The sequence below is a fragment of the Pinus tabuliformis genome, chromosome 6 (genome assembly GCF_031772625.1).
Source record: "Pinus tabuliformis cultivar Carrire ecotype Pingquan chromosome 6, CPIR1, whole genome shotgun sequence".
Taxonomy (NCBI): domain Eukaryota; kingdom Viridiplantae; phylum Streptophyta; class Pinopsida; order Pinales; family Pinaceae; genus Pinus; species Pinus tabuliformis.
In genome coordinates this window covers 1,868,295,835-1,868,367,923 of record NC_142292.1, presented here as the reverse complement: position 1 = coordinate 1,868,367,923, position 72,089 = coordinate 1,868,295,835, and the positions used below count along the sequence as shown (strand labels likewise).

At 38.7% G+C, this 72,089-nt stretch overlaps 1 protein-coding gene across 1 annotated transcript; it reads left to right on the top strand.

Annotated features, from left to right (window-relative positions):
- Positions 1 to 25,123: 25,123 nt before the first annotated feature.
- On the top strand, positions 25,124 to 64,567 carry LOC149266597 (uncharacterized). The gene is made up of 5 exons (XM_089397042.1): positions 25,124 to 25,519; positions 26,789 to 26,959; positions 43,747 to 43,836; positions 63,912 to 64,031; positions 64,259 to 64,567. Exons 1-5 carry the CDS (start codon positions 25,181 to 25,183, stop codon positions 64,301 to 64,303), a joined length of 765 nt encoding a protein of 254 aa, XP_089253168.1. The 5' UTR covers positions 25,124 to 25,180; the 3' UTR covers positions 64,304 to 64,567.
- The last annotated feature ends 7,522 nt before the right edge of the window (positions 64,568 to 72,089 follow it).

Genomic DNA, 72,089 nt, shown 5'->3' with positions numbered 1-72,089 from the left:
TTGTTGACCAACAAAACCAACAAACATACAAGATGGATTCAGATCAAGCCAGAAGACATGAAGTTAATCATCAGAGAACAAGTCAAGTTCTGCACCATGATAAGCCACATCCATTTCCTAAGAAGCATTTTATAAGCCATATTGTTCATGATGTTATTCATCTACCATATTGTATGCTAAGCTCCACAATCATTCATGTTGAAGTCCAGATCTAATATTTATCTATCCATCTACTCCTAGATCATGAATTCGACCTAACTTACTTTCATAAGCTTTCCATACTTCCCTAGTCCATTATACCCCACTTCCATAAAATAATAATAATAATAATAATAAATAAATAAATAAAAATAAAGGGATTTGGCTGTGAAAATCCAAGTTTCTGGCACAGTACAAACCTGATTTCATACTGGAAAACCAAGTTACTTGGCTAGTATGAATTCTGAAAAATAAAAGAGTTCTATTTCATTTTCATTTTATTCTTATTTTTAATACTGAATATTTTCTTCTTTGGAAAATAAATGTGAAGGCTTGAGGACAAGTCTCGAAATAAGCCAGGGGGAGAGGGAAACAAAAGCATTATTGCTTTTGTATGCTTATCAAGACTCAATTTCAATTACTTCAAGCTACTTCAATCTCAAGAAAGTTCAAATCAACAGAAGGTTCCTGAATACAAGAAAAATCAAATCCACAGAAGGGACCTAAAGTTCAATCCAAGCAAAAGGGACCTATAAAAAGAAAAAGAAGATTAGATTTCAAGTGACAACTAAAGGAGCTAATTCAAAAGACTACTTCATCTCAAGAGAAACAAAGAAGCCATTTACATGAAGGAGCTATTTTTGATCAAGTTCTGTAAGTTAAATTTTATTTTAATGCTTTTGATTTTGAAATAACACTTCTAAATACGAAGACTAGTTAACCTTGGTGTATGAAGAGTACAATTTTTCATTTCTCCATAAAATCCCCATCACTGTATAAAATCCTCCATAAATCATTCCATTCCTATATAAAACCTTTCATTTTTTTTTTTAAATCCCTTTCCATTTTTACCATTTTTCATTTATTTTTGCCCTTCGAAGTCAAAAGAGAGAGCATCACTTGTAGTATGACAGTTTGGGATTAGTAACTCTAGAAAGAAAATCTTTATGGAAAATACAAGTAAGGATAAAGATTCTTTTTCTCTGCAAAACAAATAAAAGGAAACTAGAGTTAGCATAAAAGATCAGAAACTATTTGAACTCTAGAATAAGGACTAGAATAAGGAAAGAAAAAATTCTCTAAAAAGCAGCTATTGCATTAAAGTAAAAGAAATATTTTGTTTAGCAAGGAGAGATGCTCTATTTTAAGGAAACTTTGAGTTTTGAAACGACTTTGAATTGGTGATTTCAAAACAATATTTTAGAAAAACATATGGAGAATGAGATCTAAAAAATTGTATATAAGAACCTTTAGAAGAGAGTCAAAAGCAAGTCATGAATGGATTTCATGATTGCATATTGATGAACATAGTCTTCATATAAAGCTTGCTGCATAAAAATGATCATGAGACAATCTTGAATTTCACTATGCAAAAGAGTCAAAATATCATCCTCTTCTTCATAAAGATAGCCTCATTTTTGTCATTAAAAAAAGAAGATCATCTTCGAATACAAGTTTTGTTTTCTCATGAAGAAGTCAAAAGAAAAGTCAAAGGATGAAGACAACCTCGTCTTCTCATAAAAGCATGTGTAAGGTATGATTAAAATACATTATAAAGATTTGATATGATTGGTTGTCAAAGGATTCAAGTCAAAAAAAAAAAAAAAACCTTTGAATCATTCCAGGCATTCGAATCATGTAGAGAAATTCGAATTGTGAGTTTGAATGAGTTTTAAATCATGCCTAAAATAGGTTATGAGTACAACATTTTAGAAAATGATCACATGAAGTCAGAAATGATACTATGAATCAGTAAAGTAGAGCAAACATGGTATAAGTATTCAAAAAGAGAAGTATGAAGTTGAAATGAGCATGATATCTCATGAAGTAAGACGCATGAAAGACTGAATTGGGTATGTGATGCAAGAAAATAAAAGTTTGGAATTAAAAAAAAATGAATGGAGGGAAGTTCTGTAATGGACTTCTAAAAAATCATGTACATATCTTCTAACCAGAATTGGGCACACAGGAAATTAGCAAATAGAGCAGCCTCAGGAAACAACGAAGCAATCATAGCAGAGGCTGGTTGTTAAAATTCTGAGAGAAAATTATGCTCAAAACAACATAATAACCGAAGTCACCTCCTTGTATTGTGGTAAGCATTCAAAAATATCTCTATGAATCCGGAAAACGAAGTCTAAGAATCCAAGGTTTGAATTTGGTGTTTGTTAATAGAACCCTGATTTGAACGTGTCAACGGTGTGAGTTATGTTCAACACTTGTGCAGTCAAGAATAGAGGAGATCAAGTTAACTCGCAGTGGAGTAAAAGGTAAGGATTTGAGCTCTATAGTTTCTAGAAAATCATTAAATTTGATATGCCAAGGATCAATTCATGGATATGAAACTAAACACCTGGCACCTAAATTTCGAATTGGTATGAGGGTAGGGTCCGAAATTTTTTAGTTGAAAATTGTTTTTTATAGCCCTATCAAAATCTTGATGTGAGAAGAAGGTTGTGAAGATTTTCCAATGCATGGATAAAATAGTGAAGAGTTTTTGTAATACCAGCGAAGAAAATACTCAAAAACAGTGAATATTGGGGACACTGGTTTTTTTTTTAATTCTTTCATACTCAGAAAAAATACAACAGGTATTTTTCAGTGAAGTATACAGTGAGTAAATTATCAAAGGTCAGTGAGCAAATTCATGGGAATTAGAAAATTTTGCAGAAAATTATGTTTTGGTACCACATCTGTGAATATGCAAGTACCATGTTTCAAGCCAAGTACATAGTTTTTTTTAGTCAGTCCAAAGAACCCTTATGATCAAAATGTCGGGTGCAAGTAAGCAAATAGTTGCATTTTCAAAAAAATTGCTCATTACTTTTAAACCGTATATCCATTTAATGAAAAATTTTGAGGGAAAAATGCATTGATATAAGATGAATAAACCTGGAAAATTTCAAGCCAAAACAACTTTGATTTTTCCAAAAATCAACCATCATCACCTACAACCATTTCCCATTTTTCTTGAATTTTGTGCATCGACTTATCATGATTGAGAGATTAATAGATACGATAAATTTCAAATTAAACCGATTTGTATTTTTGAAGAAATCAAGAAATGTCACCTACAACCAATTTATCTTTTTCTCAAAATCCGTGATGTGGATATTTCCAATTTTTGGTGAAGAGAAGCAATGGAGTGGTAGAAATATTTTTGCAAAATTTCAAAGAAACCCAGTTTGTAGTTTATGAGAAAATGGTTAATAAAGTTTGCTGCTACTTGTACAATGTTTGTTGCAACTTCGTGTGCAAATTGCTTCAACTTCACCAACATTGCTAGAATAGAATGACCATTGCTTTGGAAAGATTTTGGAAAAAAAGATTCATGTCCTCTCAATATCATGAATTGGACAAGAAGAATGGTTTTGGTTACTGGGCATTGAGAAAAGGAAATTATAACTTGGTTGATACAAAGGTATGGGTTGCATACATTAATAGGGTTCAAATAAAGAAAATTAATACTCTCTTTCAACATCGAAGAAGGCTTTGAGACACACCTTCAAAAGTATGGTAACGGACATGATTCACATGGCAAAGAGTTCAGTTAATCCTTGGATGTACTTAAATTCAAGATCCTTTGAGTAGGAAAATAAAGGGCAACTCCAATTGAATTGACAAAGGAGGAAATGGAGAGGGTTCTTATACTTCTTTGAGCATCATAAACAAATGCCACTACATCAGTTAGTAAGGGAAGAATGAGGTCCAGAAAGACTAGACAAGCATGAGGACAAGCTTCCAAATTAGCAAGGGGGAGTGTTAGCTCTCGATTTTGACTCTTTTTGCCACACCTATTACATCATTTTTTCCATCCTTATCATCCATTTTCTATCATTTTCATCATGTTTTATACCTTCTAATGCATACCAAGGTAACTAAACTATGTATTTTGATTTTTTAAGTGTTTTAGTAAAAATTGAGCATTTAATTAAAATTCGGACAGAACTAGAAAAGCATGTAATGGCTCCATTGAAGTCATGGTTGCAGGACACCTGGGCTCAAACCAAGCATATATCTAGAAACTACGGGAACCAAGGATGAATGAACATCTATTGGAGCACATTAAAACAAATGCGAAGTAGTCAGTCAACGCTAGTCAAACTTGACCGGTCATCCAGAAGATCCCCTGAAAAAGGGGCAGTTTTAGGATTTTTGGGGATTTATCCTGATTTTTTTGTAACAAATGGATAATTTCAACCTAGTGAAGTGGGATAACATTAATGATAGTTGTTTAAGACTTTTTAGCTTATATTGTTATCATTTTGCCTATTTAAAAAGAGGCATTCATAGTTAGAAACAATGGAGAAAAATTGAAGACCATTAATTTTTTGAGATAATTGAAGACAAAACTTTCTTTCGTGATTTCTTTATGCTTGCTGGAGTGAATGAGTTGATGTAACTGAGCATTTTAACAGTGTACCAACAAGGGTGGAGGGCCCCCATACCAAGCTAAGTACACTTTGTTGTAGAGTAATGTTCATAGTTGTGAATATACTAGTTTTAATTCTGGATGTTCATCTTATTTCTTTGTTGTAAATACTTGTAGATAATTTCAGTATGAATTCATGTTATGGCCATGTTTTGTTGCATGAAGATTGATCTCCTTTCAGTAATTAGTTTGGATGTGGAAGGACAACCAAGACCCTTATATAAGGGCCTCTTCTTCGTGATTTAGGACTGGATGGAATCAAGATTCACTTTATTATATGCTTTCCTAGACTAAATTTATATGCTTTCATAGTTACATTTCATCATGCTTTCTTAGATGTTTGGCAATGTTATTATAGAAGGAATGTGGAAGGACAATCAAGACTCTTAGAGAAGAGCCTCTTCTCCGTCTTCTAAAATAGACTAATCTCATTGACCAATCATTTATATGCTTTCATAGAGTAGATCTGAATGTTTTCTTTACTTTCTTTTTAGAATAGTTGCTTTGTTATCTTTAAGATAGCAACATGCATTCAACTTTTAAAATTCTAAACAATGGCTTCCTAAGTTAATTAGATCTAAGATCCATATATTTTGGCATGTTTCTAAGTTTAATGATTCGAGTTGATAATTAAATATATGTTCTAATTTAGTTTCATAAATTTGACCTATAGTGGTGACCTCTTTCTACTCATGGTGTTTTGGACACCTGGTTGGATTGGCAGTGACAAGGCAAGGACGCAAATGTAGATAAATTAGGGTATGCTTTGAGCACTTATATTCTGGCATGCTTCATATATCTTCAATTGAGAAGGGTTCTTGTATGATTTTTTCATTGGAGTGTTCAATCTTATGTCTGGTCTGTTGAATTGCACTGGGTATGATAAGGAGTAGAGAGTGATTCCAGTGTTTTTCTCTTTGGGCACATATTCTGTTATCGAAGGTGGCTTTTAGGGAGTGTTTTGGCTATGCTAGGGAGTGTTTTGGCTATGGAGGGTGGTTGCCTTTGCGATGCAGCCTATGCTCTAGGGATGTGTGGGATTATGTAGGAAAGGTAATTATCCTTTGGTCGTGGGTAGCAATTTACAAGGCAATGGGCCTTATTTATGTGTGCATGGTCCTGGGTGTGTTGGGGAAGGGGATGTTGTGGTAACTCAAGGGGTGCATTGGGGGGTGGTGTCTTTTGGACAGTTGATGCTATTTGAACTATTTTGGCTCCATGTTGTGGTAGCGTGGACGAGTTTGTCAGGGTGTAGGACCACGGGGCCGCAAGGCAACTCATCTTGGAGATAATTGTGACTTGGGGGAAGAGGTAGATCCATAACCTAGGCATTCTCCTGGCAAAATTGAGCTACCTCCCCCCTTTGATTCTTTAGACGAACGCCTTTAGCAGATTTCATTACTCTTGGAATAAGTTACTAGGGACATGCATGATGACAAGAATGAGGTCATCGAACTTGTGAATGACCTTCAATAAAATCAATGGTGTATGATGGATAGGCTGACTTCTCTTCATCGCGGACAAAAAATGATTCATGAAAGATTAGAGGGACTAGAAGGCAAATTAGAGCATATGGAAGGTCATGTCCATTATTCTTTTTGCCCTCCTTCGTCAATAGGCAATGGATAGGGCAACCCAGCTCTGGCGCTCCTTCAAGATTGGGGATGAATATTGGTTGCTTCGAGTTTCTTGGATTTTTTTGGTCTTTTTAGGCTATGCCTATGTGGTTCTCTAGTTCGTTATGTTTGTTTGTCAAGTGGTTTTGCTTTTACCTTCTAACCAACAAATCTAGTAGGAATGAGGCTAGTAGTTTTTTGACATGTAGCCCTTCACGATGCATCATTGATCTAAATTAATAGAAAATGTTGATTAAAAAAAAACATTAATGCATATTTATATCGATGCGTGATTATAGTTATAAAGTTCATCAATGGATCCCTTTTTTTTTTAATAATGAGTTTTAGTAAGGGGCCACTTTCTCAATTGTGATTAGCAATGTGTTTATATAACACCAATGCCTGTATTATCAATATGTGCTTATGCAACTAACTACTTTATATGTATTACAAACCAACATAGATTCATCTTAAACTTACATTTATCAAACCCAAAGAAGGATCAAATTTCTTATGATGTAATTTTTTCAACATTTAATTACATGTCATGTATTATTTCTTCATATTAAATGATAAAAAAATTACTCCTTAAGAAATTTGATCTATCTTGGTACTTGATAAATTTTGGTTTAAGATGGATCTATCTTGGTTTGTTTTCTAAATTTTGTAATATACATATGTATATGCATACTTGTTTTTTTGGTCATGTAGATACATACATAAATAGTTTATTTTTATTTTTATGTTGTCACGTAATGTTACATGACAACATCTCCTCCATGCTAAGTTGTATAACACCTTGCAGTGCAATCAATCATGAATAGAGTCTAATCTCATAATCAAACGTAAATTTATGTTATTATTATTAACACAGAAAATACCTTTATATTCCATATGAGGAATATACATGTTCCAGTCCTCGAGGGACTATTCATTCTAAAAACCAAGGCTAGAAGCCATTACATCAAAACCTCATCATGTCACTTGCTGGAATGGAACATGGGCAGGGAAGATCTTGATCATTCCTCCCAACCACCCATGATAAACTTGATTGACTACTTTAAAGTCTACTTGTATTTTTTTAATTATTTTAAATCTAAGCATTTTATTATTATTATTATTATTGAATTTAATGTTATCTAATGCCACGTGACAACATCTTCCCCGTATTGGCTTGTAAACCACCTTTCAACGCAATAAAATCTTTGATTAAAACCTCCTCTCGCTTGTCTTAGTTAGAAATCATCGTTGAAACCTTTATGCACTTTCCTCCTCTATAAACCTTTGCTAAAAGTAGAACATGGAGAAGTGCATATGCAAAGCCTATTTTCCTTGCAACACTTCATCTTGACTATTGTATACTTCTTTCAATAGGGTTATTGTGTCATTCTTTATGTATTTAGAAGCCATATTGGCACTGCCACAATTGCACATAATGCAGAGCAAAAGGGTTGTCAAAATTCTTATGACTTATGACTTTTTACGTGTTTGCAATTAGTGCAAAGATGTTATTCAAATTCACATTATGGGTAAATCCTTATTATCAACAATGTATATTCCATAAAATACAATAAGTAGCACTTAACTTAAAAAGGGAATAGTGAGATTGTGAGTTGAATCCAAGAGTGTTTATTGTCCTAAACACACTTAAACAATGTGGATATTATCCACCATGTAAAATTGTATATCAACTACAATGCATATGGGCTAATACATATCAAGTAGGTGAGAACAAAAGTGCCCACAATCTTAGTCACCATGCCACCTCCCTTGGTGCAACCATGTGCCACATACTCAAGGTAACTGCCATCAACATATTGCTCACTCTCCATGAAGCTATTTAGAACTCCATAACTCTAGAAGCACTTATGGATCCCAAACACATGCATATAATGTAAAACAATAATCAAGATAAAAACAAATTCTTTGCCAACAACAAAGCCAAATTCACCCCTAGGTTGATGTGCCCACCCACACCAAAAACACCATTTTAAACCCTCAACTAAGCACAACAACCATAAATTTTATGTTCTTTCCATGCGACCTTATAGGCAAGGAAGCAATGTGGATTATCTAAAATCCATATGGTTCCTTGTTGATCCAATATATGAGAGTGAAGATCATTTCACTAGTTGCCTAAGAAGTCCCTCTACTCCCATTGAATTTATGCATAAATTCCTTGGCCTCTCGACAATCATGACTTAGAAAATTGTTGTGTGTAAAAACTATATCCATTTAGTCCACAAAGTTGATTAAAAAATTCAACAAACTTCCCTCCATGCATTGAGATAGTTTGTAACCATCATCCATCCCGCATAGCATGATACATTTTTATTAGTGATATGCGATCTCACTTTCTTTTACATGCTTAAATTACTCAACAACTTAGATCCATCTTAACTCTAGATCTACCAAGCACCAAGAGGGATCAAATCCCTTTTCACTCTAAAAGAGGTTTGCATATCAAGAGCTTTGATCCCTCTCGCTTGGTAGATCCAGAGTTAGGATGGATATAGGATGGTTTAATTTCCCCTTTAAATAGGCTATATTCCACATGAATAACATGGGTTCTCAATACCATGGGTCATTTTATTTGCATTATTATTTTATTTTTATGGGGTTATTTTATTTTATTTTGTCTAATTTAAAATGTTTACATTACATTAAATTTTTTATTTAATTTTATTTAATTTTTATTTTGATCCAATTTGACTTAGTCAAAATGTTAAACATTACATTACAACATCTCTACCATACTTGACTAGAGAGCACCTCACGGCCCAATAAATAGTCTTTTTACATTATCATTTATTTAAAGTATTGATTTGATACTCCATTAGTCTCACTCCCATTATAAGCGATCAATAACTACCTGATAACAAAAACATTAACTACTACATAAAGTGAAACATTCAAATCCAACAACTTATATACGACCCACACAATAATGAAACATTCAAATTCAATAACTTATGCACCACCCCCACAATAATTAATGCTCATTTGTAAGGTGATTATTAATTGCATACATTTTCAAACCCAATAATTTACACACCACACTATACAAATATTATTACTTTGCTATTAGATAATTATTACCTATATCACTCGTAAAAAAAAATCTCTTTACACTAATATCTTTTCACCATGTAATTGCACTTATAAAAATATACAATTAAATAAAAAGATTAATGTAATGTAAATCTTTTAACTCATTCAAAATAAAAAATAAATAAAAATAATAATAATTACAAAATAAAAATAACTCTATAAACATCAAATAAAAATAGCATATGGTATTCATGTGAAATATAGCCTATTTAAAGGGGGAATTAAACGAGCATAGACCCATCTTAGCTCCAGATTCAAGTGCCGAGAGGGATCAGATCTCTTGATTGTTGAAGGTTTCTTATTTCAACTTAAGGTGGATGAAGCTTTGTTGATTTTATATATATATATATATTTTAATTGACGACCTAGATTGATTCTCAAGGGAATATGTTTTGCAATCTCTTGATTGTTGAAGGCTTCTTATTTCAAGTTAAGGTGGATGAAGATTTGTTGATTTTATTTATATATTTTTTTAATTGACGACCTAGATTGATTCTCCAAGGAATATGCTCATCATATGCTTAGTCTGGATGCTTATCAACAATTGTAGTGTGTTAGAGTTTGTTACATTGCATTGGCTTTTAATAAATTAAAAAATATATATATTCGTGCCACGTGGCTCCTCGCCCACCAATTTCCTAGGGATTTGAGATTATTCCGATTTTAATATGTTCCTCCATGACAAGTTCCTCATTATTATTTATAACATTCATTTATATATAAGCAAATTCTATTTAACAAATGGTCCATTACTTTAAATAAATTTTAAAAAATAGATTCTGGTCCCCGCCCACCAATTTCCTAGGGATTTGAGATTATTTGAGTTCTAATATGTTCCTCCATGATGAGTTCCTCATTATTATTTATAACATTCATTTATGAAGGAAAAACCCTAGTTCGTTATCTACGCTTGTGCCTGCGCCCTAGGCCCCCCTGCCCTGTGGCCCCGAGGCCCTGGGCTTGCTTTCCTGTGCTCTTTAGTTGAGAGCCTGTTGTGTGGCTCGTTTGCCGCTGGGAGGAGTTCGTGTTCATGGAGGTCCCGGGCTTGCCCCAGGCAGCCCCCCTCCTCCACCTTCTTCTTCTGCCGAAGCTTTCTCTCGGATCTTGGCCGGTTTGCCCCAAAAGAAAAATAATGAAGCTGCCAAATTCGTCAAGAGGCTCGAAGATATTCCTGAAATCTCCCTGCCGCCAGAGACTCCGATCCAAGTCACCCTGTTCTTGGCTAAGCGGGCACTTGTCGGTCAGTTCACTGAATTATGGCCTTCTCCTAAGTCCACTGAGAACTGGGTCAACAAGAACTGGGCTCCTTTGATCAAGAATAGTGTCACATCTTATTTCTTAGGACGAGGGTTTTTTCTCTTCGAATTCACCTCTAAGGAAGACAAGGATCTGATCTTCCAGAATGGCCCCTATTTCATGGGCCCCCAGGGCCTCTATCTCAACAAATGGACGCCGAATTTTGACCCTGCAGTTGACGTTCCTACGGCTGTTCCGGTGTGGGTCAGGCTTCCAAATCTCCCAGTGCATTGCTGGAACTGGGACTCGTTGAAGCACATCGGCAACGCCCTTGGGAAATTCATAGACCGGGCAAACAACAAAGATCAATATGACTGTGCCCGAATCTGCATAGAAGTAGATCTAGAGGTGGGACTTCCGGAAGCCATCAAAATCAAAGTAGGAAGCTGGACTCATTTACAGAAGCTTGACTATGAGCAGTTGCCCTTCAAGTGCCGAAAATGCCATGTCTACGGCCACTTCGCCAGAGGATGCCCAACCAATGCTGAACCAGATAAGGGTAAAGAAGAAGGTTGGAATCAGGTCAAACGTGCCAAGAAAACCCAAAATCATGTTGGTACAACCGAAAGAGGCCCTCAACAGACCCCTTCTCAGCAACCCCCTTCTAGAATGGAGCAAGAAAATAAATTCACCCCTCTAAGCTCACAAATAGAGGAAACACAGGAAGCAGATATTCAAAAATCAACCCCCCTCACAAAAGGTACCCCCTCTTCTCCCAAGGGGGCAAGCCTTGCTGAGAGTTCCAAAGGAAACACTGTAGAAGTCGAGGAAGTTAAGCAAGAATATGAAAGCTCGGAGGAAGAAGGTGAAATAGGAGAATCTCAAGCCTCGATAAGGAGATCCACAAGAGGCTGCAAAACAGATCGGGAAAAAAGAGAGCTGGAAACTTTCAAAGACAAGCTCCAAGGCAGCCAGCCAACTCTTGAGAAGCTATTAGCGACAAAACCTAAGATGGCGAGAAATCAGCCCCAAGGCTCCAAGGGAGCCAACCAGAAATACAAATGATGAAGATTGTCTCTTGGAACTGTAGAGGTATGGGAAGCAGAATCAAAGAAGAAGCCATCAAAAGTCTAATCAGGACAGAAGCTCCAGACATACTTCTCATCCAGGAGACCAAACTAGAGGACTCCACCTTCCTTCAAGTAAGTAAGAAACTTTGGAATAAATGTGAGGCGAAAGCAATCTCAACCCAAGGGGATTCCGGTGGGGTGGGCACCCTTTGGAATGCTAACAAATTCTCAGGCATTTCTGAGACCCTCAAATCTCATTGGTTGTTCTTAAAATTGCATCATGTAGATACAAATTAGATTGTTAGTCTCTTCAACGTGTACATTCCTGTGAACGCCAGGGAAAAAAGGCCTGCTGGGACTCCTTAAGAAACCAAGCAGATCTAATTAATCTCGAGAATATCATCATTGCCGGAGCCCTGAACCTCACTCTCCTGTCAGCAGACAAGAGAGGAGGCAGCATTGTTCGTGATCTGGCTAAGGAATGGGCAGAGGACCTTATGCAGGACCGGGACCTGCTGGACATCAAGCCAACCTCTGGCAAGTTCACTTGGACTAATAAAAGAATTGGTCCTGGACACATAGCTACCAGGTTGGACAGATTCTTTCTTCAAAGCTCTTTTCTTCTTCTTGGATTAGAGGCTAGAGTCCATATTCTCCCTTGCAGTACTTTCGATCATAAACCATCAATATGGAACTCGTGTTTTAGCGTGATCTTGGACCTATTCCCTTCAGATTTAGCCCGCTTTGGGCTAAGGAATTGGACTTCATGCAATTAGTTAAGGGAATTTGGTTGTAGCCTGTCAAAGGCTCCCCCTTTTTCATCTGGGAAGAGAAGCTCAGAAGAGTGAAAAGAGCTTTGAAAAGTTGGGCCAAATCTCTGCCCAATCCAGCCAATGAAAGAAAAAATATTCAACGCGCTCTGGAAATTCATCATCTTCAAGCTGAAACAGCTGACATAACAAAAGAGATTCTAGATAAAGAAGCCTTGTTTCAGCAAAACTATCACAAGGCTTGTCTAGCTGAGGAAGAATACTAGAGACTTAAGTCTCATAGTCTTTGGCTTAAAGCAGGGGACATGAACTCTTCTTTCTTTCACAAACAAGCTCAGGTCAGGAAATGTACCAATTCCATTTCCGAAATCAAAGATGGCTCTATCATTCACAAGGATAATGCAAACATAAAAAAAGCAGCCTCCCTTCATTTTAAAAGCCTGTATAGTGAAGATATAAATCTGGATCAAAATTCAGATATGATGGACGTGGTCCCCTCCTTGATTTCTGTTGAAATGAATCACCTCCTTAAAGCTAAAGTCACCAAGAATGAAGTCAAGGATGCCCTATTTTCCATGGACCCAGACAAAGCCCTTGGGCCGAATGGATTCTCAGCCAGATTCCTCCATATTTGCTGGCCTATTGTGGAAAAAGATCTCTACAAAATGGTTCTAAAATCCCAAGTTTGCCAGTTTATCGAAGGCAGCATGAACTCTACTTTTCTTGCTCTCATTCCCAAAGAGAAGGGGGCCAACTCCTTTAACAAGTTTCGCCCGATTTCGCTCTGCAATATTGGTTACAAATTGATCACCAAAGTCATTGCTAATAGACTGAAGCCCATCCTCCCCAAAATCATACCGGAAAGCCAAGGAGGCTTCATTCAAGGTAGATAGATTGTGGACAATTTCATTCTGGTCCAAGAGGCAATCCACTCAAGCCTGAGTCGCAATGAAAAAGGTATGGTTGTCAAACTTGATTTAGCAAATGCTTTCGATAGAGTTAGGCATAGCTTTCTGCTGAAAGTCTTACATAAGCTTGGATTTGGGGAGAGTTTTATAAATTGGATTCGGGCTTGCATCTTGGAGCCTTGGATTGCCCCTTTAGTAAATGGCAGAGCTGTTGATTTTTTCAAAGCCACGAGAGGGCTCAGACGGGGTGCCCTCTCACCTCTTCTATTTGTTCTTCAAGCCTCTGTCCTCATTTTCTACCTTGATAAAAAAAGGGTAGATTAGGATATCATTGGGCTCTGTATTGCAAGAGGTTTTAAAAACATAAATCATGCCCTCTTTGCAGATGACACCTTATTATTGGGAACAGCTTCTGTGCTTATGGCCTCCAGATTTAAAAGAGCTTTGGACGAGTTTTGCATGGTTTTGGGAAGTAGTCTAAACAATGGCAAATGCCATATCTATTGCTGGAACACCACTTCCAGCTTGCTTAACTCCATTTCCAGAACCTTTGGTTTCGCCGCATCCTCAAACTGGACTTCCTTCAAGTACTTGGGCCTCCCGGTTTTCCTCAAAAGAGCCTACAACAGAGATTGGCTCCCCTAATTGGAGAAATTTAAGAACAAGTTTCTTGCCTGGGGCTTTTCCTGGCTTAACATTGTTGGTAAGTCTATCCTCATTAAATTTGTTCTTACCAGTCTTCCCTTATTTCAGTTTTTTGTCCTTCTTTCTCCCTCTGGTATTCTCAGAAAAATGGAGGAGATCCTTCAGAAATTTCTTTGGAAGGGGGGCAAGCAGAATGAGAAAAAGATTCTACTAGTTAGTTAGGAATCCATCTCCAAACCGTTGTTGGAAGGAGGCTTGAATTTCAAAAATCTTGGCTACCATAATATTGCAATGGGAGCTAAATTAATTTGGAGAATTATAGCTTCTAACCCTGGCTAGGCACAATTAGCTCTTTGGAAAAAATATTTCAAAGGCCAGCATTCTCGCTGCCTAGATCACCCTAGGATGCATCCAAATACGCCCTTTCTGAAGCTTTGCAACAGAGCCTGCTCTCTCATCAACGCTCATGCCTTCTGGGTTCCCGGTAATGGAAAAAGGATCAATCTTTGGACAGACAAAATATTGAACAACGAGCCGCTGGGAGATTGTCGTTCGCTTCAAGCATTGCGCAGATGGATGAATGAGGCTGGAATGCGTACTCTGTGGGACATTTCAATTTGGCAGAATTCACGTTGGGCTAGTTGGAATCTTCAAACGCCCCCAGATTTATCTATGGAGCGTGAGATCCTACTTTCCAAGCTCAACGGATTAGCTCCATCGCTGGATCGAAATCGAGAATCAAGAGGATGGGGTACACTGGTTGGTGGATACACCGTTGCTCAAGGTTATGCCAAGTTGTGTGAGCGCCCTCACGTGGCCACGAACCCTGAGTCGTGGAAAGGGATATGGCATTATCCCTCCTTGCCTAAAATCGACTTCTTCAACTAGCTGCTATGTCACTCCAAAATCTTGACAGATGAAAATCTTCAGAAGCGTGGTTTCCACGGTCCTTCAAGGTGCAGCCTTTGTAAGGTAAACCAGGAAAGCGTAATTCATCTGATGCTTGAATGCACCTTCACTTTGCAGATTTGGACAGAATTGTTGGGAACTTTGAGTTCCAGCTTCGCGTTGCCTTCCTCCATTCCCGAACTTTTTGCTAAATGGCTGCAAAGGTATCCTGGACCTCCCCCAAAAAACAAAATTATCAGAGCTGCTTGGTCTGCTCTCCCTAAAATAATTTGTTGGCAGGTTTGGCTTGAGCGAAATAAAAGGATTTTTAGAAACTACGAACAAGATGCCAAGCTTGTGGTAGTTAAGATTAAATGCCAGCTAAAAGAGTGTCTGAGAGATCATAAAGACGATTTAAATCTCAGCCAACAAGATATAAATTGGGGCTCCTCTCTCAATCTTCAGTTCCAAAAAATTGCAAATAGTATCTCCCTCCCCAAAGATTGGCAAATAAGAGTTTCAGCAAAAGAATTCCATGATTGGAATACAAAGTAACAGAGATACTCTCTCTTTTTTGATGAGGCTGCAAAGGCCAATCCTGGAAGAGCTGGCGTTGGAGGCGTCATATTGAATCCAGATGGCATAAGGATACACAGTTTCGCCTGGGGTTTGGGCATTGCTTCTAGCATTCAAGTTGAGGCTTTTGCTCTTTTCCAAGGGCTCAAGTTTTTGAAAGTGCTGAACATCAGGGAGGCTAATGTATTTGGGGACTCTCAGGTCATCATCAACACTATGGTGACACATTCTAAGCCAACAGATCTAAGGTTTGCAAGGCCGATCTTTAGAATAACAGACCTTGGAGACTCTTTCCAGAATTTGAATTTCTACCATGTGTTGAGAGCTAATAATAAGGAGGCGGACATTGAAGCCAACAAAGCAGCCCTCCTTACGGCTGGAGCCTTACTCAGAGGCGGATAGGAAACATGGGAACCAATTCCTTAATTTAGATAGCTGTCATGTTTTACTACTTTTTGTTAAACCAGTTTGTATGTATTCATAAACTTGGGAAAATCTCTGAAATTGACCTCATAGTAGCAGCCAAAAAGAGATGTGAGCTAAGCATAAATGCCATGGCCTTGCATGGTTGTGCGGTACTTGTGGAATTAGACTCACCTTTTGTAATCCAATTTTTGGCATTAAGGCCAAGTATCTAATATATCCACTACCCGTTTTTGTAAAAAAAAACACATTCATTTATATATAAGCAAATTTTATTTAACAAAATGGTCCATTTTATAATAAGATGTGTAATTCCAATTTTTCTCAAGTTAAAGTTGACCCATAACTTTTTTATACATGGTTAATCACATAAATGTGTGCATTGGTAAGACATTCTTCTTGTTGCAATTTTTTTTTTGTTGCAATACTTTTTTTTGTTATATTTATGAAGCCTTCCACTATATTAACCACATTAATATTTTTAATGTGGTTGTACTAGTATGCAAACCTGTAAAAAGAGATTTGATCCCTCTCAGCGGTCAGTAGCTCCATAGCTCCAAAGCTAACATGGATCTATGATGGTATAAATAACTCCCCTTCTATCAATATCTCTCTTCAATTATGGCATTTATTCATTTTAATATTTTTTTTGTAATCTTGGCAGGATTACATCTTCATCATGTCCAATATATCACCCTTATCGGTCAGGGAATTGAACCGGTGACTTCACATCAAGGAGTGCCTTAACAAAGCACCCGATCATATCATCTATCCAAGACCTAGTGGACATTTATTTTAATAATTTTAATCTCTCTCTCTCTCTCTCTCTCTCTCTCTCTCTCTCTCTCTCTATCTATATATATATAGTACAAGATCGGTTATACTATATTCATTCCAAAAAAAGCGGGAGAGAAACTCCAGAGTACATAGGGATTGAACAGACTAGGGAGAAGAGAATAGCAAAAATCTCAGATCCATTATATCCTGCTTTTACATATAGTTCATAAATTCCTAATTTGCCTACTACATTTAGCTTAAAAGTTCTTACTAACTACTGGAGAAGTGAAATACATTTGCTAAGCGTATCTAATTTAGATATAGAATCAAGTGTCGGGACAAAGGTTGTTTTCTATTGATGTGTCAAGCAAATCCTAATGATTCTTGTAGTTGATTGTTACTTTCATTCTTTATTAATGGAATTCTCTTCATTTGACTGATACTTGCTTTCGCGATCCATCGAGTTTGAATTTTCACCTAGTTTCTTGGCCACCAAGTCTTGCAAGGTATGGAGGGCATTCTCAAGGTGTGCACAATGATTGTTGAGCTTCTCAATGGATTTCTGATGCTCATTACATTGGAAATTAAGATATCCCATCGTTGATCTGCATTTTTCTTTCCACTGGTTGTGGAGAGTTCGAATTTGTTCCAAAACCACTTTAAGGGACTTGCAATGCAGGCAGGACTGCATCAGATCCATGCTGGAGGGAGTGAGGAATCAGAAATAATAAGGGGCAAAGAGAGGATAGGAAAGAAATGGTGCAATTGAGGGGCAGGTGGGGATAGAAGGGAAGGACACTGAGAATCGAGGGAACTTCTCTGCAGGAAGAAAGGAAAAGCACGGGAGCATAGAAAATAGAAATAGAGAGATGCGAGAAAGGGGAAGGAGGCGGGAGGAATATAAAGATAGGAGGAGCCAGATGGGGAGCTCGAGATACCAGAGAGTCATCATACTAATGGATTTGATATGCGTAGCAGTCAGAGGAGTGAAATCGAGGAGGGTCGAATATCTGCATTGAGGATAGAACTTTGACTGAAGGGGGATACGATGAGATAATGACATTAACAAGTATTTGAAAGGAGGATAACAAGATGCGATGCTTTCTGAGAATGGAATGAACAAATGAAAGGGAATAATTATGTGATGGATTTGGTAAATATATCTTGGTTTATTCTTGCATTTATTCATTTTAATATTTTTTGTTTTGTAAGCTTGGCAGAACTATATCTTCATCGTGTCTAATATATCACCCCAATTGGGCAGGGAATTGAACCGGTGACTTCACATCAAGGGGAAAGAAACTCAGTTATAGTATATTCATTCCAAAAAAATGGGGAGAGAAACTCCCAAGTACATAGGGATTGAACAGACCAGGGAGAATAGAATAGCAAAAATCCCATATCCATTATATCTTGCTTTTACATATAGTTCATAAATTCCTAGTTTGCCAACTACATTTAGCTTAAAAGTTCTTACAAACTACTAGAAAGTGAAATACATTTGCTAAGCATATCTAATTTAAAGAGAGAATCAAGTGTCGGGACAGAGGTTGTTTTTTGTTGATGTGTGAAGCAAATCCTGATGATTCCTGAAGCTGATTGTTCATTTCATTCTTTATTAATTGAATTCTCTTCATTCAGCTGATACTTGTTGCCGTGATCCATCGAGTTTGAATTTTCACCTGGTTTCTTGGCCACCAAGTCTTGCAAGGTATGGAGGGTGTTCGCAACGTGTGCACAACGATTGTTGAGCTTCTCAATGGATTTCTGATGCTCATTACATTGGAAATTAAGATATCCCATCTTTGTTTTGCATTTTTCTTTATGCTGGTTGTGGAGAGCTTGAATTTGTTCCAAAACCACTTTAAAGGACTTGCAATCGGGCAAGATTACATCAAATCCATGCTGGAGGGAGTGAGGAATCAGAAAGAAAAGGGGGGCAAAGAGAGGATAGGAAAGAAATGGTGCAGCTGAGGGGCAGGAGGGGATAGAAGGGAAGGACGTTGAGAATCGAGGGAACTTCTCTGCAGGAAGGAAGGAAAATCACGGGAGCATAGAAAATAGAAACAAAGAGTTGCGCGAAGAGGGGAAGGAGGCGAGGGGAATATAAAGATAGGAGGAGCCAGATGGGGAGCCCGAGATACCAGAGAGTCATCATATCAATGGCTTTGATATGCATAGCAGTCAGAGGAGTGAAATTGAGGAGGGTCGCATATCTACATTGAGGATAGAGCTTTGACTGAAGGGGGATATGATGAGATAATGACATTGACAAGTATTTGAAAGGAGGATAAAAGGATGTGATGCTTTCTGAGAACGGAATGAACAAATGAAGGGGAAGAATTATGGGATGGATTTGGTAAAGATATCCTGGTTTATTCTTGCCTGTCCTTGAGGTCTGATGCGAGCCTTGTTTGCATACTCGTCAACAATATTGTTATTTTTTCAGAGAACATGGAAGTAAGAGACCTCTCCTAAAAAAATTAAATGGTGTTGGATTCTGGAGATAATTTGGGAAAGATCGACTTTTTGGGCTTCGATTTCATGACCATTTGTTGAATGAGAATAACAAAATCCCTAATTATGATTGGATTCATATAGTTTTCGCTGTTGAGGATTTGGGAACCCATTAGAAAACCATATCCCTTTGCTTTATTGTTTGAATCGATGCCAAGACCCCACTCGACGGAGATTGCGTTTGCACTAAGATGATCAAAGATAAACCCACCTACTCTTGCATAACCAGGATTGGATTTGGAGGCTCCATCGAAAAAAAAGCAAGGTCTCTTAAGGGAATTTAACGAGGTTGATAAGTCCCTTTCATTCGAGTGGATCTTCCAATTACCAAGCTTGGGATGGGTAATTATGGGAAGGCATCCCACAATTGAATGTCGATCCAACATGAATTTAAACCAATTTTTTTCTTCTTGTTAGAGAAGGTTTTCATCCAGATTCTTTATCCCTTTTGATAGTATGAATTCAGTTTCCAGACTCCAAGTTTTGGCCAAGATTTTTCGAATTTCTGGCTTTGTGCTTTGAAATATGAGCTTATTTCTAGCTAGCCATATCTGTCAACATAAAAATGAAGGGAGACTTATCCAGAATCTCTTTAACATGTTCTTATTTTTTTAAAGAGTAGGGATAACTGGATTTCCAATTAGCAAAGAAATCTGATACAATGAGACTTGAGTTGATGTGGACTTCGAGAGGATTGACCAAAATTTGCCAGCATTCTGTGGAGAATTCACAACTGATGAAAATATGTTGTGTAGTTTCTTCTGCTCTATGACACAAGGGGCATATGAAGGGACCATGAATGCCTCTTTGCCTAAGATTTTCTATAGTTAGGATTTTCCCTTTAAGCATGGTCCAATTTTTTTCTTTTTTCTTTTTTTTTTAGGTAGACTTTCAATCTTCCAGACTGATTTCCAAAGAGGCCATTCAGGATGATGATAGTCTTCTTGTAGCTTTCCATAACTTTATTTGACTGAGAATTCACCACATGTTGGATTCCATTTGAAATTATCTTGCTACCTAAAACTAATTGGTGCTGCTCCCTTTAGGTGGAGGAGAAGAAAATTCCATTGGTTGCTAAGTTCGGGAGGAAATGTTGGGGGGTTCCATCCATCCCAAGAACTGTCTTGTTGATTCCAATAAGAGATATGGGCAAGAGAATAAAAGCGTCTGCTAATCATCCATGTCTTGAGAGGGAGAATACCTTGAAGGTCAGAGAGAGAGGTTTTGCCCAGGATGTTGTCACTCTATATATTTATATCCTTCCCTCCACCAGGGATTCTGGAAGTGTTTTCTTTGACTAGAGACAAAGTTTTTTTACATAGTTTCCATAATTGGGTGCAAGGTCTAATGGCCAATTTTAATGTGAGAAGATACTGTCGAGAGGAGTTCATATATATTTTTCTCTATCACCTATTTCCACCAAGTGATTTCACCTGTGATGAATCTCCATATAAGTTTTTCTCCAAAGGAAATGTTCATTAAACTGGGGAGTCGAATAGAAGTTCCTCCCTTCTCATAAGGAGCAGTGACTTGATTCCAATTGACCAAGCTAAATTTCTTGGTCTTTGTTTTGCCACCTTGCCATAAGAAATTTCTTATAATTAATTCTATCTACTTTTGAATTCCAACAAGAGCTTGAATGATTGCAAATTGATATAAAGGAAGGGATGATAAAATAGATTTGAGCAATATTATTCTACTCGCTAAATTAAGCCAGTGCATACCCCAATTTTGAATTTTCTTCTTCGTCTTGTCTACAGAAGAATACCAGATCTTAGCCTTCAAAACCTCTTTTGAAATAGGCAGTCCCAAGTGTTTGAAGTGAGACCAATTTGTTTTGAAAAGAACTCTGAATATTTGTGAAATGTGCTGGAGAATTCTTATTGGGGTGTTCCATCCATATATGCTGCTCTTTGCATTATTTAGGAAACCTCTTGAGGCCTCCAAAAATTTATCCAAAAAGATTTTGAATCTTTTTGCAACAATACACAAAGCACCCCGCATAAATAGGGTATCATAGACAAATTGAGAGTGGTTTATGCTCTTGAATCCTCTGTTGAAATGGATGCCAGTGATAGAGCCACACTATATGATATGTTCTATATTCCTACTCAAAGATTCTTCCATGATGATGCAGAGGAAAGGTGAAAGAGGACAACCTTGTCTAAGACCTCTAGAATTTTGGAAAAATCTCCTTGGTCTTCCATTGATTAGAGGGGAAATCCAGGGGCCTTGAATACATGCTTTTATAAGATCTATGAAATTAGGGGCAAATCCAAGCTTTTGTAGGACAACGATAAGGAAGGAGTGGCTAACTCTAACAAATGCGTTGGCCATATCGAGCTTCAGAATGAAACTTTTTTCTTTTCTAGATAGATTGGAATGGATGGCTTCTTGAACAACAAAATGTTGTCGACTATTTGTCTGTTTGGTACAAAACCGCCTTGATTTTTAGAAATCAAGATGGGGAGGAGTTGCTTGAGCCTATTTGCTAAAATCTTGGAGATAATTTTGTAGGATGAGTTGCACAGAGATATAGGTCTAAAGCGATGAAAGGAGGAGGGCCTAGATTCTTTAGGGATAAGAACTAGAAAATTGGAATTAGTGTTGCCTCCTATTTTCCTTTTTTCTGAAGACCCATCGAACCATTTTTAGGAGGTCTTTTTTTATGAGCATCCAGAACGAGTAGAAGAAGGCAATGGAGAAGCCATCGAGCCTTGGAGCTTTATCAGGTGAAGATTCCATATTGTAGATTGAATTTCCTCTTCCTCTACTTGTTTGGAAGAGAAGAATTAGCCTCCTTTAAGACTAAATTAGGAATATGTCTAATGAAGTCTTCATAGCTAGAGTTCCCTATCTCAGCAGATAACAAGCTTTTGTAATGTTGGCGTGCTTCCTTTTTGATTTCTTCTTGCCCCTTTTTTTCAACATTCCCTTCACCTATGATTGACTCAATGCGGTTTTTAACCCTTCTCATTTTAGTGGTATTGTGGAAGAAGGTTCCGTTCTTGTCTCCAACCTGTATCTATAAGTTCCTGGATTTTAAACTCCAGGTTTCTTCCTCTCTTCTATTATTCTTGTATATTTCCCAATATATTTCTTTTTCTTTCATTTGCATTTCTTTTTTGACCTCTCCTTCTTCCATGCTCTCTTGGACATGGTCTAACTCCATTTTATTTTGATGTGGCTCTTTATAGTTCAATCTGACACATTCCTTTAATTTATTTATGACATTCTTTAACTTTGTTTCCCAAATAAAACTTGGGGAACCATTAATACTTTGATTCCAGGCTGAAGAGACGAGCATTCTAACTTCTTCAAAATTGGTCCAAAGGGAATTATAACAGAAGGGAGGCGGTACCAGATTTTCACCTTCCCCATATTTTATAGCAATGGGCTTATGATCCAATGCAACTGAGGGGATGATTTTTGATGTCACCAGTGTAGAGTCAGATATGAGGTTGTCTTGAATTAAAAACCTATCCAGTCTTTCTTTGATGTTGCATGGACCGAATCTTCTGTTGCTTCAAGTAAACTTTCCATTCTTTGGTGTAATATCCACTAGACTTTGAACTTCTAAGATGTTTTCGAGCTTGTCTCTGAAAGGGTCCGACTTAAAACTGCCTCCTTGCTTTTTATTTGTGTTCAGAATTAGATTAAAGTCTCCTCCAATTATAGATTTTCCTTTTATTTATGAGTCTAGTTGATCAACCAAGGATTTCCAACATTGCTCATTGTCTCTGAAATGAGAGGGGGCATAGATATTGAATACACTGATTTGAAATCCAAAGTTTTTGTTTTTGAGTTCAATTTTTATCCAATGTTTCTCTTTGATCAAACAAATAAGTTCCCAAGAGGATTGGTTCCACATTGTGCAAATGCGTCCAGAGGTGCCTATTGCATTTATAACTGTTCCTTCATAATACTTTATTTTTTGGATTATCTGGTTCATTTCTTGTTCAAATGACTTGGCCTCCTGAATTAGGACGATATTGGGACATTCAGTTCTAACAAGATCTTTTGCCGCATTAACTTTCGTGGGATGTCATAGACCTCTACAATTCTAGGAGACCCAATTCATTATTTATTATGGAATGGTGCTGAGGGACCTTTCCCTCGAACTGTGTGAGATAATTTTTCCTTATTCCTGACACCCTTTTCTATATAGGTCTCCATTGGTTGATGGGTTCCCATGGCTGTTTCTTTTTGTGCTGCTTCATCTCTTATTTCCTTATTTGATTTCCTTCCAGTTTTTTTATGGCTATAAGGAGGAAAGAGAGATTCCTTGGATTGGTTTCTTGTGAGAATCCTTTCAAAGGAGGGAGGAAGAGGGCTCGAGGGAGGGCCTGGGGAGATAGGGTGTGGGAGGAGGGGAGGAAGAGGGGATGAGGCGGGATGGGAGGGACGAAACAAAGGATTCAGGGAGAAGAGACACCCTGCTAACTGGGGGAGGGTCAAGAAGGGGAGCTAGAGAGGCAAAGGGATTTGAATCTAGAGGCTGAGAGAGGGGAGAGGAAGAAGGGGGATCAGCCTGGGTAGGGGGAACTGAAGAGGAGGGGATAAAGGGCTTTGGAGACTTATTTCCAGATTTTTTGCATTTGACAATTTCCCATTGAGGTTCTTTTGTTTCAACTGATTCTTTTACTTATGTCTTTGGACATCTATTTGCAAAATGACCGTATTCATGACATACCTTGCATTTGAAAGGAAGTTTCTCGTAGTCTAGCTGTTGTATGTGAGCCCAATTATCTACCTTGATCTTCACTGCTTCTGGTAGTCCCTTTCCCAGGTCAACTTCCACACAAATTCTAGCGCATGCATGCATATTTTCTTTTGGTTCACTCCTGTCAATGTATTTCCAAATGCATTGAATCTCCCCAACAATGAAGAGGAAGGTGAGGGAGACAAACCCAAACTGGAACTGCATTAGGGACATCAAGTTCGGGATCGAAGTCCAAGGTCCATCTATTAAGATATAGACCTCTCATGTCCATGAAATAAGGTCCATTTCTGAAAATAAGATCTCTATCTTCCGTGGAATCAAAATAGAAAGTGAAGTAGCCTCTACCACAGAAGCAAATGGATATTTGGCCTTGAGTTGAAGGAGCCTAGTTTCTTTCCACCAATTTTTGCACTATTTTTGGAGAGGGCCAAAGGCTCGTGAATTGACCAACCAATCCCCTCTCAGACAAAGAGAGAGCAGCTCTTCGAGGCAATGTAGGAGGCAAAACGATTTCAGGAATATCTTCTAGTTTTTTGACAAACTTGGAAATAGATGGATGATCTCGAGAGGCACCAAGGGAGGAAATGAGATTGACAAATGCCATAGCAACAACATCAGGGGAGGGCAGGGGGGGAACAGTAGATCGAGCCCCCTCTGGATCAGACTCTGAAGGGGCCATGGGAGAAGGAGGCAAAGGAAAGAGAAGGTCGAAGTCTCAAAGGGAGAGCGCAATGCGAGAGAACAACTTTTTTCTGACGTTTCCATAAACTCTATATTAATATCTCTTTAATGGTGGTATTTTAATATTTTCTATTCCCATAAACTTTTACAAGGGGAAAAATGGTCCTTTATAAGAATAGAGTTGAGAAGAGCCCATGGGATCTTGGATACACAGTGATTGGGTACTTTGTTAAGGCACTCTTTAATCTGAAATGACTAGTTCAATTCATTGCCCCAAATATGTTAAACATGATAATGTTGTAGTCCTAACCAAACTTATAAAAAATATTATTATTATTTTTATGGTGAATTTAATATGAAAACCAGATTGTTTTATATGAAAACCAAATTCATCAATCCGTGATTGGTCACGACTGATAAATTGGGTCGCACTAACAACGGTAAGAGTTTACTCCCAAACACTTATATACCAGGTTTAATTCAATCAATGCGTCTGAAAGAATTGGGTCGCACTAACAACGGTAAGAGTTTACTCCCAAACACTTATATACCAGGTTTAATTCAATCAATGCGTCTGAAAGAGTTGGATGCCTCTTTTATGAAAATTTTATGAAAAGAGAATATTTGACATGGAAACAAAGAATAATTACGAAGTACGACATTAGTGCATGCTGGGTTTGTGGTCTCTGTTGCGAGGGTCTACCCAATGTCCATAATCGCTTCGTTCACATCCTGGTAAAACAGATAAATATACGAAGGAAACAAAAATATATTATGGACCATGCACTGTGGGATCACTTGCCAGTGCTGGTGAGAGCCAAGTCCAAGGAATCAGTGGAACACATACTCCAATCCCTCTGGAGAACTCGTAAGACAGGCCTCGATGCTCCAGAGAAAGCTTACATTCAAGATCTCCTTCAGCTCCCCGCCGAGAACGACTTGGACCCTGTAAGTCCCCTCTATCTTTGTTTGTATTTGCTCTGCTTCAGCTCCTCCAACCTGCTCCATACATTGCATTTTATTGTAAATTCTGCTCTCGAATTTCTGCCAGCTACGAAAAACATTAACCCTCACATGATCTCTTTTCGGTTTCAAGTCAAAGTGATTCTAAAACCCATTTATTTGACAAATTTATGTATATTGAAGTCCTTCTTGTTGTACTTTGCAAATTATTGTGAATTGATTGGTCATCCGGTGGCATTTGCCAATTCAACTTTTACCTAGAGACAGACTAAACCTATGCTGGGTGAAGTGCTTCTTGTTATAATTTGCAAATTATTCAGAATTGATTGGTCATTCAATGGCATTTGCCAATTCAGCTTTTACCCAGAGACAGACCAAAACCTCAATTCCAATGATGGATTGTAACCTCACGTGGGAAATTTATCTTTTTTATTTTATTTTTGGGGTTGGTCCAGCCTTTTCGTCTAGAGAGGGTGCAACTTGTTGGCTATGAAGCTACAACTACCCAAGACTTATGCAACCTCTTTCTCAAAGACAACATTAGCATGGGAACCTTCATCAACAGCACCTCTGCATAAGCACTGAATGCGTATTTACTATTAATCTCATTAACACGACCTTGCACCTCGGAAGTTTTGGTCCAGTGAATTATAGCGAGTAGACCCTAGCCCAACAGATGGAATCAATCATTTATTTACCTTTATAGGTTTATCAGAAAAGGGTATTTTTCTTCGAAATTTATGTTGGTTTTTGGCTAATAATAAATACATGAAAAATCATGTTGGCACTCTCCTCAAGCTGAAGTGGTTAATAGGACTGACAGAAACTGGCATCAGAAATCATGATAATAAAGAGGGCAGGCACATGTCTACTATATTGCGACCAAATATAATAGAAAAGGTCCGCTTCGCACTGATTTGAATATTTGAATAGTGGATTAATTACACAATCTAAGTTTCAGAGATCAATTCGGGTTAAGCGCGAAAGAAGTAGATTGACAAGTACTTTAAGAAAAGAGAGAAAACCATATACTTTATTTATATATAACTAGAGTGACACCCTTTTGCAGTTCAAACATCAAAGTTGCAGGCATATCAGTATCTATTTTATGAGTTGTAGGCATATCCGTATTTTTTTAAACCAGTTACTGTAATTCATGCCATGAATGAGAGAGTGCATCATCATTTACAATATAAAATGATTCATTAAAATTATTTTCTTCTGACCAGTTGTTCTTATGTCTGCTTCATGCAGCTTTTGGTATGCCTTCGCATATTGATTCGAAGGTGTGTTTATGAGAACTTCAACAAAGATGAGATTCAAAAGTTGTTCCCACCTGAGGTTCCTCCCGAGTTGCAGAGATTGCTTGTTCTGTTATTAATGAAGTTTCAAAGGGAATGGCGAGAGGATGCAGTTAAAGATCAGGTAGGTTGATTGTTTTTTCTGCTTTGTCAGCATCCTTTCCCAGGTTGCTGGACGAGTTCTGCCTTTTATTACCCTATATGCTGAACAAAATCATTAGATATCATGTACATGTCTGTGCCTTGGTGAATGATATTATATGTATGTTAGTAGATACGCATGTATACCACACAGATTTGCATGAGTTTGTGCATGCGCATGTCATATGTTTGTGTCGATCGATGGGTGCGTTTGTAGGAATATTTGAAAACAAACACACACATAACACCCTCTATAAGTTTGTCATTAATAGTATGTGGCAGATTTTCATCATTTAAAGTTACATATTATACACATTTTTTGTAAAATCATAACATAAGTCTATCCAACATAAAATGTATTGTTATCCTTCAAAATGGATGAACAATTTTGTGTTAACGAGAGGTATGATCATTGTAACTCGTTACATTTTTGTAATAAGACCCACTATAATCTTTGCTTCATGAAAATGTGCATTGTGCAATGCTATTTTGCATGACCTTGATTATAGCCTTAAAGAGTGTTAGTTTTTGTAGCATCAGATGTTTTCTAGCCACAAAATTTGGTGGAGAGGCTAGAATACATGAGATCTTCAAAACCCATAAATCGTTTATGGAAATTCCATCTAGAAGTGTCTCAATTAGATTATTAGCCGTTTTTTAAATATTTCCTACGTCTAAACTTAGGGAATGTGGTTAATTAATTAGTATTAATTGAGATAAGGTGAGAATTCTCTAGAAACTCACACGGATCGATCCAAAAATGATTTGAGCCATTGATTAAGATTTAATCTAGGTCATTGGAGTCCCAATAGGAAGACATAAGAAGGGATCAATGTGGTGATGGAGAGTGCACCAGAGTCACTTGGAGAATTCAATTTTCCACAGTAGCAGCTGTTAGTTGCCGGAGAATTCGAGCTTTAGTGAGGCAATAAAGATAGCGAGGGGTAGGGACAGTGATCCAGAGGAAGTTTTCCAGATCCGAAGAGGCAGCAACAAGAGGGCCGAGTTATTCCCAGTGAGGTAGCACAAAGGACTGCACAATTGCTTCAGAAAGGCAGTTTGATTTGCTGGAGAGAAATTCGTTCTCAGTTCCAGAGGCCGGGTAGAGGGTCTAGAGTGTCGGAGAGGCGATTTCCTCAACAAAGATAGGCATAACGACTTCATCAGAGGCAGGTTGGAGACTTGACGTCATAAGGTCTGCGCAGAGCAATGCAGAGGTTGACGCAGAGGGTTTAGGAGGCCAAGTTTTCTGAACGAAGTTGTGCAGGGATTGCTTGGGGAATAAGGGTTATTTCCTTAAAATAATTTTGCACAGTTTTTTTTGCTGTTTGGATTGCCAATTGGGCATCCATAGATTGTACTTAGATTTTCACTGCTACATAAATTATAATAATAAAACCCTCACTGTTGCACTGATTTTCCCAAGTTGGGTTTTTCCGGGGACATTTGTCCAAAAATAATGGTGTCATTTTTATTGTGTGCTAGTATTTTTTTTGTTTCCAGAGCCATTATTTCCGCAATATTTTATTTGTGAAGGTTGCAGTGTGATTTATTTGATATTTGTCGTAGCAGATAAATTGTTAAAATAATTAACAATTAGAAAAATAAATTTCAGTCGCTGCAATAGGATTCCAGTTGTAGGAATTTTCACAAAGAGTAGTCCAAGGAAGCCAAGGTCCAAATGTAGTTTACCGAACAATTGGACATTTATTTTTCTATCAACGGTTTGGTCATATCAATATCTCAACTGCGCATGAAATGCAAAATAATCGTGAGGAATAGTTGGGAGAATATTTCATCCTTTATGTTGGGATCACAGAGCGCCGAGAGAGATGGGGGTGTCTAAAGACACTGTTATTTGTTCTTAGTGGCCACCGAGACAATTTACTTTTAATCTTTCTAGCCTTTAAATAGGCTTCATTGCAGATGAATACCATGGGAAAAAACCATGAATACTCATATACCTGGAGCTAGAATACCTCCAATACCTTGACGAGTCAAGTTTACTAGAACAACCCTAACAACCCCCCCCCTTAAACATGACTCTGGGAGATTGACCTGGTCCCATTCATCAACCTTCTTGTCTGAGTTCTCACATTCCCCCCACAAGCTAGGATAACAATACACCTGCCACCTTGGTACCTCTCCAAGTGGTCCATTCCACAGCTTGACAACTCCATGCGCCACTTGCATTGCATGTATGCTTGAGCATGCTCTGAAGACCTTACAACTATGCGTGCTCCTGCGCAACATGTTTGCCTCATCATCAGGTCTTACAACTTCTTAGGGGAATACATCTTCCTATCATAGGGTTCACAACTTGGACCAAAACTCTTAGGGTGTTCACACATCACACACACTGACTCATTCATTGAATCCATCTCCATTTTCATTCTGTTCATCTCCATTTTTTCATCCATCTTCATTCTTTTCATTCTCATCCATGTTACCACTCTCTCGGCTTCTATATCTTGCCCAAACTTGACTTTTCATCATGACTTGCACTTCACTGATATTTCTATCCAACGTCTCCTCCATTTACCAAACCATCATTACCATCTCACGAGGCTCTATATTATCACTTGGCCTACACAATGGAAACATTACTCACGGCCCGGGTTCTTAAATGCAATACTTCTCTCTCTTAGTAGAATAGCAATTGCCTTGCCGCCGCATCAATGACTAATTCTTCTCTTGTGTTTATCGCTGTGGATTTCCTCTCCTAAATTTTCTCTAGTGGGGGGATTCCTCTTTGCATCACTATTTTCTTTCTGTGGATCACAGAGCGCCAAGGGAGATGGTGGTGTCTAAAGACACTGTTATTTGTTCTCAGTGGCCACTTAGACAATTTACCTTTGATCTTTCTAGCCTTTAAATAGGCTTCATTGGAGATGAATACGATGGGAAAAAACCATGAATACTCATATACCTGGAGCCAGAATACCGCCAATATCTTGATTGAGTCAAGTTTACTAGAGCAACCCTAACACTTTTAATACAAAGACTATGAAAATTTGACTGACAGTAGGATAGGTTATCATTTCCTCATGACCTTTAAGTCAACGAAAAATGAGCTTCTTAGCTTTTGTGACAATGCAGCAATACACTAGCAAGCAAGAATTAAATAATCTAGAAGGCACCTACCAAAGTTATGACAACATATATACACAATGAGGATATTATTTATAAAAGTTCAAATATAGAAGGTGTTCTCTACTTCATACCTTCACAGTCTACAGATAAGTACTCTTGTGGACAAGAATTGAACTTCTCATGGCCTCATTGTTCATGGTTGGGTATTATAATTTGTTGATATTCTATTGGCATTTAGCTCTGCTTTGCTAGGTCCTTGGTACATCTTTGAATCAACCCTTGGGGCTTTTAGGGTCTTCAGATTGGTACTGCTTTTAGCTTCCAGATATTCCCGTTGTTCATGCTAATTTATTCTTCCATACATTGTGTTTCTCATTGATAATGTGTTTTTTCAAAAGTTTTCCACAAACTTGCTTTTTACCTTTTTTCTAAAAGGAAATAGGAGATTCTATTAAGATATTAAAAAAACTGCATCTCAAATATGTTTAGACACAGTTAACTACCAGTCAAATTTCAGATTTTTCTTTGGACCTTGTCCTTATGCCCTTTTCATCTTGCTTAGCTCCTTTTAGAATTTCCGTAGTATCGATTATACCTTTTTGCTTTTCCTTTTAAGAAGCTTCCTTAGAATATTCCTAAGCATTTTGAGTGATTTCCTTATCAACTTGATCAACTCTGATGCCAAATGGATCACCTTGATGAAAAATCGAGTTCTCATCAAACACTACACTTCTGCTTACAGTAATCTTTTTGGTGTTTGGATCAAGAAGCTTGTATGCCTTGTAAAAATTACTGCTTCCAACAAACGAATACTTTTTTCCTCTATTAAATGGCTTCTCCCTTTTTTTCTTTGGTGTATAACTAGGGCATTCAAAGATTCTAAGGTGACCTGTGGTGCTCTAGCTGAGAAAGCTTATCCTGTACTCTTTTTCTGCACTGCATATGCTGGACTCCTAGAACTGCATCTATTGCGTCAGCCCAGAACCTATTTGGAAAGGCTATGAAAAGTTGACTGACAGTAGGATAGGTTATTATCTCCTCATGACCTTTAAGTCAACGAAAAATGAGCTTCTTAGCTTTGTGACAATGCAGCAATACACTAGCAAGCAAGAATTAAATAATCTAGAAGGCACCTACCAAAGTTATGACAACATATATACACCACGGGGATATTATTTATAAAAGTTCAAATATAGAAGGTGTTCTCTACTTCATACCTTCACAGTCTACAGATAAGTACTCTTGTGGACAAGAATTGAACTTCTCATGGCCTCATTGTTCATGGTTGGGTATTATAATTTGTTTGATATTCTATTGGCATTTAGCTCTGCTTTGCTAGGTCCTTGGCACATCTTTGGTACTGCTTTTAGCTTCCAGATATTCCCGTTGTTCATGCTAATTGATTCTTCCATACATTGTGTTTCTCATTGATAATGTGTTTGCCTTTCAAAAGTTTTCCACAAAATTTCTTTTTACCTTTTTTCTAAAAGGAAATATGAGATTCTATTAAGATATTAAAAAAACTACATCTGAATTATGTTTAGACACAGTTAACTACCAGTCAAATTTCAGATTTTTCTTTGGACGTTGTCCTTATGCCCTTTTCATCTTGCTTAGCTCCTTTTAGAATTTCCGTAGTATCGATTATACCTTTTTGCTTTTCCTTTTAAGAAGCTTCCTTAGAATATTCCTAAGCATTTTGAGTTATTTCCTTATCAACTTGATCAACTCTGATGCCAAATGGGTCACCTTGATGAAAAATCGAGTTCTCATCAAACACTACACTTCTGCTTACAGTAATCTTTTTGGTGTTTGGATCAAGAAGCTTGTATGCCTTGTAAAAATTACTGCTTCCAACAAACCAATACTTTTTTCCTCTATTAAATGGCTTCTCCCTTTTTTTCTTTGGTGTATAACTGGGGCATCCAAAGATTCTAAGGTGCTTGACCTGTGGTGCTCTAGCTGAGAAAGCTTATCCTGTACTCTTTTTCTGCACTGCATATGCTGGACTCCTAGAACTGCATCTATTGCGTCAGCCCAGAACCTATTTGGAAAACTTTTATCCTTCAACATCCTCCTTGCCATATTCATTATGGTTCTGATATAACTTTCGAATACTACATTTTGCTGAGATGTATAAGGAACCATGAGCTGTCTCTCGATTCCTTGCAAGACTAGAATTTTGCCTGGGACATATTCCCTGTCATTATTAATCCTTGTGTCTTTATCCTTTAGCCACTTGATCTTTCTACTTCCACTTTGAATGCTTTCAACTCTATTCCACTTGAATGCCTTCAACTTTTCAAGTGCCCTGGATCTTTTCTTTAGGAATTAGATTCAGATATTTTTGGAGAAGTCGCCGATGAAGGGCATGAAGTAAATCAATCCTCCTTGTCACTTGGCTCTTATCAGACTACAAATGTCACTATATATCAATTCAAGCACCCGTGTTGCTCTCCTCTTTGATTTCTCAAAGCTATCCACCCACTAATTGCTGACAATACATGCATCAGAATTCTTTATCCTGTCTCTAATTTGTGGCATTCCAATTACCATGTTTTTATTTTTCATCAATCCAGATATGGATGACTCTTGACCATATCTTTTGTGCCAAAGAAAATATTGGGGCTTACGTATTGCAACCAATGCCGTACCCTTGATTAGCAAAGTGTTTGACATATAAAGGTCCTTTTGCATAGTCCCTATGGCAACCTCTTTGTTCTTATCTTTGATAAGACGCTTTGTTGTCAAACTACACCTTTATGTTTTGCTTGGCTATCTCATTCACACAAATCAAATTCTATCTCATTCCTTATGCTTTGTAACTTTCCACCTATAGATTTGACTCGTATGCGTGATTATCCTTTACTTTCTAGATATCCCATCCCATAAAGTTACATCTTTTGTCAACTTATATTCAGTAAGATTCTTAAACAATTCATTTCTGTGAGTTATGTTCTTAATTTCTCTGGAGTGTATACACGATACACTTGATCCCTTCACTTCTTGGGATATTTGACACACAATATCATGGCGATGAATCGATGATGATCATCCTCTACCAAATTGCTTTTGGAAGGCTTGTTCTTATGAACCATATCTCTATCCTTTTCGCACAATCCCTTTTGAAGTGGCCAGATTCTTTCAATGGTAGCCAACCTTTTCAAGAATGAACTCCGAATACTTTGTTGTTGCTTGATTGGATAACTTTTTCTGTGATATTTTAATTCTGCAGTGAAAACATTGTGAAAACTCCCTTCATGTCCAAACTTCATATTCACTTGTTCTTCTTGCAACAAAAGGCCTGTCAATTCTTCAAAGGAGACTGCAGCTGTTTTCTTGATGATATTCAAAGTTGGAATGGGCCTCTTAAACAACTTTGTCAGACCATTCAGAATGATAGTTATGGCACCAATTCCTCCCCACAGAGTGAGTATTTTTCCTTGTTGTAAAAATATTTCTTATATATACAGAAAATTATTTACTTCAGCAGCAAAAAGAAAAATGAAAATGAAAGGGTATTTACTTTGAAATTTATATCCTCTTCCTTAAAGCAAGTAAGGCAGCCATAAAATCAGAATAAGGGGCATGGTCTAATAATTTTGCATCCTTACTCAGCAATGATCCTTTTGCCAGCAGTTGCATACATACTTCATCTCTCCATAACTGAGAGAAAGTGACCAAAGAACTGACCTCATTTTTAAATACATATTTGGAGCAGAGTTTCCAAAGAATAAACAATGCAGAAACTCTCAAACAGTGTCAAAGACAAGCCAGAGAATACCTATCACAGATCTGGAATCTCGCAACAAAACTGTGCTCCAATGCAGACGTCCCTGAAGAATGTTTGTCAACTGAGATTGCACCTGTGCCCAGCAAGGCCTTGCAAAAGGGCATTCCTATAAAATTTGCTTCACCATTTCTGCCTGTGGACAAGAGAGGCAGAAACCATCATAAAGGCCACTCTTGGCCAAGTGAGCTTTGGAGGGGACCTTGATAAACCACCAATAAAGCAAACACCTGCAGTCTATAGCGTAGTTTTAAAACTTGGAACTGGTCTTCTATTTGGCCACCTATGAAACTGGGCTTCAACTCAGACTCGAATTCAATGAACCATTTTTAAAAAAAATACATAAAATAATTAATTTTTAATGAAAAAACATTATTTTGAATATCCAAACCATTAGAAACAAAGTATGCAAAGTTTGCTCATCTATATACCATGTGAGGGTGAATATATCAAAATGGCTCCAAGTGCAATACATATCAACAATAAAATACATAATCACACTCATCAAACTCATCACAACTACTAGAAATGGGATCAACAACAGGAGCTACATAGACATCATCTCGCTTAAAGCCTTCAGACTTCTTAGGGACATTTGCAACCTTAGTAGTAGTACTAGGACTATTAGAATCACGGGTTGGCCAAGCTGCATGACTAATGCTTGGTGCTTCGCTTGTAATGTCCTCTACTAATTAATTGCCCAAGGGAGGACAAAGTAGCCTATCCAACCCCCTAGGTTATAGTCAATTATAAAGAGGAAACCCATTATTCAAAGTTTTTGGGGCAACATTGGCCAAAATTGGGTAATTAGAGAAAACTTGTGAAGGAATTGGGGCTAACTGGAGGGAAACTTGTTAGCCCCTCAAATTAAAATTAAGAGATGAGCCCCAAACAGAGTCTATAAATAAGAGAGGAGAACCATTATTCTCATGATGGTTGTTGGATACTTTTGTTTTGTGAGCTGAAGCTCTAAGGGTTTTAAGACCCCTTTTTATTTTGATTGGTTTCGGTGGTCAAAGATTCGACTCTAGCCAGTTCCCTCTTTTCCTCTAATATATTTGACATAATTTGTTGAGACACTTTTCATTTGATTTTGGCAAGCAAGGGTTTCTATGGAGTGATTAATCTGAGGAGCAATTCGGTCTGTCTAAGGCCATTTTAGGGCATCAGTGGAGCAATACTTGGCACGGGGTTTGATTAAGGCAATTTTACGGCAGCAGAGCCCTTATCTTGGCAACAGGTAGTCTGTTCTATAGCAGCGTGGGCATGTGAGGCAAGTTACAAGGGTTGAAGCCTTACTGTTGCATGTAGCCTGCCTTGGGAAGTTCCTCTGTGGCAGCAGATTGATCTAAAGAGAAACATGGGGGCAATGAAGTAGCCCTAAGCCATTTTCTGAGGTAGCATCTAGGCAATGACCCTCTTGGATTGATTTTTGTGGTAGAATAGGTTATCCAAGACAACGCAGATTCCCTAGAGCCCTATTTGAGATAGCAGATGCCTCAAGGCTTATAACAGCATGGTCATTTGGAGTTAGGCTGAGAGCGAGGAGCATCTTGTGATTGTGGACCCTATCTGAGTATTGTTTAGGGAAACAACTCATCTTTAAGCCATATCTAGGTACACCTTGTGGTAGCAACAAGGCCCATTAGGAAGGTGGCAAGTTGCTGAGGCAAGTGAGCAGTAACAACAGGATTGTAATTTGGTTAATTGTTGCTGATAGTGTTATTGTTGATACTGCTACCAAATTATTGAGGTTGTACAATAAACCCTACTGGTGTAACAACCCTAGGAGTGAATGTTGTAACTTGATGCGTACTGTTGAAAATCATTTACTTGTTTAGATTGTTGTGTTTTCATTATCGTCTCTGTTGTATTAAAAAGATATTGTGATACTGGAATAAAATTTGTCATCTATTCTTTAACCCTAAGGGCAAATTTTGCCACAAATTTTCAAAGGGATATTATATGTGAAATTTTAAATACTATTGCAATTATTGGATATTATTCTCCTACCTGTTCAGATTATTTGTCTACTGCAAAATTGCTTGCGACAAACACTGAATAAACACAACTGCAACTTGACGGAAAATAAATAATCACAGGAACTGAGAAAATTATGCACACACACAAATAATGAACACCGGTATCTTTGGACAAATGTCCTTGGAAAAACTCCCGAGGGAAAGCTAGTTTGTAGATGAGGGTTTTATTATTAAAAATTCTTCAGCAAAAATATTACAACTATTTGCTGTAAGATGGGAAACCTCCAGGAAGTTATTCTGATCACTTCTGCAAGTCTCGTTGACCTCCTAGACGCTATTCGACCCGCCAAAACAAATTCGGCCTCCCTCTGTAGTTGGAGCCTAGTTCTGGCTCACACGTGTAGCATGACAATAAACTCGGCCCTCCTGGCAACTCGCACTGGTTGGAAAAATTAACTCGGCCTCCGCTTGAAAATCTGGACCTCAACTGGCAAATTGATTCTCATGTGCAACTCAATCTCAAGTGTGAATTTCCTTGCTCTAGAATTTCTCTCCCTTTGAGCAATTCACACTACCTACTAGGGTAATTTGCACTCCCTGCTGGAGCAACTCACACCATTGGAAAATTGACCTCTTTATGCAAAAAAGTTGATCTCCAACTCTCATTGGAAATCTCTGTGAAGAATCTCTCCGAAAATCTATGCTGAAACCCCTGGTGCTGATGTCCCTGCGCTGCCTCTGCACCCTTGCTATTACTACAATTGTGTCTTGATGTGTTCTCCAAATGCCCTTCGATTTCCTCTTATAATCTTTTTTTGAAGAATCAACAACCATGATCTAATCACAATCAATGGCTAAGATCACCTTGACCTTTTCTCATGACTTTTTCGGAAATCTCTAGAGGAAAATCAATTTGCTCCAATTAATACTGATTAATTAAGCCATTTCCCTAAGTTGGACTTAGGAAATAATTAACTGCTTAATTAAATCTAATCATGGCCTTTTCTCATGAAACATTTTTTGGGCATTGGAGAAAATGTGTGTTCCCTAGCCTCGTAGACACAATTTGAGACTATAACACCTGTTCGAGCTACACCAACACTCCTTAGCGAGGAAGGTGTTCTACATAACACCCAACTTGTCTTTGAAGAAGATGAACCGCGCCTTCCCCAAAGCCTTCGTCAAAATATCTACTATTTGCTGATCTGTAAGTATATATTGTAGTTGGACAATCCTGCACTGCACACAATCCTTGATGAAGTGGTATTTGATATCTATACATTTGGAGTCCCTGACAACCTGATGCAACTCTGATTGTCGCAGTGTAGCACTGTAGTCTTTATCCTCTGACCAAACAAGGCTACTAGCAGCTTCCGAAGCCAAATGGCGTTGCATGTAGCCATGCTAGTTGCTATGTACTCTGCCTCGATAGAACTTAGTGCCATGAACTTCTGCTTCCTATTGTACCAGGAAACAACTTTCGATCCCATGCTGAAGTAACACCATGGAGTGATTTTTTATCCACTGTGTTCCCTACCTAGTCTACATTAGTATAGCCCACCAACCTGACACCATCACCTCAAGCATATTTGATCCCATACTCGACTGTGCCATGCAAATACCTCAGCACATGTTTTGCTGCTATCCAATGCACTCTCTTCGACTCCACCATGAATTGACTTAGAGAGTTTACTGCATAGGATATGTTTGGCTTGGTGTTGACCAGATACATGAGAGAGCCTATCAATTGCATGTACAAGGTGAGTCAACCTCCTTTTCTCTGGATGCATCTATCTTCCTCCAATTCGTGATCATGGGAGTAGACATGGCCCTGCAATCCTCCATCCCAAATCTCCTCAGGATCTCTATGTAATATTTCCCTTGACCAAGGAAAATCTCGCCATTTGTTTGCCATACCTCCATGCCTAGAAAATAGTGCATGAACCCCAAATCCTTCATCTTGAACTCCCCTACAAAAAACCTCTTGCACTCTTCGACGAGCCCTAGTGAACCTGTTAAGAACAAGTCACCCACATATAAGACAAGAATGAGAATATCACCCCCAATCACCAAGTAGAAGAGGTTTGAATCCGCCTCACTCTTCACAAAGCCCATGCCCTACAAGTCTCTGTCGATGCACTCGTACCATGCTTTGGGAACCTGCTTGAGTCCATACAAAGCTCTTTTCAACTTGCACACGTGGGTCTCACTACTGTATGCCACATATCTCTCTAGTTGTTCTATATACACCTCCTCCTCTAGTTCACCATTCAGGAATGCCGTCTTGACATCCATCTGATAGTTCTGCCATCCCATCTGTGTTGCTAATGAGATCATGGCTCGTATGGAAGTGTACTTGGCCACAGGAGAAAATGTCTCCTCATAATCTATTCCCTTATTCTGAGAGGACCCCTTGGGCATGAACCTAGCCTTGTATTTTTCGATGTTGCCATTTGCATCGTGCTTGATCTTATAGATCTAGTGTGATCCAACGACTGCCCTATCTGTCGAACTGGGTACAACCTACCAAATATTGTTCTGCATGATCGAGGTGTACTCCTCAACCATAGCATCCAGCCACGCCTGTTGCTGTGCAACCTCCTGATAACTGGAAGGCTCGATATTTACCAATTGACTGACTAATGCCATGTAGCAAGTGTATTGCTTTGGTTGTCTCCACTTCTCTTTATTGACTTACTAATGCCATGTAGCAAGTGTACTGCTTTGGAGGCCTCTGACTAAGGCTATTGCTAGGCTTGAAAAAGGGCGTCGAGAGACCCTAAGGGGTTGTGACCTAGGGTTGAGGCCTCAAAGAGGCTTGTGACAAGGGTATAGGGGAGGCCAAGAGGCCTAAAGCCCACAACAAGGAGGAAAGAAGAGGGAAGGAGGGCTAGAAGAGGCAGGGGAGGAGGAATAAGGAGAGAAAAGGGAGGACGAAGGAGGGATAAGGCCTCCGACAGGCCTTAGGAGGGAAGGACAAGGCCTCTAGGTCTTATGCCAAGCAAAGGAGGGCAGGCTGAGAGGGCTAGGCCTTATGACTGGGCCTACAAGGCCCTAAAAACTCCCACAACAAGGCTCCAAGGGTAGGCTGGGGCCCTTAGAGGCCTATTGCGAGCCCTTGGAAGCAAGAAAAGGCCGACGCTGAGGCTTGGAAGGGTGGATGACTAGCTTGGAGGAGGGCATCGGGCTTAGAGGCCTTAAGAAATTCGAAATCCTAGCCAAAAAAAATTATTTTGCTTAAGATTTTCAATTTCACTGCAAAATCTTTAATCGCTGGTCCTACAAAATTTTTAGAGGCTAGATCTTACCCTCAAGGGCCTAGATCTAGCTCTAATCCAACAATATTCCTTTGATTTCACCTACATAAATAAATTTACAAGAGCCCAAAACCCCAATATATCCAAAAATTTAAAATTTTCAAAACCCCAAAAAACCCCAGTTGCTAAACAAGGGTTACAAAATAAAATAATTTACAAAATTATTATACAAAAAATATTTACACAATATACAAGTGTACAATGCTTAGAATTTATTTTGAGAATAGAAATTTTGTAGATTTTGCAATGGTTATATTTATTTCAAGAAATATATGTTAAACCACAACCTTAGTGAAGTTAGAAAATCACATAAAATATACATAATCCAAACATAGTCAGCCTGTGCCCACAGTTTATGAACTTGGAGTCCAAGGGCTGGGGAACCTGCAAACTCTATATATTTTCTCAAGAATCAACCCTTAGAACATAAAATGAATTAGATCACCTAAGATAAGCCCAAAAGTTACCAATAGAATGTTCCTATCATCTACAAATGAAATAATGATTTAATTAATATTTAAAGCACAAATATAGGAATGCCCGTACCCAACACATACTACAAATCAGTGAGACAAAGACACCACAAATTGCACCCTAAAGTCTTTTATTGTGATGATCAAAAGTTCCCAGCGCGACAGTGGCCTTACACCAGCTTTTACAAAGTTACATCAGAATAGATCTCAAGGTCCAGATGCCAAATATAAGCAAAAAACCTTCTATTTATAGAGAAATTCCTCCAAGTGGAAAATAATGGCTAGTTGGCTTGTTCCCTGTCAAAATAATCTCTACCATCGATAAATCTTTGATGATCTTTTAATCTCTGCTATTGAAATAATTATTTTTGAGGAATTTTCGAATTTTTCATTAAAACCCTTTTTTTATTAGCTCAAAAATAATTATTTTGAGCTAATTTCCTAAAAAATTTGACTTTGACTTAACCACCAAGGTCCAAGGGTCCATTGCTTTTTTGAAATTTCCAATATTCCCTTAGTGGGGGACCTCCAAAAATTAATTTCTTTTGGATCCACGAATTTCTCTACTTGGAGAATTTAATTTCTCTAACATTTTAATTTTTTACTCTAATTAATTAATTTTCTGGCTTAGGATTTAATTTTATTTTTGTCAGAAAAATTAATTAATTGACACTTGAGGGGATTAATTATTTTTCCACCCTCAAATATTTTAGCCATGGTGTCTAAGTATGAGGGACCATGCACTAAAATATTTTTTACATAATATTTTACAAAGTAAACCTTCAAAGGGGGAATACCTGTTGTTATAGATCCTCAAATAACTTACCCAATTCTGCGACACAATATGATCTAGTAGACCAAGTGACTTGTAATAAAATAATTTAGCCAATTAGCTTAAATTATTCCCAAATCACTTTTACAAAAGACTCGACTAAAACACTAGGACTCACCTAAGACTTTGATGATAAATTCCACCCTAGCTTTGGGGTGAGGCTGGAGGGAAAAACTCTGCCGATCATCCGTGTTTAGAAACACAGATAATCAGTGAGACAAAAAACCTCCTAGGATGAAATTCGTCACCAAAATAATAAGCTTACCTAGGTTGTTACATACAATACACGGTTTTAATAGCATTATTTACATTACCAATTTTGCTAAATGGGTTTACAATGACTCAAAAAGCTGATCGCTGATGATCTTGATCCTTTGAAAAATATTTTACATCTGCTTCATTGGAACTTTGACAAAATGTGTGCAACAGGTTGTATATGGAGAACCATCTTCGTTTTGAGAGGCTTGGACGGGGATGTCTAAAATGTTTGTTAATAAGGCCAATCAATCTCCTCACCTATGTCACAAGGTTCGATGAACTTCACCCTTGAAGTTCGAAATTTGGTGAACCTATTTTTTTTGTTTGAGGTTTGGCGAACCTCATCAAACCTCATGGCCATTGACCAAGTTCACAACTCAATTTCATGACCTCATGTTGCAAGTCAAGCGAGTAATCTATCCTTGCAATTTCCAAGTTTATGATTGTATTTGTAATTTTTATTGACATTGATTTCTTACTATTTTATGCTATATTTCATTTTAAAGTCTGTCTATATATATATATATATTTATAGAGAGAGAGAGAGAGAGAGAGAGAATGGTGAACCTCATCAACAAATTTGAACTCAAATTGAACCAAATCATTGCTGAAACTGAACTCGAAATGAAACCATGTGACTTAGCTCCTCACCACTGATCCAAACTAGTTTCCTTTGGTCAAATGAATGTTGTAGGAATTGGTAAGTGGCAAGTGGTCAATTGAAGATTGAAGCTAACATTCAAGGTACACATTTTTCTCAAGGTGTTGGAATGGTTCTAACTTCTAAGGGGTGGACTTACTTTTATTACGGATATACGAAATGAACTGTTGGTAGATTGAATATTGACAAAAGCATAACTGAGCAAAGGAACTCAAGGCCTAAAACTTATTTGGTCAGTATCTTGATTTTTGTTTTACATGCTTTCATAAACATTGTTTTCTTTTGACAATCATAAGTTTTCCCACATGATGTATAATGTTGGGATGATATTACTGAATTCACCATACGATTTCCTAGAACCATACAAGGAAATTCGACACCACTAAGCAACCTTCCTTATAAAATCAATTTGTACATGTCATTGTTTTTATTTTTCATTTGTTTGACTACTTTATATCTTCACATCTCACCTAGGATTTACAAATGGGTTCTTAATGTGCACTTGTTGGGGGATCTGAACTTGAGATGTGCTAAGCACTGTCCACTTTTAACATCCTAATAATTGTAATGTCCAAGATATTTTTGCTGCATGTCACCTGCCATTTCGTGTAGCTGACGGGTGGTCCTTATTTGAGGCTAGTTTGTCCTCTTTTATTTTGTTGGCTCGATCCACGGGGATTTGAACCTTGGATCTCATGGTTTACATGGTACTTCATATCATGGCGATTGCCAATTGAACTTCCCCCTGTGGGCGAGGCTAGTTTGTCCTCTTGATAATTTATAAGGCATCATTAATTAGATCAAATATAGAAAGCAGTTATGCAGGCATCTATGATTGTTTTCTTGGGGAAAATACATTGGTTGCAACATGAACTCCATCAGATTTTTTCATCATACCAAAAAGCAATCATACATCATAGCAGTTTCCTTGGGAGGAGACATAGAACATTCCTTTCTGATCTAATTGCCAATTACTTTGTAAGATTGCCATTTGCTTTCCAAGATGGATTCGCTTTTTCTATGTTGGTCAATCTTTCCTGTACAGTTCTCTTTTCTCCTTTGGCATCATTACGTGGCCTTTTAGCTCATGGTGATTGCACAAGCACCATGCTTGATGTTTTGGTTTGAGTAATGCCTGATTGATGCTAATGCCATAATATTGGCGGCATGGTGAACTTCATGTCAACTAACAATTCCTACGATAGATTAAATCATATAGTTAATATTTCATTGACATTCTTCAACATTTTTTTAGTAAACTTCATCATTACACAAGAAGATTATGATATGATTTGCTTTCGTGGCCTAAGTCACCCATGAAGGGTCAAGAGCAGAATTTTTTTGGCTAATATGCCATGATAACGTGTTTAACTCCAAAGTTGGATCAGACTTGCTTTTGGTCCCAACTGTGCTGCCAAGAGTGGGGGGACCTCCCATAGATTGGAACCTTAGTGATTTGTCTGATAAGCCATCAGCCTCACCATTGAACTAAGTTATAACACTCCATTGGCCAATTATACCTCTTCTCTGGATAATTTTGAACTTTAGTAGGTCATGAATAAAATATACATAAATGTATACAAAGGTTCCTCCTGTAGTATAACATTAAATTGCTTCTGGCTGGCTGACTACAGCTCAGTTTGTGGGAACCATCAAAGGTAAATATCTGATATGCACACTTGCACCAGCAGAATTTCAAGGTGACTGTGCTTCATTGATGCTTTACATGTGGTTTTCCTGCTTCAGGAAAAAAAAAGGTATACAAAGGTAAACTTACTCTTGTAACTTATCCAGGTCCTATTTTATTTTGAATTGACTTAAAGAGAAGCCCAACTTGAAATCAATGTTACGTTTTCGAATCTAGTAATTTGTAACAGGAATCCTCCCATATGGTGTTGAGAAGAAAGCTATGTTATAACATATAAAATCAAATTTAGATATTAGACATTGGGCTAGAGATTTATTTCTTTGAATATGATTGATGGTTATTTCTTTTAAAGTTGAATGATGGTTATTGTTTTGTACAGTCCAATCGAATGTATCTAGCGCATGCCTTAGAAATTTATGTGGACAACTAATGTAATTGTAAAATATTAATTTTATGAGTGGTCTCCATGGTAATTTGGTCTGCATCATTTGGGGCTCATCATACCGATTCTGCTTGAGACCAAGAACATGTCTCTTCTGTTTTGTACTGTTTTTCAAAATTTATGTAGTCATTTAATGTAGTCCCTTGATGCACATGTTATTCTACTTTCATTATGTAAATATACAGAGTCACATTGAGGTACTATCTGTGAATCACTAGCGAAAATGATCAGTAATGGATGTAACACACCTTATTAATAGCAGCATTATGTGTAGGTATCTTTACCTCGTTTGAAGGCGATGACATGGAGTATGGAAAATCAAAGCACAACACCAGCAAACCGAATGGCTGTAATTAATTTGAGGGTATATCCATTGGACAAAAGAAATTTTAGCTCATAAACTGGTTTCAATGCTCTTATTTTCTTTAACTTCTTTAGAAGTTACTTTTATTATACAAAAGAGGATATATAGTAGGCGTTGTGTTGATTTACAGTCTGCATACAGATACTCCGTATAGAAATTTTAGTCATTTATTCGGGTATGGTATTTGTTTATGAATCTGGATGAATTCAGCAGTGGATAATAAAAGATGAGTTATGAGAGAAGAGTAGCATTGATACTTTTTCTTTTTTTAAAAGGAATGGGTATTAGATTATATTAAAAAAGCTGGGTTCTGGGCCAGGTCCCTTACAAAATTCTTCATGTTCCAGATATTAACTGCTTTCAGGAGCACAAAATGTAGATATTCTGTTCTTGTGACAGTTTTTACCTTGCTATAAGCTGGGCAGAAGTCCCCTAACATCAAAATATATCTACATAGCATCAAAATATATCATAAACTATAAACTATCTAATGGAGAATAAAACAGGTTCAAACAGTGTCGCCATGCCAATTGTGTCCTAGCTTCATTCTGATGCTCTAGCTGCCCCCACACGATGAGCCTTTTCCTTGCAGGGTCAATGCTAGTCCAAGCTGCCTCCGCATTGAACTGGTCACAACTGCTGAAGTTTTCTTCCAATTCAGCCACCCTTATGTCCAAGGCTGTCAATTCAATTTGGATCTCAGCCTGTAATTGCTCCAATTTGCTCCGTTGCGGTTCATGGTTGGTTTCCATGAGCAATTGGAATGATTTTTGTTCGTCTCCTCTATGACACTCTTCTGTTGAAGGGTAATTAACAGCCCTTGCAACTAGACCTCCAGGAGTGAGGTGGGGCGATATGAAGCTATAGTCCCAAAGCAACATAGAGGCTTGAGCAGGGTCCATTGAGGTGTCCTTCTCATGGATCATTACCTTGCTACAGGGGCCCACAATATTCAATAGCAAGATGGATCAGTGTTAATTGATGTAGTCAGATTCCGAGGTGACAGTTGTAGACTAGTTGCAGTCAGGAGCTGAGGAGTGCAGCACAGTGTTGATGACAGCGCAGGTGGGTCAGTGCAGAGTTAGCAGCGGTGCAGATTCCTCAATGGACAATGCAGAGGCTAGCAGTGGTCAGATACTCAGGAGATAGATGCAGCACATACACAATTGATTTAGTATTTTGGATGCTTCTTAGTTGCAGTAGCAGCAACAACGGTTGAGAGGGAGTTGCAGTGAAGATGCAGAGTTGGCAGCAGTATAACAATGTCAACAACAACTCAACTAAAACATCAAAGTTGCGCAGTGGTTGGTGGGCAGTGGCAAGTAGTCACAGTGGCCAGACATTAGCAACGTGGCAGAGGATGATACAGAGACATCGTGTTGTAGCAGTTGTGCAGCACTAGAACACCTTCCTTGCTAAGAGGGAGTGTTAGTTTTTGTCGCATCATGTGTTTTAGTCTCGAAACTTTGTGGAGAGGCTAAAACAAAAGAGTTTTCCATAACCCAGAAATCGTTTCTGGAAATTCCACCTAGAAGTGTCTCAATTAGATTATTAGCCTATTTTTATATATTTCCTAAGTCTAAACTTGGGAAAAGTGGTTAATTAATCAGTATTAATTGAGAAAGGTGTGAATTATCTAGAAACTCACATAGATCAATCTAGAAATGATCTCAGCCATCGATTATGTTTTAATCTTGGCCTTTGGAGCCCCAACTGGAGATTATGAGAGGAGGTTGATGGGTAGATGGAGAACACGCACTTGACACACTTGATATCGATTTCCTTAGACAGTTTGATCCTCCAAAGAGTAATAGCAGTTGCCGGAAGAGTTCGAGCCAGAGAAGGGAAGAAGAGACAGAGAGGGGCAGGGATAGTAATTTGGAGGAAGTTTTCTAGATCCAGAGAGGCAGCGATAAGTGGCAGAAGTATTCCATGCAAAAGCTACGTAAGCGCTGCACAAGAGTTTCAACAAAGCAGTGTGATTTAGCTGGAGAGGAATTCGATTAAGCTTCCAGAGGTCAGGAAAGTCTTCTAGAGGCATGGAGAGTCACTTCCAGCAGCAAAGACGGGCGGGATGGCTTGATCAGAGGTTGTATAGAGTCACATGTTCGAGAGGCAGCACAGGGACTGCACAAGGGTTTGGACGACCAAACTTTTTTGGAGGAGCCAAATGCCGAGATTGCTTGTGGAGTGAGAGAATTTTCTCTCTAATTACTTTTGTCAATACTTGCTGATTGGATAGCCAGCTGGGCATCAATAGATTGTACTCAGAGATTCTCACTGCTGCTTAATAATTAAAACCCCAGCTGCTACACTGATTTTCCCAAGTTGGGTTTTTTCGGGGTCTTTTGTCCAAAAACCACTGTCATATTTTTATGTGTGCGCGCGAGTATTTTCTCAGATTCTAGTTTATCTTCCGCATAATTTAATTTGGTGAAAATTGCAGTGGTGAATTATTCGTTGCTTGTATGGGCAAATAAACTGGTAATTGATTTACAGTGAGAAGAATAATATCTAGTTGCTGCGCTGGAGTGTCCTCTAGGCCTCCACAAATTTTGAGATCAATCCCATGGCTAGATTTGGAATTATCCCAAGCCCTAGCTCCAACTCCATTCTTGATCCTAGGTTTCATTGGTTAGTGGCTTCATCAAGGATCATTGCATTGAAAATTCAAGTCAAATCTCATCTCTTTGATCCTTTTCTTCTCCTTTACCTGGTCAAAATCCTTAGTTTGAAGTTTCATCCTATATTTTTGATCTTATTTGGGTCCACTAGGATTTCTTTGTGGTCCCACAACCTTGTTACACTGATTTCACAAGGATCATTCAAAGGGCCCTATTCTCTTAGGTTTCTTAGGTCTAGGGTATTCTGAAGCGACAAAACTAGAGTTGTGCTCTAAATGTAAATACACAATATATTGTAGTAATATTTTTATTAATAAGATGAATGTACAGGAGTGATTAAGTCACTTATATACCTAGGCAGGTACTTAGACATGTCTTTCCATTTTAACTAATGACTATTTTAAAATATAACTACAATTATTTATTTGCATTTATTTAATTTTATCTAAATTATAATCATAACATTACCCCTCTTCAAGGAGCTTTGTCCTCTAAGCTTAATCGTTGAAAATTGCTTCACGTACCCACGTCATTTCGACATGTATTTTTGTCGTAGTAAAATCTTGAAATCGAGTTTATCTATTTTCCATTCAATTTTTTTTTTCATTGTCTTATATGTACTCTCCATTTTATATATATTTTCATAATATATATATATATATAATTAACTGGAGTCACTTTATAAAAAAATTATTATACATAACTTTGTAATTTCAATAAAGTCACTTATAATAGATTTATAAAGTTAATTCAATTATGAAATTTACTTTGTTTAGTTGTATTTAGAGATATTTTTTTTGTTTTGTTTTCTGGATGGTCACCATACACGTCCGTACGGTCGTGAATCCTACAACAGAATTTACCATCATGTCTGCACAACGTTTTTTTAGATCGATGGAATTTATAATCATGTCCGCATAATGCTTCAATAGAGTGCTCGATAGATTGCTCGCTAATTCATCGTTTGTTCCCTTATCCCGTGTCTTTGATAAAAACCCATCTGGAACAATAATGGTCACTGGCGGATGAATAGGAAGATGTCAAAGTTTCTCCCTCAGCTCCCGTAACTGAGCACGAATCTCAATGGAATCGAAGAGCTCCTGGAGATTTTGATTTTGACTATAATGTTGGGAGTGTAGGCTGCTCGACACAATATCGAATCTTATATTCATATGATTCTTATTTTGTATCGTGGAATTTCCACGGGTTATAATTGCCCCAAATTTTGAAAGGTGCCTTTGGATAATTCCGGTAGTGATCCTATCCCTATGCATGTTAACCCCGTCTCTATCAGAATAGTTTTTAATATGACTATTTACAACGTTTTGAACAACATCACTTACTTTGGGTTGCACGAAATCATTTGTGAGAGGCCGTAAGGAGTCCCATACTGAGGGTTTGCCGTGAAGATGGGGAACGGAAACCCGCCAGAGTTTTTTCAATTCACTTACAACATAAATCATAGTTGCTCAATCTCCTTGCCATATATTGCCTCAAATGCCTGTTTGAAGATATTTCTAATAAAAACGTTATTTTGAAGTTGCCCTCTTTCTACAATATAACTGAAACGATGCACGTCCCAATCAATCTCAAAATAATTTGGACCCTTGAAAAAACTTTGTTGAGGACGTGAAAGAACTGGTTTTTCATCGTAAGCATGAATAAGATTATTTTTAGGAACACACTGATGAAGATCTTTTGGATTCACCACTCATCTTGTGAGTTTGAACCCTTCTCTAAAATGCACTAGAGAATCTAGAGCAAAGCCTTTTACTTTCTCAACTTCATCATCAATAAATTGTCGGATGCTATCTTGGAAATGAGCAGTGATTTGTTTAGCACAACCTTTAGATAGCTTAAAATACAGTAGAACACTCATCCCTGAAATTGTTGTTCAATATAATGGCATCTAAATATCTACAATCAATAGAGGTGGAATTGGAAATATGAGCAATATGATCTATTTTTTTGGACATTCAAAAACATCTACACCAAATGGGTAAAATGCAACATGATTTGGTACAAAATCCGTTTTCTTGTCCCTAAAATAACTCTCCTTGCGAAGCTTGAATGTGGAAGGTTCAATAAAAGACCAACATCCTGGCATTGCTTTTTCGGCTGGACAATATGGTATCTGAGACCTTGTTAGAGGTCTGTCTAGAAACTTTGTTGAAGAAAAGAAATTAGTGTTCTCATGTCCATATGTCAATTTGTGCTTGAAAGATAACATGAGCAATGATGTCTTCTTTCTAAGGGATGGTGGACCAAGGCTTAATGGTCTTTTCTTTTTAGTGAAGCTGGCATTCAAAATCATTAATCGAGCTAAACAAGATTTGTTCAAATGCTCCCCACAATGGTCAAGTACCCCTTCTTCCTCACATTATGAATCATCTGTTTCTTCTGTCAAGGCATTGGAGTTGCTTTGAGGGGCTTCTGACACCTTGGTTTTCCCATTTCTGTTTTCATTTGATGAAACAGGGACTTCACTGGTATTTCCTATTTCATCAACATTTTTTTTGCCCATGAAATCCATTTGCTTCACAATCAACATTATTGCCTTGATTAGAGGATGAAGTAATAGACATATTGTTTTCTGGAATTTCATCTATATCACCTTCAGGAGTACCTAATTGAACATATTCAGACATATCACTTTCTGGAATTTCATCTATATCACCTTCAGGAGTTCCTAATTCAACATATTCAACATCTTTTTGTTGGTTAGAGCATCCTTTATTGTTAGTCTCTTTCAAGTCAATGTCCTCTTCCATTGTAGGTGTTGAATCTGGTGTTTTGAAAGCCTTTAATGATTATGCAAATGATTTTTTTATTTGTTGTATTTGTTGTAATGCTTCTCCAATTTCATTTAACAGTTTAGATTTATGATATTTACTTAATTCCATGATTTCAGGACTTAAACTTAATGGCATATTGTGCAACGAATAACATCTAGAGGATCGGATGGCTCTGATACCACTAAAGTGACAAAACTTAGAGTTGAATACACAATGTATTGTAGTAATATTTTTATTAATAAGATGAATGTACAAGAGTGATTGAATGTTACAATGAAGGTCCACTTATATACCCAGACAGGTGCCCCTTCATGACTGGACATGTCTTTTTAGACATGCCTTTCCATTTTAACTAATGACTATTTTAAAATATAACTACGATTATTTATTTGTATTTATTTAATTTAATTTAAATTATATTCATAACATATTCCTTATCAAGATATATTTGTGATCCCTAGTTCTAGGTTTCCTTTAGCCCTTCTTGAAGAGCCATACATCTTGCTTCTTTAGCAAGTTATCCCTATCATTTGAGTCTCTCCTTTGAATAGGCTTTCGAAATCACTACCTCTCCATCATTGATCTATCAATTTTAGTGATTTCCCTTGTACTAGGACTCCTCCCATTGGTGAAAGTCTGTAAAGAGCAGGGAGCTTTAGCTGAGGTGACAGTGGGCTATTGCTCCATTGTTTCCACTTGGTCTAGTAGTTGCCCCTTAGGAACCCCACCTAGGACCCCTGCTAGATTGAACAGTAACCATCACCTCCTATGGTTGCACATTTAGGACTTTCAAGGCATGGTCACCTAACCCTTTTGGCTTGCACTGACTCATTGCACTAAGTTTAGAACACCTCTCCCTTGCATAACGCACTTTTGGAAAATAGTGGCCCTTTGCAAAAGTAAACTATGCCATACAAGGCCCTCTTCCCTTCACTATGCAGTGAGAATCCTTCTTAGGCTAAGTGACCTAACTTTTATTGCCTCCCTCTGTGAACTACGCAATTCCCTTTTCTAGTGAGCCCTCTTGGGCGCAAAGTGCATCTTTAGTGAATAGTCAGCCATTGTTGAAGAAAACTACGCCCAATAGAAGGATATCCCTTTCAGAGCGCACTTCAGGAAAACAAGGACCCTTTGAGCACACTTCGGGAAAAATTCAAACCCTTTGAGCACACTTCGGGAAAAATTCAGACCCTTTGAGTGCACTTTGGGAGAACCAAGGACCCTCTATCCCTTCAAAAGCGCATAGTGCACTCTCAAGCAACAGTTGGGCAACCTTGCCCACTGTCATTATGCCTTGTGCTCGCATTGAGCCTCTTTGGTGCATGACACACTGTTAAGCAATAGTGGTCCCTCCTTGTCCTTTGTGACTCCGCCCTGTGCCCAAGTAGTCTCTCTCTCTCCTTGAGCGCATGGCACACTTTTAGTAAACAGTGGCGTCATCTCTTGCTCACTGTTCGGCTTAACTGCGCTTTCACTGTCTCCTACTCCTTTGAGCCTAGTGCATGGCGCAATTTTAGTCAACAAGCTCATCACACTGCCCCTTGCACTTGCCCACTATGTTGGACCTTGAAGAATCCCTCCTCATAGCACATGGCGCAGTCTTAATGAACAGTGGTGCCTTCCTCAGCCACTGTTAAGCTCAACTGCGCTCTCCTCATCAAGCCCTTCCTTCTTAAGTACTTTCACAGGTCTTCATAAGCAACTTCTTCCATGAGCAAGTTAGAGCTAGGATATATGCTTTTAAGTTTGATTTTGCCTTGTCAGAAGTGATCTTCATGGAAAGCTGGTACTCAAGGAAGTTGTCAAGGAGAAGAAGCACAAAGAGGAACAATCACGAAGACATGAAGTAGATCCCAGACCATGACAGAATGAAGACATTGCATGAAAACCTAGAAGGTCCCGATGCTAATCCAAGACCCCTATGGAGGGTGAAGATGAATCATAGATCAGATCTACCATCAAGAATGCAAGACAAAGCATCAAGAGAGCAACTTGGCATTGCCACATCATCATGAAGCTCCATGTCATCACTGTCAAGTTGTGACTTGTACAAGTGTCAAAACAATGTCATATGTGTCCATGTGTTATGCCACATCATTTGTGGATGTAATGATGCAATTATCAAAAGGAAAGTGACAAAATGTAATGTGTGGAAGTCCAAGAGTCACATGTGGAATATGAAAAGTCACATGTGGACAAATGACTCAAATTTAAGTTTAAAGGTCATTTAGGAGTCCAAGAGTCATGAGGGAAGTTCAAGAGTCATAGGGAACATGAAAAGTCACACCTCTTGTTACAAATACACCCTCATAACTCAAGCAAAAGGCTTTTGGAGGCTTAGGGTTTGGAGAGCTAGCTTTGGCTTCTCTAGCTTGACATAGGAGAGAAGCTTATTCCTTGGAGAAGTAAGAAGTGACTTAATGTTCCACTATTGGAACTAGTGTTCACCATTGTAACTGTGTACTTGGATCTTTCACTTAATAATCAGAAGCTCAGTGAGCCAACACATTTTCATGCATGTATCTTGAATGTAGTAAGACTATTCTTTAAATGTTTGTGGTATGTGTTTTGTTCACATGTACTAAGGAAATTGAACTATTTCATTGGCTTTGGTACTTATCTTGTTGAATATGTGTTGTATGTGTTTTACTGATCGTTGTGTCTATGTGAACTATTTCACTAAATGACTAACAAATCTTTCCTCACTCTCGTGTGTCTCTTCTAGGATAGTACTATTACTTTCCTCTTAGAGACTCACTTGTGTATCCCCTCATGAAGGTCTCCTTTTACACATTGCAATTGGTGCTTCACAATGTTAACTTGCTGATTTCAAAGGATGTGTGTGTAATCTCTTATGTTATACATTGCAGCCAAGGCGAACCTTGAAGTTATGGTGGCTGGGCTGATACTTCAGATGGGGCTCATACTCCAAACAGTGTGAGGTCTAATTGGGAATGTGGAGACCCCTTGTATGTTGGCAGTATCCAACACCGTCAACACAATGAAATTTGTTTAAAACCCTAGGCCCCAATTTTCTAATTTTGATACACAAATTTCTTCTTGTTTGTTGCTATTGAATGAGCTACCCGTTCGAGATTTAGGGTTTCATGAAACAATTTAAACTGCACTCTTTCCATGCCACTAGTCGGTTCAACCCACATCCAACAACAAGGGTGTGAAGCTAAGTTGCACGAAATGCTGAAACGTTTCAGAGTTTCCGAAATGGGTACCTTTAGAAACATCACCTCCTAAAAATGGAAACATCAGCGGAAACACCGACTGAAATGTCATATATGTATATATGAAAAAAAGTTATAAATAATTGAGTAACACATTATCTTGCCAGTAAAAAGGAAAACCCATATATGAGAATTTAGAAGGAAAACCAAGTATATATTAACTCTCATAGATGATTACATGATGGTTGAGTTTCGGAGTTTCAGGTACGGGTGCGACCTAAAACGTCGGGTTCCTAGAAGTTTCGTGCAACATAGGTGTGAAATGATTCCTCAACACAAGTCCTAGAGCTCCACGGATGAAAAGTTAACAAAATACGAGGTTCAACCAAGTGGAAAATATGTGCACTTGCCACTTTTTCCATTCGAACTTCCCCTTGTTGTCAATGTCCTCAAGACTAATACTTTGAATACTTGACCCACCATCTCCTTGAAGTTGCAATTGAAATGGCTATCATGATGATATTCTCTTGAGACACCTAACATTGAAGATAAGAAACCTATCAACTCCCTTCTTTTCCTATTTTAGAAGGATATCTCTAGATAGGGATTTCATTCATGTTTTATAACTAACATCACTAATGTTGCTTGTTGTTGAAATGGATTAGTTACAAGATCTAGACATGCTTTCCAAACTATCCAAGAAACAAAAGGGACATGTGATTGAGCTAAGCCTCGATCAGGAGGAATCTACAAAATTAGAAGCAAATATTGGTATCCTTGGGCCTATTTATGTAGATAAAGATGCTACATGGATGCAGGAACATGTATAGATGAATAAATTTATATTAAATGTTCTGAGAAGAGACATTCAGAGAGTTGTGACTTCTCCTTGGTGTACCAACCCTCATGCTAGTGTATACCAATCCATCAAGTAATTACAACTTCACATAGTGGTTGCCAGACCTGTTGTTTTTCCTTGTGCAAAGGTTGTCTCCTAGCTCATCAGCTAGGTCAACATTGATAATTGATTGATAGGGATATCACAAACAAGGCCATTGCTTCCTTTAATACATTGGCCTTAGATGTACGCTACAAATTCCCACTAGCAAAGTAGACCTCAACCATGACTAGATGTTGCAGTTTCATTTTGTACTACATTAATCTCGTGAATTGTTGGTGGGCATATGCCAAAGCCTTCAGGGCCAAGAGGACAACAATATATGCCACTAGACTATTAAGGACCTTTTAAGATTAGTGTGGTCCTCATTAGTAGATTGTATGGCGAGGAGGATGCCACTCAATTCAAAGATTCTTGGGTCCCGTTGGTATATATAGTCACAAAAACATGAACTTTTCAATTGGGTTACCATTTTGTTGGCTTCCATGGGCTATCTCCAAGGCCAAGCATACAACCCAAAGCACACGCCCAATGTTCTTTATGTCTTCATACCTAGATATCACCTGCATTGTCAACCATTTCCCTAGAATGGTTTAATAGTGGTAACCAAGTAAGGCTCCCATTCACATTTACTGCGAGAATTTGTGGGAGAACTGGTAAATAATTCATTGCACATAGATTTGCAAGAAATTTGTAGCTTCACTCTTAGTTTATCTTTTGTGCTTTTGCAAAACATATATTAGACATGTTGGAATCACGATTGCCATTACACCAAAACCCGCAGGTGTTAGTAAATGGATGCATCGCCACAGTTAATGGATCCTTGAGAGGCGGTTAAGCACATGTCACGAAACACATGGGGAGCGCTGGATTATCCAATGCCCAACAATCCCCCCCTTAGCGCAAACAGGGTGTGATTCGAACTCGAGACCTTTGGCTCTGATACCACTTGTTGGAATCACGTTTGCCATTACACCAAAACCCGTAGGTGTTAGTAAACGGATGCATCACTAGAGTTAACGGATCCTTGAAAGGCGGTGAAGCACATGTCACAAAACACATGGGGAGCGTTGGATTATCCAATGTCAAACAAGACAAAGCTATGCAAGAAATTAGGGAAATTGGTGACCAGTACGTCATTGACATAATGACATACAACTGAGTTTTTGAAGCTATCAAAGCTTTGCATTTGCTCCCGAGACAAGAAGTGGCCTACCAAACTTTTGTGCACAGAGTCAGAGTAGCACTTGCTTGAGACAAGAAAGCCTTGTGGCCTCCATTGCCTTTCAACGTGGGAGCCTATGGCTCTAAATATGTTAAAAGAATTTTGCTTTCCATTTGGTGAAAAAAGATTAAGAAGACACTATCCCCTGAAAATGGTCAGTTGACATTCCTGAGCTTGCAAATATAGATGACCTCACCAAAATGAGGTACAAGAAGAGAAGGAAATACTCATAAGGGCCATAACCTTGGATGAGATAACCTTCAAAATGGGTAGCAACTCCAGAGGCATGAAGGATAAGAGAAAGGAACAGGCAGAAAAGGAGTGAATGGAGGAAGAAATAGCCTAGAAAGAAGGAATGGAAAGGGAACCAGGGCAACAATAGTAGTAGAAAAAGAGGGTAGAAGAGGAAGCTGAAGCACTGAGGCTTTAGCAAGAAGATGAAGGAAAGAGGAAAGAAGAAGAAGAAGAAAGAAAATAAAAGGAAAATAGGAAGGAGGAAGAGGCAAGAGGATCAAGGTCAATGGACTTTGGTCCTATAGAGACCTCATATGGCATTCCTGGGATTGCTATGATAGGAGGTCATTTCCAATTGGGGGAACTTGGATTGGGAGGATTCACCCCTTCCAAGATAGACAAAGTGAAAATCATCGACTCTTTCGTTTTTGACAAGGTAAGAGGTAAAATAATCAAACAATCACTTACAAGTTTGAACTTATTGAGAGTCCTTGAACTCATGGTCACAATTGAAACACCTCTGATGGATGATATCAGACGAGACCCAATTGCTAGAGTCCATAGGGGTTGCATTTTGTTAGGCCTCAAAATTGAATATCAAGAACATGCTAGATAAGATAAGATAATTTTATTAATGTCCTCGGGTGACCGCAAAAGTAGGTCAATGGGACTAAAGGATACATCCAGTGTAAGTACAAGACATGTGGGAGTGAAAATGCAACTCCATTGTAACTCCAAAGCTAATAAGACTAAGATATGACTAAAATAAGACCGACGTGAAATAAAAATACAAATAGAGAATGTATAAAGTCAAATGAGATGACCAAAAATGAGAAATGCAATGTCTGCTGTTGGACTGTGCAACTCCAAAGAAGCAAGGGGGAGCTGAAAATCAAGCCAATGGGGTTAGCATCTCCCAAATCTGATGGCCGATAGTGAGGGAGGTGAGCAAGGCAATCTCTCCCTGGATTGTGCGAGCTAGAAAAATAGAGGAATACAAGCTAAGAATACGGAGGCCAGAACATGAAGTAGCTCCTTATAAAGGCAATATCACTAGCCTAGCAAAATTCAAAGCTTGATTCTTTGAATTGCAAGATGAGCTCAACCGGTGTTTTAAAATTTCGCCGAGTTGAATTGGAATCGGTTGAGGCGACCGAGTCGAACCCCTGCTCGTGCTGGCTTGGCACAAAAACCGGTTCAATGGTCGGTTTGTTACCGAACTGGGCGAGTCGGTCATCGACTCGGCAGGCTTGGTTTGTTACTGAACCGCCTTGACCGAGTTAGACTTAAACTAGCCGAGCCAGTCAAACCTGGTCAACGACACATTTTGGAGGGAAAGCAAACTCCAAACTTGCTTATTTTTTGGTTTTAGGTTTTCTATTTGTGCTACTACTTCTATAGTTGTAGTTGGAGACGGTGATGAGGAGGAGGAGCCATGGGTTTCCCTGTCTGACTCTAATTCAGAGTCTGAGCTAGATGACAAGGAGTAGCCAATGGTTACTAGTGACTAATGACTAGTGATGCTTTACTTTTGTTGTAGAGGTCATTTAGAGCCTCCTTGGTTATGTGTTTTTGTTCTGATCTCCATATCATGTATGTATTGGACAGTGCACTGGGTGCCATTTTGATATAATGGATATATTCATGAGCCTACTTTGATCATATGTTGTCTTCTCTCTATATTCTAATGCTTTGTGTTTGGAAACATGAATGAAAATCTTTAATATTATGTTTTTTCATAGAAAAAAAACACTTAATGTATTTTTTACAATGACTGCGTCATTGAAATCAAACCGTCCGAGTCGATACCGAGTTGGAGTCGACCCTCGACCGGTTTCGAACCCGAGTCGGAGTTTTAAAACATTGAGCTCAACACAGTCCAAAAGAAAATGTACACAAATCTTAAAGAGTTCGAGGACATCACCACTCAATTCCTCGTATATTTAGAGATGATCAAAGATAAAAATGGTGTTGTATGGAGTCTAGTGCAGCATGGGTGGGTGAGTGGAAGAAGTGGAGTCTAGCGCAACAGAGAAGGATACACTAGAGGATCCTTTGACGATGACACGGACAAAATACCAACTGAGTTATCTAGCTCTGGCGGCAACAACAGGTACAACATTAGAGAATGATATCACAACCTCAGTAAACAATTGCAAACATCTGTACCTTGCTGTGGAGAAATTCATTGAGAGATGTCATATGCTGCCATTGGGAGATATGTGTGCACCTAGTCCCATGACAAATATTTTGAAAGAGCTAGAAGACAACATCAAAATAATGCGTGTTGTTGAATTTTCTAAGTCTATTTGTTAGAAATTTAATCTGTATTCTGCTGGTTTATTTCTTCTACTTGTAAATTCTGAAAAAGTTATTTAAAACATTTAAATATTGAAATAAACACAATATAGTCACAACAACTACAGATCATCAGTGGAAAGAAAACAAACACACAAGTGACATCGTTATTTTTGGACAAATGTCCCTGGAAAAACCCAATGTGGGAAAACCGTTGCAGTTATTCTGAGGGTTTATTATTATGCAGTATTTCCTTGAGTACAACTGGGTGCCTAATCGGCCCACCCGACAGAAAAATACATGGCAGCAATACCTCTATATTCGGAAACAGGTATTCAGAAAACCTGTCCCATGAAACCCTCTTCGACACAACTGCAGCTTAGCGCTAGCCCTTCTGGCCTCTGCGTCAGCCCTCTGAGGCACTGCGCGGCCTCTGGGACCCTCTGCATCAGTCCATCAGTCTCTGCGTGGATGACGCAGTCCCTTTGGCCTCTGTGTGGCTTGAATTGGTTGTCGCTCTCTCTCTCCCTGCTTCCGCGTTGGTCTCTCAGTACGATTTTTGCTTTGCTCTTGCAAATTGCCCACAGCTTCCTTCGCCTCAACAATTGAAGGACTGAGCCTCTAGGTTCTGCGCAATCCTAGCTACAGCGAAAATAGCTCCCTCAGCCATTGCGTTAACCCTCCTGGTCTCTGTGTGAGCCTCTCTCTGCCCTCCTCAGCGTCTGCGCTGGTCTCTCTCTGGCGCAAACTGATGACGCAGTCCCTCTGCGTCAATCCTTCCTTTGTTGCTTATGCAAGGATCAACCACTGTCACTTGGGACAATTGATTCTGCTGCAAATGCTCTGCTAAGCTAATGCCTTCAACTCTCCTGTGATCCGCAACCACCCCTTGATACCATGTTGAATTTTCTAAGTCTATTCGTTAGAAAAATTGTTAGACATGCATGGAATGTGAACAGAATCTGAATGATAAATCAATGAATTTCATTTCCATTGACAAAGATATACATTTATATTACATTCATATGACCCTTGGTTTCATATTCCAAGGTCTCTTGGACTTCCTTAGACTATTCAGCTTCCATACCAACCCTTAGAGGATTAGGTGTACAACATTCCCCCCTTAATCCGAAGGGTTATGTATGAGTCCAAGAAGAGAGTTGTAATACAAAGTGTGCAAAAATGCATGGTAGCACTAGGCTGAATGTGCTCTCTGAAATGTTGGTATCAAAGGAGGTGGTTTAAGGATGACCACCAACACTGGAATGCTTAGTGCAGTTCCTGGAACTCTTCCAAATCTGGCATGAAGCTAAGGTCTTCTGCTAGAGGAATTTTTCATAATGTTTTGAAGAGGGAAACCTTCAACCTTGAAAGAGAGATCTCACCCCGCATAAAAAGGGAGAGCTTCAACCTGAAAAGGGAGGTCTCAACTTGTGATGGTTTAAGGATGACCAACAACTCTGGAATGCTTAATGAAATTCCTAGAACTCTTCCAAAACTGGCAAGAAGCTGAAGTCTTCTGCTAGAGGAAGTGTCCCCAATTCTTTGAAGAGGTATCATTGACTGAAGGCATGCTCAGGGGCATCTTTGTCTCTGGCTACAACTCTGAATCTGGTATGGCAGGTTGTGGCTCAGGCTCGCTTGATGTGGCTTTGAAGCTTGTAGATGACCATCATTCCCCCCCGTCAAATACAAGGTGAGAAGATGAAGAGATCTCAACTGCAAGACTTTTCAATATTCGAGAACAAATCCTGTTGTATGAGCAAAATATCTTCTTGGCTGTTGAAGCCCATTGCCAAGAAGCGATCCATCCAAGATGAATCTTTGTTCTTGCAAGAGGTTTGTTTTTGAAGCATCTGTTTGAAGAATGACTGGTTTTATGACAATGCTTACATGGATGAAGATCAAAACAATGATCTTTCATATGGCCAACTCGGTCACAGTGTTGGCATTTCACAATATGTTGTTATTGCTGTGGAAGAGGAGCGGAATTTGGAATGGCTGAAGGTGAACTATCATGAAGGAATCCAACACTCTGAAATTGAATGGGCTTTGAGTAATCTGGAATATGAAAGGACACGTCCTTGTCATATCCAAGACTAGTTTTGTGCTTGTTGTGGACAAGCTCTTCCCAAGGTCTGATGACCGACTTGGGAAGTGCAAACTGAATTTCTGCATCTACAAGTAAAACTGCTCCTGAGAGGGGCTCAATGATCTGATCAAGTTGTTGCTTATGGGAGTCTGTTTCAATGTTTTGAACAGAAACGGGTTCAGAATGACGACTCCACTACTGTAATTCTTCCTGATTTTTTTTAATTGGATGTGTTGACCGCTGCATATTCTCGGAAACATCGATTTGGAACTTCATGTTGAATATAGCGACCTAATAAATCAAATTCTGCACATGAATTGAATGCAGGTTACATGAATCGAATGCAGGTCAGATAGGGAGCAATCAATGCCAACATCAAAGGTATATTATAAAACTCTGGTGCTAACTCCAATCTTTAGACCAATATGATAGTTATGGTCCCTCTTAGATGTGCCTCCATGATGCCTGATGTCTTTGAAGTTCAGGTAAATAATCTTGTACCTTCTCTCTTAACTGGTTCGAGAGAGGGACATCATCGATAACCAGTTTCCTTCCTTGTCTCAAACACCGTTAAAATTGTGGCTCGGTTTCACAAATGCACCAAATGCAGTAGATAAAAAGAATCAAGAGGATTATTTCCAACAGATAACCTGTGCAAAGATCACGCGTAAGGAAGTTAAGTACATAGAATGGTCAATACACAGGGTGTTCAACGCTCCAACCGGTGCAATGTCAACCACTAAACCTTTACTCCAAATCTCATGCATGTTTCCCACATCTAGCTGCTTTAGACCCACAAAGGTGCATTCTCAGCTCATTTCAACTGTGGTTTCATGGGCCCGCTTTTGCTCCATTCACCGTATGCTTAAACATGCATTAAATAGCATATGGAGGCAGCGTGAATAGAGTGTTCCGCTGCGCAGTAAGGGTGTCATAACAGTGGAGTGCGGTGGTTTGGAAGGTGCGATTGCAAGCAGCATATCACCAATGTAAACCGGTGGGGGTTATTAAAACCAACGTAAAATGCATATGTCAGTGGATTGGTATGGCGCAACTGGGATACTTGTTGGCTTCAACAGAGAGAATCACATTCAATTGTGGACAGGGACGTTCAAAACATTTTGAACTCCTTTGACAACAGCGGATTGGGCAGCAGCGGTTGGAGGGTGGTATTGCAGGACCGGGGAGTATCACACTGTTTTGAACAGAAACAGGTTGGCCATACCAGCTCCGTCCTACGGCCTCCTCTATACTCCTGCGTTATACTCCTTGCAACGTTATATTCATTGTAGCTCCCTCAAGGTATTACGTTACCACTGGTGTGCATCTTGTTAGAGAGACAAAATTACTAATCAATGACACCGTGCTTGCCTACAAGTATGGCAAGCAGTGGACAGTATTGTCGATTTTGGAATTTTCAGCAACGTGACCATCACACCAACAAGAGACAGAGAAACAACCTTCCCCGTAAAACTCGTTATAAGCAAGCTCTAGGTGTGCAGACAACACATAGTCGCTCGGTAAAATAATTAACATAGTCAGTGATGGTAATGAAGTAACGCAACCTCTAATGACTTCCAGTATAACAGTCTCAATGCACAATTTTCAAGATTCCAACCAACACTCAATGCATACACATTCACAAAGACTAATGAAACGATATGCTAGAGTGCCCAGGTGCAACAGAGCAACATTAGAATATTTCTATAAAAAGAGAAATGGCAGACAAATTCTGGAAATGATGCAAAGCTAACATGGAATGTGAACATAATCTGAATGATAAATCAATGAATTTCATTTCTATTGACAGAGATATACATTTATATTACATTCATATGACCCTTGCTTTCGTGTTCCAAGGTCTCTTGGACTTCCTTAGATTATTCAACTTCCACACCAACCCTTAGAGGATTAGGTGTCCAGCAAAATTAATTTGTATTATGCTGGTTTATTTCTTCTACTTGTAAATTCTGAAAAAGTTATTTAAAACATTTAAATACCTAAATAAACACAATACAGTCACAACATCTACAGATCATCAGTTGAAGGAAAACAAACACACAAGTGACACCGTTATTTTTGGACAAATGTCCTTGGAAAACCCAATGTGGGAAAACCGGTGCAGCTATTTTGAGGGTTTATTATTATGCAGTATTTCCTTGAGTACAACTGGGTGCCTAACCGGCTCACCCGATAGAGAAAATACATGGCAGCAATACCTCGATATTCGGAAATAAGTATTCAAAAAACCTGTCCCACGAAACCCTCTCCGGCACAACTGAAGCTCAGCGCTGGCCCTTCTAGCCTCTATGTCAGCCCCAAGATCCTCTGCGTCAGCCCTCTGAGGCACGACGCAGCCTTTGGGACCCTCTGCGTCAGTCAGTAGCCTCTGTGTGGATGACGCAATCCCTCTAGCCTCTACGCTGTCTCTGCTGGGCTCTGCGTGGCTTGAACTGGCTGCTGCTCTCACTCTCCCTACTTCTGCACTGGTCTCTCAGTACTGTCTTTGCCTCTCTGTCCAGTACTCACTGCCCCTCACTGCTGATCACTGATTCACTTTTGGTTAGCAACCCCGCTCTAACAAAATGAATGATTGATCACTCTGATGTGTCTCCAACTGACCCTCAAGCCTCCTCTTACACTTTTCTTGTTGACAATTCAACGGCCGAGATTAAGTCCCTAATCAACGGCTAAAATTAGATTTGGCTTGATCCTCGTTATTTAGAACTTTCTCACCCATTTTATATTAATACACATTAATATTTTAATTTTCCTAAGTTTAGACTTAGGAACTCATTAAAGATATTAATTATTTTAATATCGCTCCATCCGGGTGGAATTTCCCCAAACTTTTTCTGGGTCTTGGAGATCTCATGTGGCTTAGTCTCTCCACCAATTTTCATGGCGAGAGCACATCCGATGCTACCAAAAATCAACATGTGTAATTGGAATGACTCCCAAAATCACTAAGGAAGTTCCAAAAGAACACATTGCTGGCCCTTTTAATCTTTTTTGATTACCTTAAAAGAGAGATGGGGCCCATGCATAGGGAGCTAATATTGTACAAAATTGCTTTTGAGCAATTGATTTTCAGATGTGTCATAGGAATTTCATCCCAACATCATGGGCCACCTACGTTCAAGATAAGGAACAAGGTTGATTATAATTATCTTGCAAATAAAGTGTAATCTCATTTAGTCTCTAGGAAAGAACTAGAAAAAGGAAGTTGAAAGATTATAACTGCCAAAAAGAAGTTTAGGAAGTCCCAAGAGGCAGTTACAGCCTTAAGGCTTTATAATTCCATGAATGCACTGTAATAGTGGTTTTTGGCTTATTGTGAGTTTGAGAACTTCTTTAGGAATTCTAATGAGAAGAAGCCCTGATGGCCATTTTTGAAGAGCAATGTTCTTATGTTGTGTATGCTGTGAACTTGTTTTAGTGTTGCATTATCATTAATATCACTGTAGGGCTGTATTATTTTATTGCTGACTATTTTAGTATTTTGCAATGGATTTATGGTTCTTATTGTCTTGTTCATCTGATATGTTGCTTTGAGTTGGTAGATAGGAGATTTTGAATGGTGGTGTTTTAACGGACTTCTCTGCTTTGCATCTCTGTTTATGCTTATGTGTTTCTGTATTTCCTAAATAGCTTTCTGTTTCAGAATATCAACCGGAACATACAGCCAAATTTTTATCTGCTGATTAAAATATGCTCTTAGTTAGGATTGGTTAACCATTAGATTAATTTGCATTTTGCACAGAGGATATCGGCATATATTTATCCACATTCCATATCTATTTCCTCATTGAAAGTAATTGCCAGGTGAGAATCTGGATGTGTCTCCTATCCCAGACAGTGTGAAATCTAAATGGGACTTACATTGGGGAGTACTTCTCTCTGTTGAAGGGCACACATCAACACCCCTCTTGAATTCTTAAGTATGAACTAGATGTCTAAACCTGTGATATACGATCTTGCTATTATAAAGTTCTTTTGTGCTTTCCTGTATGTGCCTGAAGTTTCTTTTCAAGAGTATTCATTGGTTATTTAATTATTTCATCTTTAATGTGGCTATTGAAGACTAGTGTTTTTGCACAAGAATGATGGGCGGGCTAATATCCTGTAGAATTTAAGAATGATAAGAGGCCACCTGGGGCAAGATGTGTGGTTTCTATTGTAGACAGTGAGATTGATTATTAGACACTACAAAAATTTACTGTATAACTGACAGTTACATGCTATCTGTCTATTTGTGTGAGAACTGGAAATTTCAGAATTTATAACTTGGTCAGGCAGTGGCTGTGAAATAACTCACATACATATGTACAAAACTGGCATTGCAAAAAATGAGTGAAAAATTACGTTTTATATGTATTTTTGCTTGTTCATGCAATCTTGTTTTTACAACTTTGTAAAATTCCAACTTTTGCCAGACTAATCTATATGTATTGTATGCCATCGTATGCAAGCAAAGCATAACATCATCTGAATTTTTTTCAATGTCTTTGGAACATAAGATACAATGCCTTTTGTTTTGGGTGACTCTGGATGTCAAACGCAGTTTGATCTTTGATGCTCATCAAAGAATGGTTTAACATATCATGATAGAGAAGAGGTTCATATGAAAAAAATGCTCAAAATGTGATTGATGATTGGTTATGATTAAGAGAAATGTTCTAGACTAGCATGATTTCTAAAATTCATCTATATTTGGTCGACAAGTGCAGCTTCAGGAAACTACACAATCTTCATCTGGAGAAACTGATGTCAAATTCCAGATAACGAAAGACACTTTGGAGGCCATGTTGAGATCTATGTACTACATAAGAGACCAACTGTCTAATGTTGTAAGTAAATCCAATTATATACTGCAATAAATTTCATAAATTTAGAAGTCAGGACAACATTATTCATATTTGTACAGTGTAGTTTTTATTGGTATTATTAACTAGTTGATTGAAATGTTAATTTGAATTTACCCCATAACTTTCTGAGACTCGCCATAATAGGTCTACTTCAACGTGAACTTTTTAGGAGACTACTATGTAATGCAATTCTACGTGTTTGTTTTCAGGGTGCAACCTCAAGTGGGCAGGCATTGAGGAAGGGCCAGCAATAATTTATTTGAATATAGCAAAATCAATAAATGTTTTTGGTCTGGATTTTGAGACACGAAAAGCGAGAATTCATTACTTCATAAATATTCCCGTGAGTGGGTGGGAAAAAATATTCAATAAGAAGGGTTAAAAGAGGGAAAGGGATAGTAATGGCCAAGGGCACAAATTGGGAAGGTAGAAAATACTAATTATAATATCTATTCACATTGTTATACTCTTCATACAAAATTATCCTAGAAATAAGTAGTGATGATTTTTTCTTGCCAGAGTAAGCCTTTCTATTATTATTCTTCTCACCCTTGAAACACGAGCATGAAGGAGAGGCGGGATATTTATGGTAGTTAGCCTGAATTGCATGCTCAATCTACTATGAAAATTCCATGATTGAGTCTTGGATTTTTTGTGTAGTTTATAGCTCCCATGCCATCTCGTCATCACCATCTCCTAGCCAATCTAAGATAGCTTATACATAACTCCACTTCACCATATATCTATGTATGGGTAAAAAGTTGTGCATCTAACCATACCATCTTTATTGCGTATTAAAATGTATGAACATGAGCTATCTTGTATGTAAACTTGTACATTTATTAATCTTTTAGTATTAGGTCTCATGTTTTCTTATTTCAATAATTATAACAGGCCACTTTCATAAGCTCATACTTCTGTATTGATTTTCTAGTATTAGGTCTCATGGTGTCTTATTTCAATAATTGTAAAAGGCCACTTTCATGTAGTAGGAGTCTCAACACTTAATAGTTACCTGAACTGAAGTTATGGTTTCTTCCTTTCTGTATAACCAAGGGTTTCCCCTTCATTTGTAACTCCTATTACCTGATCAATATAATTAACAAGCTACACTGCAGAGCTCTTCCTCGATATTATTTGGATGCGCTTAAACATTGTTTTTCCTGTTGTCATTTTCTATTTATTTGGGGTTTATTGTTATTTTATTTATTCTTGTACTATTCGAGTTGCAATAGTAGTGCAGCTTTGTATGCATGCAAATTGGTTTATGAGCTACAAGACTGAGATTTTGGCAAAAAGTAATCAAACTTAGAATTTTGATAAATACAAAGAATCACGAAAAATAATCACTTGCTGATTCTAAATGATGTTTTTTCACATGACAGCTTGGAAGACTTAGGCAGGTTGAAATAGTGATAGAAAGACAAAATGCAATCCATATGATTTTGAAGGTGATGTTGGAATGCATACATGGATGAGCAAGATCAAATTAGCCTTTAAAGTGCATGACACTCATAAAGAGGAATATAAGTTAAGCATTTCCCTTTGCTTATAAGGGTTGATGTATACAAGGTGTGCAGCTTTCAACATGTTTATAGAGGCAATATCCCAAAATGTTTACGGTGGCAAATATCCCAAAATGTCAACGAAAACATCCTAGAATAAACCTTACAATGTTCTACTCATTTTAATGCCCCACATTTAGGCCCTTAGATTGGTAAACCTATATTATGATGTATGCTAATATTTTGTATTTGTTTATTATTGTTAATTTTAGGTATGTTCTATGCATAGAGCAATTTATTTCAATTTTCACAGTTAGCTCAATATTTTTTCCAGATTAGCAATCACATCAGCATTAAAGTAAATTGCAGATAGAACATAAACATAGATCGCAAAAGACAAGCCAAGACAAGAGGAAACAAGATGTGGCACTAGCCAAGGACAAACCCCAATGTGGGGAAACCCTTGATCATTTCTTCTTATATGTTCTTCAATAGTTCAGCAGAGAGAGAGAGAGATAGTACATATACAACAAAAGTCAACACTTTGACTTATCTAAGTAAGAGCATAGATCATCTCTAAGTAGATGATACATAAGGTAGCTGAACTTAGTTGAAGACATGCTGCTTCAACTGATTCTCCCAGATGATTCCATCACCATGCTGCACCTATCATTGTGCTGCTCATCATCATGCTGTACTTCACTGTGCTGCACCCATCATCACTATGTTGCATCTCATCATGCTTCATCAATCATGACTGTACCCATCGCTGTACTACATCATGTACCATTGCTGCACCATGTTTGCCATACTGTTGTTTCATTGTAAGCATGGCTTTGCTACTATCCCATTGTCACATTGCTGCTATCATGTTGTCATTGTAACATTGCTGCTATCATACTGTAATTGCTATCATGCTGCCCATGCATCTTGCTTACCGTACTGCTGTCTCAATTGGCTATTGCTGATGTCCCATCACAACTGCTATCCTAATTGTGCCATGACATCGCTGCTGTCCCAATTGTATTGCTGCTTTTCCATCAATTGTGCCATGCCATCACTGTTGTCCCAATTGTATGCTTTCACCGCTGTTTATACTATGATTGGTTAGGGAATCTGGTCATGCTGCAACAACCCTTAACCATCCACCAAAACGGCTCTTAATCTCTGCGGCCCTACTAAGGAAGAGTCCTCCACATACGTGTTGTTGTTCTGGGCATAAATCTGACCCAAAACCTCTCCACGCTATCCCTGTTTTGAAGTGGTTGGGTTTGTGGCCTACCACAGTCCCATGCTGTCACCTACAACCCACTCAAAATAGACTTCCCTTACCTTTTCGCTACCCCAAACAATCCTGCGTTCACCCTTCTTCAACTCGGCCTCCAAGCTCAGCTCCTCGGTCCTCTAACAACAGCTCGGTTAGCCCTGAAACAAACCTTAACTCCCTCCCTGCCTTGGCCTCTTCTTGCTGCCCTTTCTTGCACCCAAGACACCTCAATAGACCTGCGGCTAGGGCTTGAACAGACCTGCGGTTAGGGCTGGGCAGACCTGTGGTTAGGGCAGATTAGATCTGCGTGAGTAAGGCTGCCTCCATCGTGTGATTTCTCCATCCTAGGACCGCGACTAGGTTCCTTTAGGCAGCGTATAGAAGTAGGGTCTCCTCCCTTGAATAGCTGCTAGATCATCCTCCTTAGGACTGCGTTAGGGAATCCTCCTTAGGAATGCGTCTAGGGCTTCATACTAGGGCTCCTTACCTTCTGCGTTTTAGGGCTTCCTCTTTTAGATTTCTCTTCCATTAAAACCCAGAACAAGTGGAGAGAAATCGAGAGTGAAGTGTGTGTAGAAATGACTATCAAGTCACCTCTTTTTATACTAAAACGTGGAGCACATGTGTGGGTTATTTGGTTGCTGGCCGACTTTGACGAATTATCTTATAACACAAATAAATTCATAACTCCATGAATACTTATCAGAATCGGATGATCTTTAGATCAATCCTACACCTCTCGATGAGAGGGATCCAAGAAAAATATCAGCTGCCATAAATAAAATGACCCACATGAAGTTTGGCCCTAGTTGCCAATTTTAACACTCCCTCTCAACTAGGGAGAACTCCATCCGTTGATCCATCTGCCAGACTGTACTATCTCTGCCATCAGTGCCCTGCACTGCTCTGCTGAACCATGAAGAAGAAGAATTGATCGAGAATGTCTCATACCATTCTCTACTGACTCGAAGTTAGTTCCATATGAAGAGAGTGTGTCATACCACTCTTACTGATCCCATATCAGTTCCAAAAGAGAGTGAGTTATGTCACTCTTATTGACCTGAAGTCAGTTCCAATTGATCCGAGATCAATATCAAAAGAGAGTGTCTCAAACCATTCATACTGATCCCAAAATAGTTTCATTGATCATAGATCAATGGAGGTCATCCTAGCATAGGGAGTACAATAGATACAATGATGTGTCCATTGATATTACTACTATGGTCCCTAACCCCATTTCCGTACTCATTGGCCAGATGAGAGGTACTTCCCATGAGTCCCAGACTACATGGGTAGGATGCCTCGACAGGAGAACCACTTATCCTGTCCATAAGTCGCCATGGGGTAACACAGGGGAAAGTTAAACCATTCACCCTGTACACAGCACACCATTTGGGGAGGGTGAGTTGCCCTATGGTCGCTTGTTGCTCCAAGAAGTACCCCAAGGCCCCCGAAGCTCCCAGAGCTCAATTCATGCATCATGCAGGACCCTCATAAGAGGGTCTCTCAACGACTCCAAGTCGTTTTGGAAAGTCACAAATTTGACTTTTCCTCGGGGCTTCGACAGAATGTCTGCGACTTGCACTTCTGTCCCAATGCGATGGAGCCTTCTTTCTCATCGATGTACCATATCCTAGACAAGGTTGTATATGATGTGTATCTGCTGGAGTAATACGAGATTCCTCAACAAACGAATCCCCCCCTGGTTGACACAGAAGATCACGATGGTATCCATATGTGTACAAACAACTCACTGAAGAGCTTCCACAACTAGGCAACTTCACACGAGGTCATACTTGTAGCTATGCATTTGGTCTCAGCAGTGCTTATAACAATCGTCTTCTGCTTCCTGCTCATCGAGGATATCGAAGCAAAACCCAAAGAGAACCAACACTCAGAACTCCTCACTACCTACCTAATCAACATCAAAATAATTAGCAGCTTCACATTTTTGACAGTGTATCTCAATCTGTGAGAGATTGTGCCCCGAAGATATCTCAGAAGATTCTTGGCACCAATCCAGTGAGGCTCAACCATATATGAACTCACCATACTAACTGCAAACATATATCCAGACGGGAGTTCACTAAGAACATCAATGCTAGTATGAGTTTTTGAAACCCAGAGGCATTTCCCAAAATAGGTCTGGTATCCTTACCACATAACTTCTGAAAGTTAAGATCCATCGAGGTAGTTGTGGGTTTGCAGTTCATCATTCCAAATCTAGAATCCAACTCCCTCTTACTTCTGCAAATGAGAGGGCCTGCACCCGTTAGAAAGAGGTTGTCCTCAGAAGGTGCCGGTATGAGACGTCTATCATCCACAACCTTCAAGCAATGGCTTGGATCGGCTTCACTCCTAGTGAATCTCAGCTTCATCAGATAGCTATCAATCCTCTCATACTATGTCCGAGGTGTTTGCTTCAAGACATAGAGGGCTTTCTTCCAACTGCATACATGAGATTCCCGTTCATGAATCTCAAATACCTTGGGTTGTTCCAAACCTATGGATCTGCTACATGAGGGGAATGGTCCCCTTGTAAGATTTTCCTTCGGTACATCTCAGACATGTACCTTCATGCTCCTTTTGAATTCAGGCATCCCTGTCACCATCTGACTCACATCGGGTAGGGTCCCATAAAGTAGACTTCCGGTGCTATAGATGAGATGTGTCAACTGACATGGTCCCCAATGGAGTTCCTGCAACTTGATACAAATTGCCAACCCTGAACCCATGAGTAAAAGCATCTTTGAAAATTTCATTCGTACCTTTCCATCGATGAATGCCACCCTAAAACCTTTGACTTCCATTGCTGAAATGGACACCAAGTTCTTCTTGCGATCAGGTACATAAAGATATTCTCGTAAATGAATCGAGTTACCTTCATTCAATTGAGGGGTAACATTCCCTACACCCTTTCTGAGATAGGTGGCACTGACTCCAAATGTAATCCCACGATTGTTTCCATCTCTACCAAATTAGAGAGAGCACCCTTCTATCTGATGAAGTGCCTTGAAGCACTACAATCAATAAGCCAGATTCCCAAAGAGTCTAAAGGAGAGGGCCAATACAAGATAACGCTTCTTTATCTTATCAGAAACAACATTTGATTCTTCATTCCTAGGGTTCCTTGCTTTCTTGAAGAGTCAGCCATTTCCTTGATGACCTACATTACCGGTCATTCCTCTGATCATTGAAGATTTCCTTGGAATGATTGTTATCATCATCAAGTGATGTGTCTCTACCATTCGGACACTCCTTTGCATAATGGTCGAACTTATTACAAACAAGGCATCTGCCTTTCCTTCCACCCTTAGATCCGGACTTCCAAATGAAGTGATCTTTAGGGAGGCCATCAGAGGCTTCCGCTGTGCCATTATGATAATATTCTCTGCTTCGATTTCACCCTTTGTGAATTTGAAGAGGGATGAGGAATCCATTGATCCTTTTGTCCTTTTCCCAACTGTCTTAGGTGATTGCTCTTTCACTCTTGCTTGGGCTTTGCTTTCACCTCAGCTCTGATACCATGTTAATTTTAGGTATGTTCTATGCTCAGAGCAATTTAGTTCAATTTTCATGGTTAGCTCAATATCTTTTCCATATTAGCAATCACATCAGCATTAAAGTAAATTGCAAATACAACATAAACATAGATCGTAGAAGACAAGCCAAGACAAGAGGAAACAAGATGTGGCGCTAGCTAGGGACAAACTCCAATGTGGGGAAACCCTTGATCAATTCTTCTTATATGTTCTTCAATAGTTCAGTAGAGATAGAGAGATAGTACATATACAACAGAAGTCAACACTTTGACTTATCTAAGTAAGAGCATAGATCATCTCTAAGTAGATGATACATGAGGTAGCTGAACTCAGTTGAAGACATGTTGCTTCAACTGATTCTCTCAGGTGACTCCATCACCATGCTGCACCTATCATTGTGTTACTCCTCATCATCATGTTGCACCTCACTGTGCTGCACCATGCTGCACCCATCATCACTATGTTGCATCTCATCATGCTTCATCAATCATGACTGTGCCCATCGTTGCATTGCATCATGTACCATCATGTGCCATTGTTGCACCATGTTCGCAATACTGTTGATTCATTGTAAGCATGCCTTTGATGCTATCCCATTGTTAGCATGCCTTTGCTGCTCTCCCATTGTGATATCGCTGCCCCATGCTGTCATTGTAACATTGTGGCTATCATGCTGTCATTGTAACATTGCTGCTATCATACTGCCATTGCTATCATGCTTCCCATGCATCTTGCTTACCGTACTGCTGTCTCAATTGGCTATTGCTGCTGTCCCATCACAGTTGCTATCCCAATTGTGCCATGACATCGTTGTTGTTCCAATTATATTGCTGCTGTCCCATCAATTGTGCCATGCCATAACTGATGTCCCAATTGTATGCTTTCACAGTCGTTTATACCGTGATTGGTTAGGGCATCTGGTCATGCTGCAACAACCCTTAACCATCCACCAAAACAACTCTTAATCTTTGCGGCCCTCCTAAGGAAGATTCCTACACATACGTGTTGATGTTCTGGGCACAAATCTGACCCAAAACCTCTCCACGTTGTCCCTGTTTTGAAGTGGTTAGGCATGCGGCCTACCACAGTCCCACGCTGTCACCTACAACCCACTCAAAACAATCTTCCCTTACCTTTTCGTTGCCCCAAACAGTCCTGCGTTCACCCTTCTTCAACTTGGCCTCCAAGCTGAGATCCTCGATCCTATAACAACAACTCGTTTAGTCTTGAAACAGACCTTAACTCCCTCGCCGCCTTGGCCTCTTCTTGTTGCCCTTTCTTGCACCCAAGACACCTCAGTAGACCTGCGGCTAGGGCTTGAACATACATGCGGTTAGGGCTACGCAGACCTGCGGTTAGGGCAGATTAGATCTGCGTGAGTAGGGCCTCCTCCATTGTGTGATTTCTCCATCCTAGGACTGTGGCTAGGTTCCTTTAGGCAGCATATAGAAGTAGGGTCTCCTCCCTTGAATTGTTGCTAGATCATTCTCCTTAGGACTACATTAGGGCATCCTCCTTCGGACTGCGTCTAGGGCTTCATACTAGGGCTCCTTACCTTCTGCGTTTTAGGGCTTCCTCTCTTAGATTTCTCTTCCACTAAAACCCAGAACAAGTGGAGAGAAATCGAGAGTGAATTGTGTGTAGAAATGACTATCAAGTCACCTCTTTTTATACTAAAACGTGGAGCACATGTGTGGGTTATATGATCACCAGCTGACCTTGACGA

Coding starts and splice junctions, on each gene's coding strand:
- LOC149266597 (XM_089397042.1), top strand. CDS start 25,181: ATGAAAAGAGAATATTTGACATGGAAACAAAGAATAATTACGAAGTAC. Junction 25,520..26,788: donor CCGAGAACGACTTGGACCCT/GTAAGTCCCCTC, acceptor TGCTTCATGCAG/CTTTTGGTATGCCTTCGCAT. Junction 26,960..43,746: donor AGGATGCAGTTAAAGATCAG/GTAGGTTGATTG, acceptor CATTATGTGTAG/GTATCTTTACCTCGTTTGAA.